The sequence below is a fragment of the Aegilops tauschii genome, chromosome 7 (genome assembly GCF_002575655.3).
Source record: "Aegilops tauschii subsp. strangulata cultivar AL8/78 chromosome 7, Aet v6.0, whole genome shotgun sequence".
Classification (NCBI taxonomy): domain Eukaryota; kingdom Viridiplantae; phylum Streptophyta; class Magnoliopsida; order Poales; family Poaceae; genus Aegilops; species Aegilops tauschii.
The window spans coordinates 564,978,511-565,050,599 of NC_053041.3; the positions used below are offsets into that span (position 1 = coordinate 564,978,511).

The window sequence follows — 72,089 nt, forward strand, 5'->3', positions numbered from 1 at the left end:
AATCTAATTTTCCACACATGCTAATCCCACAAAAGCAAATGCAGTACTGCTTTCTGGTTCACTCAATTTTTTACCTTGTTGTGCCGCATGTGCCGATCTTATATGGTCTGTCATTCCAATTTGATGTGCTCTATCTGCAATAGCGCTGTCCTGCAACTGTGAAACTTGCCATGAGACGTTTGCCGGTGTGGTTCCACCGTAACAACCTGCGATCATGGCAGCAGTTGGTCATTGCATGTCAACTGTAGTTTGTTCAACATGACACATGTAGCGGTGCATCCATGTCACACATGTTTGTTCACATGTGTCATCCACACTTGTTTTAGACATTTGCAATCACATATTATGACACATGGCAGCTCTAGTTGTCCAGTCATGGCAACTGCAGCTGTCCGTGCATGGCAACTACAGCTGTCCAGGCATGGCAACTACAGCTGTTAGCTATGTTACTTTCTCCTAATTCACTGTCCACAACTTCACTTCATGTACTCACCAGTGTACGACGTTGATGGCAGGTACATGGTTGCCGCCCGATGCCACGTGCTGCATGAAGGTCCTACATTTTTCCGACGTAACTCGTGAGTCTTTTGCCATCCTTGCAAGTTTAATTTCATGTCCACAACAGTAAGTTTCTTTTTCGTATGTGTTACCTTGATTTGCCACATTAACTACTTGAAGTTGGTTGCCCGTACATTTGTCAGCATTAGCGCCCTGTGACTGAACTTGCCATGGTGCCCCACTGATTGTGGTTTGGTCATAAGAACCTGCTAAAAATGAGATTGCAGGACATAAGTAGAATGGCATCTTCATCGTCACGAACATGGAAACCGTTTCTTTTTTGTTTATCATGCATCGTACCGATGCTCGCGTACTGCTCTAGTAGTGGCAGCAACGGCCCCACAGAAATGAGTTGATTGTACTCTGCTGCATCCCAAGGGGGCGTTTCCGGCCTTTGAGAAAACCAAGGATCAGTGCCGTCTTCGCGATTCATTCTTCTGCTTTTTTTCTGCCACTGTGTTGTCAGTCACTGCATTAACAAGAACGCATCAACAATCCGCAAAAAGCATTATTGTTGTTCGCACGCAGAAGATGATACGACAATATTATCACATTTCTTGCGTATGCAACCAACACATCATGGCAAGTAGGACATGCACATTCATTCTTTTTCCTATTCTGGATGCCAGCTATCACTTTGAAGCGATGGCAATAGACAATACAATAGGATGGCAAGCAACAAGATAACATGGTGGCAACTAATGACAACGATAGATGGCAACTGTTGTTACATACAAGTGGCAATTATTTTTCCTCTCTTCCTTTGTCAAATTTCTCCTTTCCCTCCCTATTTCTAGTGGCTCCTACGCATCCTTCCTTACCAACTACTCGCACCTACCCAACCCAGAAGCATAGCTCAACTCTAGAACAGTACATGACAGATCTGGTGTATGTTGGTGGGCAAACGCGAATACACACAAATCAGTAAGATTTTTGCACTGAGAATGAGCGCGGTGGATCCAGTCGCCATCTTTTGTGGGCAAATTTGCAATTTCAAATTTATGGGCAGAAGGACGGGAAACAGAAGGAAATCGGGGATCCACCTTTTTTAGCTCGCTGTCTGGGGAGGTGGGGTTGTGGGGGGGAGGGGTGGGGGTGGGGGTGGGTGATTAGCGGTGGGAAGGCGCTAGGGATCTGCTTTGGTTGCCATGGCAACCAGAGGAGAAAGGCGATGCAGGTAGGGGATCGAGAGGTAGGAGACGATGGCGGCAGGTCGGACCGGGGATCGAAAGGAGGCCGGGACGGCTGGCGTGCTGGGTCGTGCGGGCAACGCGGTCGTTTGCCCGGACGTGTGGGCGGTTTTGCCACACACCGGACGTGCGGGCTGTGGCTGCACGCGCCCGGACGCGGTCGTGCGGGCGGGTTCTTCTCCATGCCACACGAGGCGTGCGGCACAACCACCCGATACACCACACGTGTGGCAGTTATCGGCGTCCTTTTCAAAAACGGCGGCGGAGAAATCTGGGCACCCTATGTCTCGCTTGCAGCGAGATCTAGGGACCGAACGGGAGAGCGAAATGTGCCTGCCCAGGCGCGTGGGGTGGGAGACTACAGCCTCGTTTTTGTCTGTGTTTTTGTTTTTTGTTTGCTTTATTTTTCATGTTGTATATATACTTTCAAATATTATATATATATATATATTAAAAAATCTACATAAAAGATTTGAAAAATGCTGATCAAGCATTTGAAAAATGACAAATGTGTATAGAGAAAATGTGTATCACGTGTACAAAAAATGTATAAAAAGATTTGCATTAAAAATTTGATCATCTATTTAAAAAATGTTAATTAAACATAAAAAAATTGGGACAAGTATTTGGATTTTTTATCAAGCATTTGAAAAAACTTAAATGTGCATAGAAAAAATGTTGACCATGTATTAAAAAAAGATGAAAAAATGATCATGTATATGAAAATGATAATCAAGCATTTGAAAAAAATATTGAACAAATATTTGAAAAATCTTAATCAAGCATTTGGAAACTGTTAAATGTGTATAAAAAATGTTGACCGTGTACTAAAACAATTATGAGTTTTTTATCATGTATATAAAAATGTTAATTAATAATTTGAAAAATGTTGAACAAGTATTTGAAAAAATATTAATCATGCATGTAAAAAGTGTGAGATGTGTATAGCAAAACGGTTGACCATGTATTAAAAAATGTTAATCTTTTATTTCAGAAATGTTAATCAAGCATTTAAAAATATGTTAAAAATGTATAGAAAAAATGTTTACTGTGTAATAAAAGATATAATCTTGTATTTGAAAAATGTTGATCAAGGATTTGAAAAATGTTAAATAAATGTGTATAGAAAAAATATTGATCGTGTATGCAAAAATGTTAAACTTGAATTAAAAAAATGGTAAACATGTATTAAAAAGATGTATTAGATATATACCAAATCTGTGTATAGAAAACCAATAATAATCAAGGGAAAACAAAAGGAAAAATAGATGAAAATGAGTAAGAAACAAAACAAACCCAATGAAAAATGAAGAAAAAGGAAAGAAAAAAAAAGCCATTGAAAACCGATAAAGAAACAAAGAAAAACAAAGCAAAATAAGAAAAAAAAAAGAAAAAAAAGAAAGAAAAGAAAAACAAAACAATGAGATCTGTGAAAAGAACTAAAGAAAATCGAAAAAAGAAAGAAAAGAGAAAAACTAGTGAAAATGGAGAAAGGAATGAAGAAAAATCGGTGAAAAAACGAAGAAAAACAAAAACACCCAACAAAAACACATGGAAACTGGCTCTTTTCCCCTTAAGTACGTTGCGCCCTACTATTTTCAACAAACCCGGTGCTGACTCACTAGCTAGCGGCACTACCTATCATGCTTGAGACCCCGGATCGAATCATGGGTGCTCCCCTTTCTCTTCTCCATTTCTTTTAAAGGCACGCTGTTGGACCAGCCCAGAATTGTAGACGCTTAATGCTAGACATCCTACCGTCTGGCTGAATTCGAGATATAGTCGTCGCCGGACAAATCTATCCAGTGTGGCTAAACTGGTCAACCCATTTACAACTGAGCTGTGTGCTAGACAAACCTGGCCATATAGGTCATGTCGTGCGGGCCTGCCCATGGGCACGACACACGATAAAAAGCGCAGGGCTGACCTTTGGCTCGCTATGGAACACGGCCGGACACGACACGACCTTGTTAATTGAGGGTTGACACGGCATGGTCCGGCATGCAATCTATCTGATTTGTAACTAGTTTTTAAAATATTTTCTACAGTGGATTTCTTTTTAAAAAAGAATATATTTTTAATTTTTTAAACCAAAGGTCCATAAGGTTGAAAAGCAATGCGGGCCAGCCTTTATAACTGCCATGACATGCTGATCCTTATGGCCAGGCCTTCGGGCCGGCATTTTTTCAAGATGGAACGCTGTGTCACGAGGGTATGGCATCGGGGATTTCCGGGACAAGCTGCTGGCCATCTCCAAGGACCTGTCAGTGTGGAGTAGGGACACCTTTGGAAGTGTTCGGAAACAGATTAAGGATGCAAACCGTCAACTAGAGACGCTTCAGAATGATCCAGCACGCACGGGCCCAAGTCATGTAGAGATGAAACTTAATGAGAAGCTGGTGGAGTTGTACCACCGAGAGGAAATTATGTGGCGACAAAGATCGCGTTTGGAGTGGTTTTCGGCAGGTGATAGAAACACCAGATTTTTCCTTATGAGAGCAAGTATGAGGCGTAAGCGTAATATGATAAGAGCTTTGTATAATTCAATGGGAGTGCTCACGAATGACCCGACTGAACTGAAAACTATGGTTACAGGTTTCTATAGAACCCTGTATACCACCGAGGGGGTGAGTGGGGTGGAGGATGTTTTGGTCCATGTTCCGCGCAAGGTCACGCCTGCTATAAACGAAATATTGACTGCTCCATATACAACTGACGAGGTCAAGAGAGCGCTCTTTCAGATGTTCCCAACAAAGGCACCAGGGCCTGACGGTTTCCCGACGCATTTTTATCAGCGACACTAGGATGTCTGTGGGGAGGAGATTACTGCAGTGGTTCTTCGCATCATCAAGGGGGAGGAGAGTGCAGAGGTCATAAAACATACTGTGCTAGTGCTGATACCAAAGGTAACAAGTCCAACCCATCTATCCCAGTATAGACCTATCAGTCTTTGCAATGTTCTGTACAAAATTGCCTCGAAAGTGATTGCAAATAGGTTGAAGGTGATCGTGCCTGACATTATTTCTGAAGAACAATAAGCTTTCGTCCCTGGAATGTTAATTATAATAACATCATTTGTGCATATGAGTGCCTACATTTTATGAAGAGAAATAGATCCAAAACCAACAGTTGTTGTGCGTTGAAGCTTGACATGATGAAAGCCTATGATAGGATGGAATGGGAGTACCTCCAGGCTATTATGATAAAGTTGGGCTTTTCTTCGGCATGGGTTGACACTGTCATGGGGATGGTCAGATCAGCATCCTTCTCAGTCTTGTTTAATGGTGAAAAGCTTGAGCAATTCAAACCTACACGTGGTATTCGACAGGGAGATCCTATCTCCCCTTACCTTTTCTTACTTGCAGCAGAGGGCCTCTCGTGCCTTTTAAAATCCAGTTCTCAGTTGTCTGCGTTTGGCGGTATCAAGGTGGCTCCGACAGCTCCTGCTGTTAACCATCTACTGTTTGCAGATGATAGCCTGTTGCTATTTAAGTCAAGTGTGGAGGGAGCAGAGTTGGTTTCAAACATGCTGAATACTTACTGTACAGCTTCGGGGCAGAAAATTAACCATGATAAATCGTCTATTTTCTTCAGTAAAGGGTGTCCAAATTCTCGGAAAGAGGAGATAAAGCAAGCTCTAAATGTCCAGAGTGAATCCCTTAGCGAGAAGTATTTGGGCCTACCGACGGAAGTTGGACAATCAAAAAATGGTACATTTAAGTATCTTCGTGACAGGGTTTGGGAGAAGGTCAGAGGTTGGATGCAAAAACTCTTGTCAGCTGGGGGTAAGGAGGTTCTTATAAAATATGTGGCTCAAGCTATCCCAGTCTTCTCCATGTCCTGCTTCCGGCTCCCAAGGGGACTTTGTGAGAGTATAACCTCCATAATCCGTCAATTCTAGTGGGGAAGTAAAAACGGCAAGAGGAAACCATGTTGGGTGTCGTGGGACGCCATGACCAAGCCAAAAAACTTGGGAGGATTAGGTTTTCGTGACCTCGAAATCTTTAATATTGCCTTACTCTCAAGACAGGCTTGGAGGCTGCTGCAAGAGCCTGAATCTCTCAGTGCTCGCATACTCAAAGTTGTTTATTTCCCAACTTCTTCCTTCATGGATGCAGAAATTGGGTCACACCCTTCTTAGATTTAGCGCACCATTATTGATGGGAGCAATGTCCTTAACCACAGAGTCATTAGGCGAATCGGTGATGGACTTACTACCAACATCTGGCGCCATAATTGGATCCCGAGGGTGGGCTTAATGAAGCCCCTGTCATCTCTGGTGGCGAATCCCCCGCAGCTTGTACAGGAACTGATCGACCCAACAGCGGCTGCATGGCGCGAGGAGTGAGGCAGACAAGTTTTTCTACCAATTGATGCCGAGGCAATTCTCAAAATACCACTTTGCACCATCCAAGTGGATGATTTCTGGGCTTGGGCGGGAGATCCCAAGGGACGTTTTTCTGTGAGCTCGGCTTACAAAATGATTCACAATATGAAGATGTGGAGAGAAGCTTGGTTAGAGGAGACTGATGAGATGTCAAATGGAGCAGTGGAACGCAAAGGATGGTCATCGATTTGGAATTTGCAAGTGTTGGGGAACGTAGTAATTTCAAAAAAATTCCTACGCACACGCAAGATCATGGTGATGCATAGCAACGAGAGGGGAGAGTGTCGTCTACGTACCCTTGTAGACCGTAAGCGGAAGCGTTATGACAACGCAGTTGATGTAGTCATACGTCTTCACGATCGACCGATCCCAGCACCGAAGTTACGGCACCTTCGCGGACTGCACACGTTCAGCTCGGCGACGTCCCACGAACTCACGATTCAGTAGAACTTCGAGGGAGAGCTTCGTCAGCACAACGACGTGATGACGGTGATGATGAAGTTTACCGATGCAGGGCTTCGCCTAAGCACCGCTACGATATGACCGAGGTGGATTATGGTGGAGGGGGGCACCGCACACGGCTAAGAGAGATCGATGATCAACTTGTGTGTCCATGGGGTGCCCCCCTCCTCCGTATATAAAGGAGTGGGGGAGGGGGAAGGGCCGCCCCTCCCAATTCGGATTGGGCTTGGGGGGCCCTCACCTTGGCCGCCTCCTCCTCCTTTCCACTATGGCCCATTAAGGCCCATTGACTCCTCGGGGGGTTCGGTAACCTCCCGATACTCCGGTAAATGCCCGAACTCACCCGGAACCATTCCGATGTCCAAACATAGCCATCCAATATATCGATCTTTATGTCTCGACCATTTCGAGACTCCTCGTCATGTCCGTGATCACATCCGGGACTCCGAACAACCTTCGGTACATCAAAACACATAAACTCATAATACTGATGGTCACCGAACGTTAAGCGTGCGGACCCTACGGGTTCGAGAACTATGTAGACATGACCGAGACACGTCTCCAGTCAATAACCAATAGCGGAACCTGGATGCTCATAATGGCTCCCACATATTCTACGAAGATCTTTATCGGTCAAACCGCATAACAACATATGTTGTTCCCTTTGTCATCGGTATGTTACTTGCCCAAGATTCGATCGTCGGTATATCAATACCTAGTTCAATCTCGTTATCGGCAATTCTCTTTACTCGTTCCGTAATACATCATCCCGCAACTAAATAATTAGTTGCATTGCTTGCAAGGCTTATAGTGATGTGTATTACCGAGAGGGCCCAGAGATACCTCTCTGACAATCGGAGTGACAAATCCTAATCTCGATCTATGCCAACTCAACAAGTACCATCAGAGACACCTGTAGAGCACCTTTATAATCACCCAGTTACGTTGTGACGTTTGGTAGCACACAAAGTGTTCCTCCGGTATTCGGGAGTTGCATAATCTCATAGTCATAGGAACATGTATAAGTCATGAAGAAAGCAATAGCAATATACTAAACGATCGAATGCTAAGCTAACGGAATGGGTCAAGTCAATCACATCATTCTCTAATGATGTGATCCCGTTAATCAAATGACAACTCATGTCTATGGCCAGGAAACATAACCATATTTGATTCAACGATCTAGTCAAGTACAGCATACTAGTGACACTCTGTTTGTCTATGTATTCACACATGTACTAAGTTTCTGGTTAATACAATTCTAGCATGAATAATAAACATTTATCATGATATGAGGAAATATAAATAACAACTTTATTATTGCCTCTAGGGCATATTTCCTTCAGTCTCCCACTTTGAAAGGATCGATATAGTTGACTAGAGGGGGGGTGAATAGGCAACTAACAATTTTTAGCTTTTCTTTACCAATTTAAACTTTGCATCAAAGTAGGTTGTCTAGATATGCAACTAAGTGAGCAACCTATATGATGCAATGATAACAAGCACACAAGCAAGCAAGGGATTTAACACAAGTAAGCTTGCGAAAGTAAAGGGACGAGATAACCAAGAGTGGAGCCGGTGAAGACGAGGATGTGTTACCGAAGTTCCTTCATTTTGAGGGGAAGTACGTCTCCGTTGGAGCGGTGTGGAGGCACAATGCTCCCCAAGAATCCACTAGGGCCACTGTATTCTCCTCACGCCCTCACAGAATGTGAGATGCCGTGATTCCACTATTGGTGCCCTTGAAGGCGGCGACCGGACCTTTACAAATAAGGTTGGGGCAATCTCCACAACTTAATTGGAGGCTCCCAACGACACCACAAAGCTTCACCACAATGGACTATGGCTCCGCGGTGACCTCAACCGTCTAGGGTGCTCAAACACCCAAGAGTAACAAGATCCGCTAGGGATAAGTGGGGGAATCAAATTTCTCTTGGTGGAAGTGTAGATCGGGGCCTTCTCAACCAATCCCGAGCAAATCAACAAGTTTGATTGGCTTGGGAGAGAGATCGGGCAAAAATTAAGCTTGGAGCAACAATGGAGCTTTTGGGGGAAGAGGTAGGTCAACTTTGGGGAAGAAGACCTCCTTATATAGTGGGGGGAACAATCCAACCGTTACCCCCCACAACAGCCCCGCAGAGGGCGGTACTACCGCAGGAGGCAGCGGTACTACCACTGATCACAGCGGTACTACCGCTCCCCCGGGCGGTACTACCGTGGAGTCTGGAGGGCAGGACAGTGACAGACCCGAGTGGTACTGCCGCGGTGGTAGGGTGGTACTACCGCTCATGAGCGGTACTGCCGCCCTACTGCCGCTGCAAAGTACCGCACTATCCGACACGAAAAATGACCCCTCGAGTCGACGCGGTAGGGGCCTGGTACCGTAGCGGTACTACTGCTGAGGACCCACTTGCGGTACTACCGCTGCAGAGCGGTACTTCCGCCTGTGACCCCTAAGCGGTACTACCGCTGGGTACCGCGGTACTACCGCTGGGACCAGACTCAGCCTAAAGAGAGAGGAAAGATATCTCCAATGAAGCAGAAAAGCTCAGAGGGTGCAAAGAGGATGTGTACGTGTTGATTCCACCCTAGCCTTACCAAAGCGGACCCCCTCTTGATAGTACGGTGACTCCTACGAAACTAATCCACCGAAAGAAGCGAAAGAGCTACACCGTCTTGAATGACACTCCGAGGGGAAAGAAATCGTCTCGTGCCAAATGATGAACCTCTGAAATGCTCAAAGCACACGATTAGTCCGCAAACATGTTGTCATCAATCACCAAAACTACATCTCGAGAGATATGCCTTAACAATCTCCCCCTTTTTGGTGGATTGATGACAACCAGGGATTTGCACAAGGATATATCATGAAAGTAACGATACTTAGAACTACAAAATATAGACGGGCTCCCCCGAATGTGTGCACCTAGTTAGTAGTGCCTTTGGAATGTAGGACACACACATTAGGATCAACACTCCCCCTATATTTTATAGTCCAACAACCTAAGCATAGGATACATGAGAGCAGGTAATATAACAGGATAGACAAGCAACTCATAAGATACCAAAGTACTAGAAAGACATAGATAAAGATAAGGTAGCATATGTCTTACACCATATGTCTGGAACTTAGGTCTCACTGGCACACAACCAAACAACCATATGTCTGGAACTTAAGTCTCACTGGCACACAACCAAACAAGGCAAATCGCGAGAAAACACAACGACACAACAAAGAAAACGATGACACCATAAAGCACACCATAAAGAAAATCCCTAAGCTCTCTCCCCCTTTGGCATCGAGACACCAAAAGGGCAAAGAGCAACGCTACGGCTCCAGGTGAAGGCAAACTGAGGAGCTCTCTCATCACATCCCGGCAGGGTCATCTGCACTGCCATCCTCGGTCGGAAACTGCTCGGTGTCGGAATCGGTCCACGGACAGTGCTGCTGAATCCACTCCTCTTCCTCTGTGATCTGGCCCTCAGACCCACTGACAATGGTCGCACCCAGCTGACGCATGAGCTCCTTGTGACGCCCCCTGGCCTTCTTCTCAGCCAGATGAGACATGTACTGACCACGAGACTCCATGCAGAAGAGCTTCTTCATCTTGCGCTTGATCTTCTTTGCCCAAGAGGGCTCTGTCCCAGAAGGCTCATAATCCTCATCGTCATCATCGGCCTCAGCCCCGTCCTCGGTCTCCATGTCAGCAGCAGTAGATGGACCCTCGGATTTAGGGGCTGGGGTGCCCCAACTGTCCTTCTTCCTCAGACGCTTGATCTCATGAGAAACCAATTCTCCAATTTCCAGCATCACCTGGGGATAGACACGTGCCCAGGCCTTCTCAATGAGCAGCATGATGAACGGACCATAGATCGGGCACTTGCGCTCAGAAACGGCAGTGAGAAGTTCAGACCACATAACATGAGAAATGTCCAGGGACTCGCCAGTGTTTGCTTCCTTCTCATGCTGGCAGAAGAGAAGCATATCCACGAGATAGGAGTGAACCATATCCAGATTCCCGATGCGAGGAAAGAGGGTCTCTCGAAAGACACGATGAAGGATGTCCAGGTAGGTAGACAACTCATACGTTTCCTTCTTAGTCACAGGGTGAACCTTCATAGTGCAGTAGGGCCAGAGGGCTTGCTTGTGAGTGGAGTTGACGTTGCGGTGAGGGCGAAAGCCGACATGAGTCTCAAGACCACGATCTTCCACCTGAAGTAACTCCATGAAGGCCTTCCACTTGACAGACAGTAACTTGCCATTTGTCATCCAGGTCAGAGTCCTTTCTTCATCAGTGCCAAGATGGACAGTAGCATAGAATTGAGCCACCAAATCTGCATCAAAGTCCTTGTTGAACTGCATGATTCTGATAATGTTGAGCTGAGCACACATCTGAAGAGCTTCACCAGAGTATTCAGGATCCTTTTCCATGGCATCCGTGTCGATGGAGCGAACATCAACATAGAGATTCTTCTTGGCCTTGATCACATCAAAGTAGATGGCAAACTGAAAGCGGTTCCAGAACGGGCGGTTGACGAAATTGGGTTCTTGGTCTTCCGCATAGGGGTTGCGGCGACGCCTTTCCCAGAACTCCTTAGCAGACAACTCAGTCACAGTCTTGCCCCTTGGCTTCGGCCTGTTGGCAAGTTTCTTCTGATGTTGAGGCGGAGGATCCACACTTGAGGAAGCACCTACTGACTCAGAGGTGCGGTAGCGCTTTGATGTTGCACGACCGGGGTTGACACGGCGGACTTGCTCCTCAGGACGTTCATCACCTGGAACCAAACACACGAACAGAAAAACCAAACACGAAAGAAAAAGCGTAAGCCTCCAAACAAAACAACATGGATCAAACAATGGTAGAGGAATGATGGAATCTGGCAGGCAGCGGTAGTACCGCTGGCCATAGGCGGCAGTACCGTGCAAGCGGTAGTACCGCTCCAGCGGGAGCGGTAGTACCGCGCAAGACTGGGAACCGGCGGTTCCTACTGCCATGGTCAGATCCGGCACTACCGGACTGCCAAATTCAAAAATAATCCTACCAAAACTTAATCCACACAGTCTAGACGCCTTCTCCAAACTACTCAAGCCGAGATTTAGCCAAAAATCTAGAGATGCAACCACTATTGCCCCAAAACGCTAGATCTGAGAACTAGACAAAAAGAGAGAAGGAACGAGGGCAATACCGACATCCATGGCAAGAGGACGAGGTGGGGATCGAATCCACCGAACGGAATGGAGAGGGATGGCCCAGAGACGGCGGCCCGCCGGAGCCCTCCCGCGGCGAGGAGTCGCTGAGAGAGGAAGAGGGATGAGGGGGCGGTGTGAATGGGTATGGGGGAGGAGAAACCTCCCCCTGCCCCGACATAACCCCCTGATCCCGCCCCCCAGCGGTAGTACTGCTCGGGTGGGCGGTAGTACCGCTTGTCAACATAAGCGGTAGTACCGCGCACCACCAGCGGTAGTACCGCCCAGCCAATACCCCAAAGACTAGACACAAAGGTTTAGCTCAAAGAGAAAGGAAAAACAAAAAGGCAAGAAAAGGAGACTAAGACAAGGCAGAGAGAAAGAGAAGCAAGAGGCAACGAGGACCACCCACAAGACACAGCCTCTCCAAAGGGGAGGGCGGTGGACGGAGCCACCTATGTTTGAGTCAATTGGTATGGCACCGCGAAGAATTATCCTTGGGCCCATGACCAAAACTCATCTTTGAAGCACAAGTACCATCGAAAATGGCTAATGTCAAAGAGTTGATCAATTTATGCATAATAAGGGGAGGGAGAGTTCATTAAGAGAACAACACTCCCCCATGTCCATGCCTACACCTAAACAAGATAACAAGTTGAGTATGGTGGGGAGTGCAAGTGTTCAAGCAACATTGCTCGAATCAATGATATTTAGCTCATGCCTTAACTCGCGAAATCTTGCTTCATCCAACGGCTTCGTGAAAATATCTGCAAGGTTATCATGAGTGTTGACATAGTTGAGCTCGATCTCCCCTCGCCTAATATGATCCCGGATGAAGTGATACTGAATCTCAATATGCTTCGTCTTGAAGTGTTGCACCGGGTTGAGAGAAATCTTAATGGCACTTTCATTGTCACACCAAAGAGGCACTTTGTCACAACTGACACCGTAATCCTTTAAAGTTTGCCTCATCCATAAGAGTTGTGCACAACAACTGCCGGCCGCCACATACTCCGCTTCGGTGGACGAGAGAGACACACAACTTTGCTTTTTATAAGACCAACTTACCAAAGAGCAACCAAGGAATTAGCACCCTCCGGAAGTGGACATCCTATCCACTTTGTCTCCCGCCCAATCAGAGTCCGAATACCCTACAAGCTTGAAGTTTGATCCTCTTGGGTACCATAAGCCAAAGTTTGGGGTATGAGCCAAATATCGAAAGATTCGCTTGACCGCCACAAAGTGGCTTTCCTTAGGTGCGGCTTGAAAACGTGCACAAATTCCCACACTCAACATGATATCCGGTCTAGATGCACAAAGGTAAAGTGAGGAACCAATCATTGAGTGATATACCTTTTGATCCACCGCTTTACCATTGGGATCGATGTCAAGTTGGCACTTGGTGGGCATTGGAGTGGACGCCGGCTTGGCATCACTTAGCTTGAATCTCTTGAGCATGTCTTGAGTGTATTTGGCTTGGTTGATGAAGGTTTCTTCTCTTCTTTGCTTTACTTCGAAACCGAGAAAGAACTTCAACTCTCCCATGGAAGACATCTTGAACTTTGAGGTCATGAGTGCGGCAAATTTCTCATTGAAAGCTTTGTTAGGGGAACCAAAGATAATTTCATCAACATATAGTTGGCACACAAACAACTACCCTTTGACCTTCTTAGTAAAAAGAGTGGGGTCAATTAGCCCAACTTCAAACCCACGATCTTGTAACAACTCGGTAAGATGGTCATACCACGCACGTGGGGCTTGCTTAAGGCCATAGAGTTCCTTATCGAGTTGATACACATGATCGGGAAAGTAGGGATCCTCGAACCCGGGGGGTTGCTTGACATAAACCAACTCATTAATAGGACCATGAAGAAAAGCACTCTTCACATCCATTTGTTGCAACATAAAGTTGTGATGAGAAGCATAAGCAATCAACAAACAAATAGACTCAAGGCGAGCAATGGGAGCAAAGGTTTCACCGTAGTCGATACCCTCGACTTGGGAGTAGCCTTGTGCCACCAATCATGCCTTGTTGCGAATGATGGTCCCATGAGCATCTTGCTTGTTCTTGAATATCCACTTGGTTCCAATGACATTGTGGTTCCCCGTTGGCCTTGGCACTAATCTCCACACCTTGTTGTACTCGAAGTTGTTGAGTTCTTCATGCATGGCATTGAGCCAATCCGGATCTTTGAGTGCTTCATATACCTTTTGGGGTTCCACACAAGAGACAAACGCGTGATGTTCACAATAGTTTGACAATTGTCTACGAGTGCTTACCCCCTTTTGAATGCTTCCAAGCACATTCTTCATGAGATGACCCTTGGTGGAGAGCTTGGAAGCAATCTTGGCGGCACGACGCTCCAATTCCTCCTCGGTGGTGAGTTGAGGAGCGGTCACTTGATCATCTTGAGCACCGTCTTGAGCTTGTTCTTGATCTTGAACTTGATCGGAGGAGAGAACTTGACCTTGGGCATCACTTGGTGTGTCACCACCGTCTTGAGGATGATCTTGCCCTTGGTCTTGTTCATGAGGTTGAGGGCCTTCACTTTGTTCTTCGGAAGCGTGTGGGCCTTGGGTTGGTGATGGCTCCACTTGAGTGGAGCATTGTCCTTCTCCTTCGGCCACAAGGGGTTCCTCAATGGGTAGGATAAAACCAACACCCATTCTTCTTATGGCTTGAGGAGGAATTTCATCACCTACATCACAAGTGCCACTTTGCTCCACTTGGGAGCCGTTATTCTCATCAAACTCCACGTTACACGTCTCCTCAATAAGTCCCGTGGATTTATTGAGGACACGGTAAGCATGAGAGTTTGTAGCATAACCAACAAATATGCCCTCATAAGCTCTAGCCTCAAATTTAGACAACCGAACACCTTTCTTGAGAATGAAACACTTACACCCGAACACCCGAAAGTACTTGAGGTTGGGCTTGTTACCGGTGAATATCTCATATGGAGTCTTGTTCAAGCCCTTGCGGAGATAGAGCCGATTGGATGCATGACACGCGGTGTTGATGGCTTCGGCCCAAAAGTTGTATGGAGACTTGAACTCCGCCATCATGGTCCTTGCGGCATCCATCAACGGCCGGTTCTTCCTTTCCGCAACACCGTTTTGTTGAGGGGTGTAAGGTGCGGAATATTGATGCTTGATCCCCTCATCACTAAGAAACTCATCCAAGGTGTAGTTCTTGAACTCGGTGCAGTTGTCACTTCTTATTGTCAAGATCTTTGCATTGTGTTGACGTTGGGCTTCATTTGCAAAGTCAATGACGGTTTGTTGTGTCTCACTTTTCCTCTTGAAGAAATACACCCAAGTGTATCTTGAATAGTCATCCACAATCACCAAGCAATATTTTCTACCCCCAAGATAATTAAAGGAAGGAGGCCCAAAGAGATCCAAATGAAGGAGCTCCAAAGGCCTCTTCGAGTAAATGAGAGTCGTGGGAGGGTGAGCCTTCTCATGAAGCTTTCCTTCGATACAAGCACTGCAAGCACGATCTTTAGCAAAACTAACGTTCGTTAGTCCACGGACATGGTCCCCCTTGAGAAGACTTTGCAAAGATCTCATATTGACATGGGCTAAACGGCGATGCCAAAGCCATCCCACGTCAACTTTAGCCATTAGGCATGTCGCGGTCTTAGTGGGACGCTCCGAAAAGTTAATCACATAGAGACCGTTCTCGACATGCCCAACAAAGGCTACTTTAAGAGTCTTGCTCCACAAGAGGGCCACGGTATCAATATCAAAGAAGGTGGCAAAACCCATGATTGCGAGTTGACGAACGGAAAGTAAATTGTATGCAAGGGACTCAACGAGCATGACTTTCTCGATCGTGAGATCATGAGAAATGACTAGTTTGCCGAGTCCCAATACCTTAGAAGACGAGGCATCACCCCACTCGACATTGGTGGGCATAGATGGAATCTTGTGCACGTCCACCACCAAGTCCTTGCTTCCGGTCATATGATTTGTAGCTCCACTATCGAGCAACCATGATCCCCCACCGGAAGCAAACACCTACAAGAGATCAATGCTTGGTTTTAGGTACCCATTTTGTAATGGGTCCTTTGATGTTAGTAACAAGGGTCTTAGGAACCCAAATAGACCATTCAATATACTCATGAGGAGAACCAACAAATTTGGCATAAACATGCCCATCACTAGCACGGCATAGCACATAAGAAGGATTAAAGTCGCCGGCTTTGTTGGAAGGGGTGGCATTGCCCTTCTTGACACCGCCACCCTTCGCATTGTTCTTCTTCTCCTTGGAAGCACCCTCTCCCTCCTTCACAAAAGTTTTCTTGAGAGGAGGAGGTCGTTTGGTCTTGTCATTCTTCTTCTTGTTCTTGGGCTTGGGTGCGAACCCAATCCCCTCCTTGGCCATAACTTCCTTTTGATTGCTCAAAAGGTCGTTGAGGTTCTTCTCACCTCGTATGCATGACACAAGGCCTTTCTCAAGATGCTCCTTCAACTTAGCATTCTCCTCAAAAAGATGCACATGCTCACAACAAGGGTTAGTAGCATTTGCATTATCAATTAACACCATATGAGGAAAGGTGGCTTTCTCCTTAGTTAGCTTCACTTGGAGTTGATCATGAGACTCCTTGAGGGTAGCATGAACACCCTTCAAGACTTTGTGAGCCTTGTCAAGAATGTCAAACTCCTCTTTGAGTCTAGCAAGATCAACCCCAAGCTTTGCCTTCTCGGAGTTTAGCACACAAGACACAACAAGAGCATGATCAAGATCTTTATTTAACTTAGCATGATCATCGTTGTATGACTCCTCAAGAGCCAAATGAAGACCACGCTCTTCGTCAAGAGCATTGGAAAGATCCAAAATCTCATCGGCATAGTCATGACTATGCCCCTCCATCTTAGAGATGGTATCTTCGTGAGCCTCGATCATGTCATTGGCTTCACCAAGTTGTTCCAAGAGAGCAACAAAGTGCTTCTTGGATTTACCCTTGAGTTTACCCATAAAGGTCTCAAACTCATTTTCCTCCACATTTGTCCCCTCATGTTCATCAATGCTATCCGTCGAAGAAGGATGATTAATGATGGTAGTTTTGATGTTGGGGGTTACCTTGTTGGTGGCTTTAGCCATGAGGCACTTTGCGGTGATGTTCTCATTGGGTGAGTCGAAGAGAGACATCCGTGGAGTCATCGCAATGGCAACGGAGGCCATGGCAACCGACTCACCATCTTCATCATCGTCATCATCCTCATTGTACTCTTCTTGTACCACCAATGCCTTGGGAGGAGTCTTCTTGGTGAAGTTGCTCTTGTTGGGGAACGACTTGGCCTTGTCCTTTCGAATGAGCTTGCCACCATTGTCTTCCCTCTTCTCGTAAGGGCACTCCGCAACAAAGTGGCTCACATTGCCACAATTGAAGCAAGTCCTCACTCGTTGCTTGCCCTTTGCGCCACTTGAATTGTTCTTGTTGAAGTTTGGCCTTGTGTTCTTCTTGCTCCAAAATTGTCTTGAAGCAAGAGCCATGTGTTCATGATAGGCATACTTCGTATCTTCGAGGTTGCTCTCTTCTTCTTCCTCTTCATCCTCTTCCTCCATACTAACCTTGGCCTTTAGAGCAAGGTTGGGCTTCTTTACTCTTTGTGAGTGAAGAACCGCATTGTCGGCGGTCTTGTCCAAGATGCTCATGGCAACGAACTCATCCAACACTTCACTTGAGGACAAGGTGTGGAAGTCCGGCCTTTGACGAATGACGGAGGACATGGCTTTGTGGTAGGGCATGATTGCCTTGAGGAATTTGCGCTTGATCCAATTGTCATCCATGTCCTTAGTTCCATGATCTCGGAGAGAGACCGCGAGTTTGGTTACTCTCCGAAAAAGCTCACGAGGTTCTTCATCTTCTTTCATTGCAAACTCATCGGCTTCATCTTGCACCACTTCATAGTTGGAGCGTTGAATGTTTGCGCTTCACCGATAGAGGGAAACAACTTGGAGCCAAGCATCTTTGGCCACGGTGTAGGGCCGGAGATGAGGAAGATCTTCGGGTGGGATTGCTTCTTGGATGATGAAGAGAGCATTCTCATTGAATTGATGATCCACAACTTCTCTAGGAGTGAAGTTACTTTGGTCATGCGGATAGAAACCTTCTTCAATGATTCTCCAAAGGTTAGTGTTCACATGATTTAAATGACGCTTTAAATGGTAGACCCAAGAATCAAAATCTACATTCTTCTCAATCTTAGGGGCCGGTCCGGCATGATTCAAATGAGTGGAAGGGAGCGGTCCAGCATAGACAAGTGGAGGTTCCACGTGGGCAAAGATGCCGGTGTCATTTTTACCACTAGAACAAGGAGCTTTCTCGCTAGTAGCTTCCCCCTTGTCGGAGGTAGCATCCGTCACCTTGTTGGCGGGATCACCCACTTTCAACGGTGCGGTGGAAAGTTTAAGCCCTTCTAAGAATTTATTAAACATGCTTTCGACCTCGGTAGTCATGGAGGTTTTCAATGTGTCCAACGCCTCATTGAATTCCTCACGAGAGACCGAGGTACCCCCATCTCCCGTAGACGAGACCGGATTCACACCGGAGTGCTCCTCCACACCGTCTACGAAGTCAACCATACTCTTCGGACGCTAAAGTCCTTAATAAAGAGACGAGGCTCTGATACCAATTGAAAGGATCGATATAGTTGACTAGAGGGGGGTGAATAGGCAACTAACAATTTTTAGCTTTTCTTTACCAATTTAAACTTTGCATCAAAGTAGGTTGTCTAGATATGCAACTAAGTGAGCAACCTATATGATGCAATGATAACAAGCACACAAGCAAGCAAGGGCTTTAACACAAGTAAGCTTGCTAAAGTAAAGGGGCGAGATAACCAAGAGTGGAGCCGGTGAAGACGAGGATGTGTTACCGAAGTTCCTTCCTTTTGAAGGGAAGTACGTCTCCGTTGAAGCGGTGTAGAGGCACAATGCTCCCCAAGAAGCCACTAGGGCCACCGTATTCTCCTCACGCCCTCACACAATGCGAGATGCCGTCATTCCACTATTGGTGCCCTTGAAGGTGGCGACCGGACCTTTACAAATAAGGTTGGGGCAATCTCCACAACTTAATTGGAGGCTCCCAACGACACCACAAAGCTTCACCACAATGGACTATGGCTCCGCGGTGACCTCAACCGTCTAGGGTGCCCAAACACCCAAGAGTAACAAGATCCGCAAGGGATAAGTGGGGGGAATCAAATTTCTCTTGGTGGAAGTGTAGATCGGGGCCTTCTCAACCAATCCCGAGCAAATCAACAAGTTTGATTGGCTAGGGAGAGAGATCGGGCGAAAATGGAGCTTGGAGCAACAATGGAGCTTTTGGGGGAAGAGGTAGGTCAATTTTGGGGAAGAAGACCTCCTTATATAGTGGGGGGAACAATCCAACCGTTACCCCCCACAACAGCCCCGTAGAGGGCGGTACTACCGCAGGAGGCAGCGGTACTACCGCTCCCCTGGGCGGTACTACCGTGGAGTCTGGAGGGCAGGAGAGTGACAAACCCGAGCGGTACTGCCGCGGTGGTAGGGCGGTACTACCGCTCATGAGCGGTACTGCCGCTGCAAAGTACCGCACTATCCGACACGAAAATGACCCCTTGAGTCGACGCGGTAGGGGCCTGGTACCGTAGCAGTACTACTGCTGAGGACCCACCGGCGGTACTACCGCTGCGGAGCGGTACTGCCGCCTGTGACCCCTAAGCGGTACTACCGCTGGGTACCGCGGTACTACCGCTGGGACCAGACTCAGCCCAAAGAGAGAGGAAAGATATCTCCAATGAAAAGGAAAGGCTCAGAGGGTGCAAAGAGGATGTGTACGTGTTGATTCCACCCTAGCCTTACCAAAGCGGACCCCCTCTTGATAGTACGGTGACTCCTACGAAACTAATCCACCGAAAGAAGCGAAAGAGCTACACCGTCTTGAATGACACTCCGAGGGGAAAGAAATCGTCTCGTGCCAAATGATGAATCTCTGAAATGCTCAAAGCACACGATTAGTCCGCAAACATGTTGTCATCAGTCACCAAAACTACATCTAGAGAGATATGCCTTAACACACTTGCACTAGAGTCAATAATCTAGATTACACAGTAATGATTCTAACACCAATGGAGTCTTGGTGCTGATCATGTTTTGCTCGTGGAAGAGGCTTAGTCAACGGGTCTGCAACATTCAGATCCGTATGTATTTTGCAAACTTCTATGTCTCCCTCCTTGACTAGATCGCGGATGGAATTGAAGCGTCTCTTGATGTGCTTGGTTCTCTTGTGAAATCTAGATTCTTTCGCCAAGGCAATAGCTCCAGTATTGTCACAAAAGATTTTCATTGGACCCGATGCACTAGTTATGACACCTAGATCGGATATGAACTCCTTCATCCAGACTCCTTCATTTGCTGCTTCCGAAGCAGCTATGTACTCCACTTCACATGTAGATCCCGCCACAACGCTTTGCTTAGAACTGCACCAACTGACAGCTCCACCGTTCAATATAAAGACGTATCCGGTTTGTGACTTAGAGTCATCCGGATCAGTGTCAAAGCTTGCATCGACGTAACCATTTACGGCGAACTCTTTGTCACCTCCATAAACGAGAAACATATCCTTAGTCCTTTTTAGGTATTTCAGGATGTTCTTGACCATTGTCCAGTAATCCACTCCTGGATTACTTTGGTACCTCCCTACTAAACTAATAGCAAGGCACACATCAGGTCTGGTACACAGCATTGCATACATGATAAAGCCTATGGCTGAAGCATAGGGAACATCTTTCATTTTCTCTCTATCTTCTGCAGTGGTCGGGCATTGAGTCTGACTCAACTTCACACCTTGTAACACAGGCAAGAACCCTTTCTTTGCTTGATCCATTTTGAACTTCTTCAAAACTTTGTCAAGGTATGTGCTTTGTGAAAGTCCAATTAAGCGTCTTGATCTATCTCTATAGATCTTGATGCCCAATATATAAGCAGCTTCACCGAGGTCTTTCATTGAAAAACTCTTATTCAAGTATCCTTTTATGCTATCCAGAAATTCTATATCATTTCCAATCAACAATATGTCATCCACATATAATATTAGAAATGCTATAGAGCTCCCACTCACTTTTTGTAAATACAGGCTTCTCTAAAAGTCTGTATAAAACCATATGCTTTGATCACACTATCAAAACGTTTATTCCAACTCCGAGATGCTTGAACCAGTCCATAGATGGATCGCTAGAGCTTGCACACTTTGTTAGCACCTTTTGGATCGATAAAACCTTCAGGTTGCATCATATACAACTCTTCTTCTAGAAATCCATTCAGGAATGCAGTCTTTACATCCATTTGCCAAATTTCATAATCATAAAATGCGACAATTGCTAACATGATTCGGACAGACTTAAGCATCGCTACGGGTGAGAAGGTCTCATCGTAGTCAACTCCTTGAACTTGTCGAAAACCTTTCACAACAAGTCGAGCTTTGTAGACAGTAACATTACCGTCAGCGTCAGTCTTCTTCTTGAAGATCCATTTATTCTCGATGGCTTGCCGATCATCGGGCAAGTCAACCAAAGTCCACACTTTGTTCTCATACATGGATCCCATCTCAGATTTCATGGCTTCAAGCCATTTCGCGGAATCTGGGCTCACCATCGCTTCTTCATAGTTCGTAGGTTCGCCATGGTCAAGTAACATGACTTCCAGAATAGGATTACCGTACCACTCTGGTGCGGATCTTACTCTGGTTGACCTACGAGGTTTGGTAGTAACTTGATCTGAAGATTCATGATCAATATCATTAGCTTCCTCACTAATTGGTGTAGGTGTCACAGGAACCGGTTTCTGAGATGAACTACTTTCCAATAAGGGAGTAGGTACAGTTACCTCATCAAGTTCTACTTTCCTCCCACTCACTTCTTTCGAGAGAAACTCCCTCTCTAGAAAGGATACATTCTTAGCAAAAAATGTCTTGCCTTCGGATCTGTGATAGAAGGTGTACCCAACAGTTTCCTTTGGGTATCCCATGAAGACACATTTCTCCGATTTGGGTTCGAGCTTATCAGGTTGAAGATTTTTCACATAAGCATTGCAGCCCCAAACTTTAAGAAACGACATCTTTGGTTTCTTGCCAAACCACAGTTCATAAGGTGTTGTCTCAACGGATTTCGATGGTGCCCTATTTAACGTGAATGTAGCCGTCTCTAAAGCATAACCCCAAAATGATAGCGGTAAATCAGTAAGAGACATCATAGATCGCACCATATCTAGTAAAGTACGATTACGATGTCCGGACACACCATTACGCTGTGGAGTTCCGGGTGGCGTAAGTTGCGAAACTATTCCGTTTTGTTTCAAATGTAGACCAAACTCGTAACTCAAATATTCTCCTCCACGATCAGATCGTAGAAACTTTATTTTCTTGTTACGATGATTTTCCCTTCACTCTGAAATTCTTTGAACTTTTCAAATGTTTCAGACTTATGTTTCCTTAAGTAGATATACCCATATCTGCTCAAATCATCTGTGAAGGTGAGAAAATAACTACCCGCCGCGAGCCTCAATATTCATTGGACCACATACATCAGTATGTATGATTTCCAACAAATCTGTTGCTCATTCCATTGTTCCGGAGAACGGCATTTTAGTCATCTTGCCCATGAGGCATGGTTCGCAAGTACCAAGTGATTCATAATCAAGTGATTCCAGAAGTCCATCAGTATGGAGTTTCTTCATGCGCTTTACACCAATATGACCCAAACGGCAGTGCCACAAATAAGTTGCACTATCATTATCAACTCTGCATCTTTTGGCTTCAATATTATGAATATGTGTATTACTACTATCGAGATTCAACTCAAATAGACCACTCTCCAAGGGTGCATGACCATAAAAGAAATTACTCATATAAATAGAACAACCATTATTCTCAGATTTAAATGAATAACCGTCTCGCATCAAACAAGATCCAGATATAATGTTCATGCTTAATGCTGGCACCAAATAACAATTATTCAGGTCTAAAATTAATCCCGAAGGTAGATGTAGAGGTAGCGTGCCGACGCCGACCACATCAACTTTGGAACCATTTCCCACGCGCATCGTCACCTCGTCCTTAGCCAATCTTCGCTTAATCCGTAGTCCCTGTTTCGAGTTGCAAATATTAGCAACAGAACCAGTATCAAATACCCAGGTGCTACTGCGAGCTTTAGTAAGGTACACATCAATAACATGTATATCACATATACATTTGTTCACCTTGCCATCCTTCTTATCCGCCAAATACTTTGGGCAGTTCCGCTTCCAGTGACCAGTTTGTTTGCAGTAGAAGCACTCAGTCTCAGGCTTAGGTCCAGACTTGGGTTTCTTCTCCTGAGCAGCACCTTGTTTGCCGTTCTTCTTGAAGTTCCCCTTCTTCTTCCCTTTACCTTTTTTCTTAAAACTGGTGGTCTTGTTGACCATCAACACTTGATGCTCCTTCTTGATTTCTACCTCCGCAGCCTTTAGCATTGCGAAGAGCTCGGGAATTGTCTTATCCATCCCTTGCATATTATAGTTCATCACGAAGCTCTTGCAGCTTGGTGGCAGTGATTGAAGAATTCTGTCAATGACACTATCATTCGGAAGATTAACTCCCAGTTGAATCAAGTGATTGTAGTACCCAGACATTCTGAGTATATGCTCACTGACAGAACCATTCTCCTCCATCTTGCAGCTGTAGAACTTATTGGAGACCTCATATCTGTCAATCCAGGCATTTGCTTGAAATATTAACTTCAACTCCTGGAACATCTCCTATGCTCCATGACGTTCAAAACGTCGTTGAAGTCCCAGTTCTAAGCCGTAAAGCATGGCACACTGAATTATCGAGTAGTCATCAACACGCGACTGCCAGGCATTCACAATGTCTGCAGTTGCCGGCGCGGGTGGTACACCTAGCGGTGCTTCCAGGACGTAATTCTTCTCTGCAGCAATGAGGATAATCCTCAAGTTACGGACCCAGTCCGTGTAATTGCGACCATCATCTTTCAACTTTGCTTTCTCAAGGAACGCATTAAAATTCAATGGAACAACAGCACGGGCCATCTATCTACAACAACATAGACATGCAAAATACTATCAGGTACTAAGTTCATGATAAATTTAAGTTCAATTAATCATATTACTTAAGAACTCCCACTTAGATAGACATCTCTCTTATCATCTAAGTGATCACGTGATCCAAATCAACTAAACCATAACCGATCATCACGTAAAATGGAGTAGTTTTCAATGGTGAACATCACTATGTTGATCATATCTACTATATGATTCACGTTCGACCTTTCGGTCTCAGTGTTCCGAGGCCATATCTGCATATGCTAGGCTCGTCAAGTTTAACTGAGTATTCTGCATGTGCAAAATTGGCTTGCACCCGTTGTATAAGAACGTTGAGCTTATCACACCCGATCATCACGTGGTGTCTCGGCACGACGAACTTTGGCAACGGTGCATACTCAGGGAGAACACTTGTACCTTGATTTTTTTTAGTGAGAGATCATCTTATAATGCTACCGTCAATCAAAGCAGAATAAGATGCATAAAGGATAAACATCACATGCAATCAATATAAGTGATATGATATGGCCATCATCATCTTGTGCCTTTGATCTCCATCTCCAAAGCACCGTCATGATCACGATCGTCAACGGCGACACCTTGATCTCCATCGTAGCATCTTTGTCGTCTCGCCAACTATTGCTTCTACGACTATCGCTACCGCTTACTGATAAAGTAAAGCAATTACAGGGCGATTGCATTGCATACAATAAAGCGACAATCATATGGCTCCTGCCAGTTGCCAATAACTCCGTTACAAAACATGATCATCTCATACAATAAAATATAGCATCATGTATTGACCATATCACATCACAACATGCCCTGCAGAACCAAGTTAGACATCCTCTACATTGTTGTTGCAAGTTTTACGTGGCTGCTACGGGCTGAGCAAGAACAGTTCTTACCTACGCATCAAAACCACAACGATATTTCGTCAAGTTAGTGATGTTTTAACCTTCAACAAGGACCGGGCGTAGTCACACTCGTTTCAACTAAAGTTGGAGAAACTGACACCCGCCAGCCACCTGTGTGCAAAGCACCTCGGTAGAACCAGTCTCGCGTAAGCGTACGCGTAATATCGGTCCGGACCGCTTCATCCAACAATACCGCCGAACCAAAGTATGACATGCTGGTAAGTAGTATGAATTGTATCGCCCACAACTCACTTGTGTTCTACTCGTGCATATAACATCTACGCATAAACCTGGCTCGGATGCCACTGTTGGGGAACGTAGTAATTTCAGAAATTTTCCTACGCACACGCAAGATCATGGTGATGCATAGCAACGAGAGGGGAGAGTGTCGTCTACGTACCCTCGTAGACCATAAGCGGAAGCGTTATGACAACGCAGTTGATGTAGTCGTACGTCTTCACGGTCAACCGATCCCAGCACCGAAGTTACGACACCTCTGCGGACTGCACACGTTCAGCTCGGCGACGTCCCACGAACTCACGATCCAGTAGAGCTTCGAGGGAGAGCTTCGTCAGCACGACGGCGTGATGACGGTGATGATGAATTTTACCGACGCAGGGCTTCGCCTAAGCACCGCTATGATATGACCGAGGTGGATTATGGTGGAGGGGGGCACCGCACACGGCTAAGAGAGATCAATGATCAACTTGTGTGTCCATGGGGTGCCCCCCTCCTCTGTATATAAAGGAGTAGAGGAGGGGGAAGGGCCGGCCCTCCATGGCGCGCCCTGGAGGAGTCCTACTCCCACCGGGAGTAGGATTCCCCCCCTTCCCTAGGGACTAGGAGAGAAGGAAGGGGGAGAGAGGGAGGAAGGAAAGGGGGGCGCCACTCCCCCCTCCTAGTCCAATTCGGACAAGAGGGGGAGGGGACTCGCGGCCTGCCCTGGCCTCCTCTCTCTCTCTCTCCACTATGGCCCAATAAGGCCCATACACTTATCGGGGGGTTCTGGTAACCTCCCGGTACTCCGGTAAAATCCCGATTTCACCCGGAACTATTCCGATGTCCAAATATAGACTTCCAATATATCGATCTTTATGTCTCGACCATTTCGAGACTCCTCGTCATGTCCGTGATCATATCCGGGACTCCGAACTACCTTCGGTACATCAAAACACATAAACTCATATTACTGATCGCACCGAACATTAAGCGTGCGGACCCTACGGGTTCAAGAACTATGTAGACATGACAGAGACACGTTTCCGGTCAATAACCAATAGCGGAACCTGGATGCTCATATTGGCTCCCACATATTCTACGAAGATCTTTATCGGTCAAACCGCATAACAACATACGTTGTTCCCTTTGTCATCGGTATGTTACTTGCCCGAGATTCGATCGTCGGTATCTCAATACCTAGTTCAATCTCGTTACCAGTAAGTCTCTTTACTCGTTTCGTAATACATCATCCTGCAACTAACTCATTAGTTGCATTGCTTGCAAGGCTTATAGTGATGTGTATTACCTAGAGGGCCCAGAGATACATCTCCGACAATCAGAGTGACAAATCCTAATCTCGATCTATGCCAACTCAACAAGTATCATCGGAGACACATGTAGAGCACCTTTATAATCACCCAGTTATGTTGTGACGTTTGGTAGCACACAAAGTGTTCCTCCGGTATTCGGGAGTTGCATAATCTCATAGTCATAGGAACATGTATAAGTCATGAAGAAAGCAATAGCAATATACTAAACGATCGAATCCTAAGCTAACGGAATGGGTCAAGTCAATCACATCATTCTCTAATGATGTGATCCCGTTAATCAAATGACAACTCATGTCTATGGCCAGGAAACTTAACCATCTTTGATTCAACGAGCTAGTCAAGTAGAGGCATACTAGTGACACTCTGTTTGTCTATGTATCCACACATGTACTAAGTTTCCCGTTAATACAATTCTAGCATGAATAATAAACATTTATCATGATATGAGGAAATATAAATAACAACTTTATTATTGCCTCTAGGGCATATTTCCTTCAGCAAGTGCCATCAAAATTGAAGATATTCACGTGGAGGCTGGCGCAACACTCGCTTCCCACCTTCATGGCTGCCTCCTCCGAACGACCATGAGAAGATCAACGTCGACGCGGCAGTCTCACGCGCGGGCCGTTTTGGGGCAGTGGGAGCGATCTGCCGTGATAGCACAGGGGAGTTCAAGGGTGCATCCGCACTCATTTTCAGAAACATCGAAGACCCAGAGGTTCTGGAGGTCCTAGCCATTAGAGAAGCACTGGCGCTAGCGGATGACTTATATGAGCAGAGAATCTTTGTTGCGTCCGATTGCAGGACTGCTGTTGAAGCAATCAAAGGAGGAACGTCGGCGTCTTATGGAGCGGTGGCACATGAAATAACAGAACAAGCTAGGCTTTTTTTACTTCTTGCATTTTCATTCATGCATTCCGAACCTCGAATTACGAGGCACACAACCTCGCGAAGCATGCATTAACGCTGGGGATCGGCCACCATGTTTGGTTAGGCCACCCCGGTGATCTTTTGTTCGTCCCTGTAAACATTGTGACGGTCTAATAAAGCTTTCGCGAGTTTGTCTCAAAAAAATGTAGAAAAGTCAATAAAGTCTGGCTGTCTTTGCTAAAAAAAAATGTAGAAAAGTCAAGCTGCAAGAGGTGGATGTAGATTCGACGTGTGTGAACAATTTGATGTAAATTTAGGTTTTATCATGTCTTATGTTCGATCTGACGTGTTTTCTCTAGCTTTTGGATAAAGACGGGCCATTTGCTAATCAGAATCCACAAACGAAAGTAGAGGTAATTTTCTTAACCCAAATAAAAACATAGGAATAAATTTCTTCACAGCAAAAAATATCTTCAGCTAGCGAAGCCAGACCGGTTTGCTGTGACGAACCAAAACTTGTTTCACACTTTTTATCAATCGGAGCCGCAGGGTATGAAGGGTGATTCGATCTCCACGACCAAGGTAGTTAAACACGGCGCCGATTCGTGTGCTACGCATGCACGCGCAGTCAACACAGCTCTCCGTGTGCGCGCGTCTCCTCGATGAGCCGTCCGACTGCTCGTGTGACGCGCCTGAGTAATGCGATTATGCGAACATCACAGCAGTACGTACACTACATAAGAACGTCACTAGCTCCACCTCTTCTGCCATTCTCCATTTCCACCGGCTAGCATGCTACCCATCACAGCACTAGTTCTCTTCTGCTGCTTCAGGCCCGCCATGTCCGTCGTCGGCGGCGAGCCGTCGCTGTCCGCGTCGGCCATCGTCGCCCCGGCCGTGTCCGGGTCGCACGTCCTCCGCATCGACGGCTACTCCCTCACCAAGGGGCTCGGCAACGGCAAGTACATCGCCTCCGAGGCATTCGCCGTCGGAGGTCATCGATGGCGTCTTCTCTACTACCCCGACAGCCTCGACTCGAACGACTCCGACTGGATCTCCGTCATGCTGCACTGTGATCAGGCCGATGATCTCGATGAGGTAAAGGCCAAGTTCACCATGAGTTTGCTGGACCAACATGGGAACCCTGTGCCTTCCTACAGCAAGACCAGCCCGCTGTGCAGCTTCTCCGGCAGTCAATCGTTGCAGTGCCTTGCGACGGGCTATCATCTCATCAAGAGGAGCGAGCTTGAGGGATCGGTTTACCTCAAGGGCGATCGTTTCAGTGTCAGGTGCGATGTCACCGTGGCAAAGGAGATCTTCACCAAGGCCATCCCGGTTACGAGACAGTTTTTTATCTTCACCGTTCGTTATGATTGTCCCGCTTCGTGATCCGATCCCTGGTCTGGCACAACTTCTGATTTGCAGTGCTACAATCCTTTGTATTACTGCAAACTGACGCATGCATGAGCCACTGTATCCACGTGAAAGAGAGCTACCTTCTGTTACATCCCATTACTGCACACCATTGGCTCTTCTGCATGTGTGAAGATTTATGCTCTTAGGAGTGAGACTTTTATCTCTCAGAGAGGTGCCATGAGAGAGAAGGGAGAAAGAGCAGTTGTGTCAGAGAGAAAAGAGAGCAGAAAGAGGCATTGCGTGTGTGAGAGGGAGGGAGAGAGAAGAGAGAGGTGATACAAGAGCAGAATACTACGCTGTAGTCAACTGCGCTGTTGTTCCATCTTACTAGTAAAAACAATAAACAAAGTAGGATGCTGCATTGGGCCGATCAACGCTAGAGTAGGCATGGGATTGGGAGGTCACATGACTACAGTGGTATGACCTGCCACATTTGTCGGGAACTTCTCTGGAAAAAGGTGTTGCTGTTCAGTCCTATACATGCACCCTAATTAAAGAATAAAATAGGTTGACAAAGTTGTCTGATGCACTGCAAATGGCCTGATTCCAGTCAGAACCAGCACGAATCTTAGCGAGAATGCACGGTTTGATAAAGGGGTGCCGGGAGTCCCGGAAGCTACCACACCTTTTCGTTTAATCAAAGTTGTTGATGCGTCGCATGCGTCATGTTCACATGAAAGAGAGTCGGAGAATGGATGCATCGGGCATTTCTTTCCTTTTTCCTTTCAGAGAGAAGGTTGAGGACTTTCTTTCCTTTTTCCTTCTGACTGAGAGAAGGTTGAGGAGGTAATAGGAGCACCACCCGCCGCCGCATGAATCACCTGAGATCACCGTCGCCGAGGGCGTAGACGGCAACAAAGCTGGGCCTTTTGGGGCTGAATAAGAATAGTTGTGTTGGTCCATTAGTTGGATCTGAGTGAAGTATTCTATACATGGCCCAGGCACGGGGCCAACATATCTAGGGTTTTAGGACCATGTTTGTTCTATAGAAAAAAAGGGTATAATACTCTGAATTTGTGTTCTAAAACTGGTAAATACTTCCAAGTTTAGTTAAACAGAAAGAACACTTCCAATTGTAGTTAAAAAAGGAATACTTCCAAACAAGATAATGGAACTAGCAACAATAATAAAACTTTCAAATACGAGTTCTGGATTTGACCATAAAAATTTCAAATCTATGTTGCAAGCATTTTGAATTCACTTAAGTGGGGAGCAAATGCGGCATATCACATGAACTGCTCGGGGCCCAATTAATTAGTATACCACAATATATAGCTAAGTTGACTGAATTTGCAAATTGAATAAGTCGATTTTATGCAAGGGGGAACGGTTGGAGGAGAAAGAAAGTTGAAGGAAGAAGAAAAAAGAACAGCCATTGGATTTATATCTAATGGCCTAGAGCCCTAGAAAATTGACTTACCTAAAATAAACTTTTGGGCGACTGACGTATAACTGGTCCCTATAATATACCTAGTGCATTTTTCGTTCTACTTAAACCAGCTCTTGTTCCACTTTTGCGCCATGTCTGTTGGCCAAAGGTAACCCAACAATATGCACGAGAGGACATCTATATTCCGAACAAAAAAGTCAAGGCACACAGTCAAGAGGCTGGAGAAAATAAATAAAAGATACACTACTGTTGTTAGCTAGCTTTTTTATGAGGGAAGCCAAATCTTTATTGCTCAAAGATCCCAGAGTTTGCAATACAAAAAGAATCGTGGGGTTGTCCCATCCAAACATGGCGACCGATTCTAAAGACTTCTAGTACTTGGCTAACTACTTCCCACATGCATGCTAGATATGTTGAATTTTAGATGAGCCCTGGGCCGATATAAACCATATTTCCTTGTGGGGTGTCATGACATGGTGAGAAGTTTAGTCCCACCACATTAGTAAAGGATTGTTGAGACTTTTTTTATAAGGGTTTCTCTTTTAAATGCCATTGAAGCTTGAGAAGAGGAGTGGTACATGCTAGCATCATCATTTATTCGTGGATTAAGTTAATAAAAAAGTAATAGTATATCTAGCAAGATACACAAGGAACAATTATTCAATATTTTTTTCATTCATTTGTTAGCATGCGAGCAGATAGAAATTTAGCCCTCGAAACAATAGATTATTTAAATCTTCCTAAATATGGATTCAGGGAGTCTTATTTTTAGAATATTATTTTATGAGTCAGAATACATGGGCAACATGTTTCTTGATGAACTTCTCACTCATAGTGTTCCAAATTTTGTTTCATCTGCAACAAATGGGTTGATACGGTTTTTTAATACAAAGAATACTTGTTTTTCATTTTGAATTTTTAAGACAATATGCATGAAACTAATGATAATGGGGCAGCAAAAGATGCATAGGTGAAAATAGATTAATATATAGTGTGGGGGGGGGGGGGGGGGGTGCAAAGTGATGATACATCGACAACAAAGAGGTTGTTTGGTCGAATAAAACAGATCAAGAAGGCATCTTTTCTTGTTAACATGTTGGGGTGGAGAAGGACATGTATTATGTATAGTAATAGAACCAACTGAGTAAATAGGGGAAACCACTTCAATTAATGACTTTATATGTCATTTTGTTCTACCAAACTATCGAGTTAAGAGTAGTTCGGGCTGCTATTATTTTCTATCACATAGTTCCAAATGTTAGACATGAACCTTTTTTGAACATTTATTCATTATCCACTACGATCTACTTGAGGAAGCCCTCCCTTTGTGTGTGCGCGCTATGGTTGGGGTGGGAGGCTAGTATTATAAGTTATATGTAGTGCCCAGATGGTCTTCCCTTTATTGTTTAGCTACCAAGTACAACTCTCATTCACTTTCCTCCCTCCTTATCTATGTATGTATAGCTTGAGACTTCCTTCCCTTTTTAATATTATACTATTGCAGTTCTAGTCGCACGCATGGTGCTTACCTCTTTACAAAACTCTTGCCGTACCTATACAAAGTGGGTGAAATTGACGTCATTATTCACAAGTAGTATCATTTGACATTTAGTCATTTCCATAGTGGTCCAGCGTAGGCTAAATTATCCAACGGAAATGGAGATGATTATGATACATAGAAAGAAACTCACTTGCTTGGAATGAGCGGCACTAGGGAAGTACATGGAACCCATTTATTTTTTCATGGGACCAATACATTCGTGATCTCTACGGGGTTGTTGCCATGCTTAGGGGCTCTTTTGGAACAGGAGTATTTATGACCTTTTTGGATTGAAGGATTTTCATAGGAACTTTGAAGGATTTGAATCTTACGGATATTTTCCTATGGAAGCCCTTTGGGCCATAGGACTAGGGTTTTCGAATTCCAATGGAAATCATTCATATGCCCCCATACCATAGGATATTCCCAGGGTTCGAATTCCTATGGACTTCATTTCTATGCCCCCAACATTAGCTCAAACTTCATTGGGGCTCGGGGTTGAGATGCTACATAGTGTGAATTCCTATAGAATTTCAAGACAGGAAATTTTATGAGAGATGCTCTTGTCTCGTGTGATAGATTGCTTTGGATCGGGGTAGGCTAGATCATCCGGTAAACCTACCTTCTGCTTGTCCAGACGAGGAACTCCCGGTGCCGGCCATGGTGACGGTGGCCAGTGATGGCAGAGAGTGGATGGCGGTGGCGGTGGAACTTCCTGTGAGCACCGCGCTAACCCTAGATCGGTAGGGAGTGTCGGTGGGGATTGTGGCAGCGATTAACCTCGTAAGTCGTGCCCCGGCCCCAACCTCTGTTTATATAGCGTGGGTCACAGGGGCCCACCAACCATAATGGGTTGGGCGCCCCCGATCAGGGCGCATTGACCAAGGGCCTGGCAGGCCGTTGGGCCTGCACAGAGGAGATCAACCTAACATTCTCCCCCTTGATCTCAACACTTTTGACCTTATACTTTCTAGTATATTTGTTTCATCACACATTGATACATAGAGCATGTTTCATCGTCATAGCTCAATTGCTGATAGAATCATTCAGCTACAACATACGTTTTGTTCAGAAACAAATTCTGTTCCTTTTGGGTCTATCCAGGAATCATAAGGCTTTCCCTTAAACCCATGCCGGCTAAGTGTTTCTTGAACACATTGGGTGGTAAGCCTCTCGTTAGCGGATCCGCAAGCATATCTTTTGTCCTTATATGCTCGAGACTTATAGTTGATCCTGGATTTTATCTTTCACAACATAATACCTTATCTCTATTGTTTTGGCAGCATTACTCGACTTGTTGTTGTGAGCAGAGAATACTGCGGGTTGGCTGTCACAGTACATCTTTAGTGGTTTGTGAATACAATCTACCACTTTCAAGTCGGGTACAAATTTCTTTAGCCATATCGCCTGCCCCGTGGCTTCGAAGCATGCTATAAATTCTGCATACATCGTGGATGATGCAACTATCGACTGTTTGGAGCTTTTCCACGAAATAGCTCCCCCAGCGAGAGTGAATACGTATCCTAATGTGGATTTTCTATCATCTTTGTCCCCTGCAAAATCTGCGTCTGAATACCCTTTTATCTCTAGGGAATCACATCTCCTATATATTAGCATGTAGTCCTTCGTGCCTTGCGCATAACATAATGCTTTCTTTACCATCTTCCAGTGCTCTATGCCTGGATTCTCTTGAAATCTGTCGAGTACCCCGGTGATAAAGGCTAAGTCAGGGCGAGTGCACACTTGTGCATACTGTAAGCTGCCAACTGCCGAAGCATATGGTACTGCTTTCATTTGATCGATCTCGTACTGGTTTTTGGGACATTGGAATTTCCCAAAACTATCGCCCTTGGCTATTGGAGCAGGTGTGGCTTTACTCGCATGCATATTATACTTTTTAAGAACCTTTTCTAAATATGCTTTCTGCAATAGTCCTAAGACTCCATTGTTCCTATCTCGGTGAATTTCTATGCCCAAAACATATGATGCTTCACCAAGATCTGTTATGTCAAAATTTGAGGATAAGTACTTCTTTGTTTCTTGTAGTAGACTAACATCACTACTAGCAAGCAGGATATCATCCACATACAAGATTAGGAAAATATATTTCCCATTTTTAAACTTTGCATAAATGCAATTATCCTCAATATTTTCTTAAAATGCAAAACTTTTAATTGTTTCATTAAACTTTAGATACCACTGTCTAGAGGCTTGTCTTAATCCATAAATGGATTTCTTCAGACGGCATCCCATATTTTCCTTGCCTTCCATGATAAAACCCTTGGGTTGTTTCATGTAGACCTTTTCTTTTAAATCCCCGTTGAGAAATGTCGTCTTTACATCCATTTGATGTAACTCTAAGTCAAAATGAGCAACTAATGCCATTATGATTCTGAAGGAATCCTTACATGAGACTGGAGAAAATGTCTCATTGTAATCTATCCCTTCTCTTTGTGTAAATCCTTTTGCCACGAGTCGTGCTTTATACTTTTCTACATTCCCTTTAGAGTCATACTTAATTTTGTAAACCCATTTGCACCCTACTGTTTTGGCTCCTTTAGGAATTTCCTCTAAGTCCCAAACATCTTTGGAACTCATCGATTTCATCTCGTCTTCCATTGCCTTCATCCACTTCGATGAATGAGGGCTTCTCATGGCTTCTTCATATGAGGTGGCATCTTTTTCCATATGAACCATTTCTGTGTTATAAACTTTAAAGTCAGTAGAAATAGGTGACTTTCTTGGTCTTGTAGACCTTCTAAGGGCCGCAGTTTCTGGCACATTCTCTGCCTCAACTTCTGGCACTTCTTCTAAAATTTGTTGCTGCACCTCCCTTTCATGCTCAACAACGGCTTCAATCGGCTCCTGACGGACAGGTTCTGGGTCTACTCCCATAGTTGTCATGGGTGGAGTTGCAACTGGTAGTGAGAAAAATGGCTCCTGAATCATCGAATTAGGTGCATGCACCCTCTTCTCCTCAAGATCAATTTTCTGAGCTACCAAGCTCCCCCTCATCATTTCGTCCTCTAAGAAGACTGCATGTCTCGTTTCTACAAACTTTGTATATCTATCTGGGCAGTAGAAATGAAAACCCTTTGATCTGTCTAGATAGCCAATGAAGTGGCAACTCACTGTTTTGGGATCTAACTTTGCAATGTTTGGATTAAACATTTTGGCCTCAGCAGGGCACCCCCACACCCTGAAGTGTTGTAGGGAGGGCACCCTTCCTGTCCATAGCTCGTACGGTGTTTTGGGCACCGACTTGCTTGGTACTCTATTGAGAATGTGAATGGCGGTTTTAAGCGCTTCCATCCATAATCCCAATGGCAAGTTGAAATAACTCATCATGCTGCGCACCATATCCATAAGTGTACGGTTGCGCCTTTCAGCTACTCCATTTTGCTTAGGCTCGCCCGACATTGAATACTGGGCTACTATGCCAGTCTCCTGCAAGAACTTTGCAAAAGGTCTAGGGACTTGGCCATATGGAGTGTGCCGACCGTAGTACTCTCCCCCATGGTCGGACCTTACTATCTTTATTCTTTTATCATGCTGATTTGAACTTCAGCTTTGAATATTTTAAATTTATCCAATGCTTCATATCTTTCTTTGATTGGATAAATATATCCATAGCGATAGTAGTCATCTATGAATGTTATGCACGAGTCATATCCATCCACACTTTTCACCGGAAATGGTCCACAAATATCAGTGTGAATGATTTCTAGTGTGCCTGTGCTATGGATTGCACCTTTTTTGATTTGTTTTACATACTTTCCTTTAATGCAATCTATGCATTGTTCTAAGTCTGAGAATTCTAACGGAGGAAGAATTTCACTTTTGACTAATCTTTCTATTCTCCCCTTCGAAATATGGCCCAAGCGACAGTGCCATAATTTCGATGAGTCGAATGTTCTCTTTCTTTTCTTTTGTTCTTTATTCGACACGGAAACATGTTCATTCACATTGCATACAGAATGCACTTCTTCACAAAGTGATAACAAATAAAGCTCATCGTGTAGTAAAGCATCACCCACATAAGCATTATTATACCATATGGCACACTTGCCATGTCCAAAATAACACTCATAATTATCTTTGTCCAAACATGAAACACTAATTAAGTTTCTATTACATGAAGGAACATAAAGAACATCTCTAAGTAGAAGCTTGAATCCATCAGCTAACTCCAAGGAGATGTCGCCGACAGCTTCAACTTCCGCTTGAATTCCATTAGCTACTTCAATGCCTCTTTCTCTTCTTAGCGTAGTCTGGGTCGAATGGAATCCCTATAAACAATTTGCAACATGAACAGTTGCTCCTGAGTCAATCCACCAAGTAGATTTCGAAAACTGTGTGTACAAGGATTCATTAACTAAGGAAACAATGTTGTTACCTTGCTTTGCCATTAAGGACTTTAGCCAGACAGGGCAGTCTTTCTTGTAATGCCCGGTCTTCTTACAGTGGAGACAAGTGTCTTTGTCCACTGGGAAAGGCTGTTGCTGACGCTGATGCTGATAGGGAGCTTTTCCTTGTGGCTTTGAAGGAGAACTTTTGTTGTTTTGATTGTAATTCTTTTTCTTGTGATCCTTCACATAGTTGAGTGAACCACCATGTGAGACTTTGAGTCTGTCCTCTTCTTGGACACACATTGCTATTGTCTTTTCAATGCCCCATGTTCCAGGTGACATATTGTAGTTTACAACAAAAGTTTCAAACTCCTTTGGCAGTGAGGCCATGACCAGATGGACCAGGAGCTTTGGTTTGATCTCCAGATCCTCATCCATGGGCTTTAGCTTTGCTACCATATTGCTCATCCTGAGGATGTGCTCTCTTATTCCATGACTACCACCTGTGTAGCGTTCTGTCACCAGTTGCCCTAACACCTGGGTGGCATATATCTTTGAAGAGCCAGTGAATTGGCTCTTTATCTTTGTAAGCAACTCCCCTGCGGAAGTGCACTCGGCAATGGAGCCCACAATGGTGCTCTCAATTGTATTCTTTATAAATGCCATGCACTTTTTGTTTGCATTGACCCACTTTTGGTTTTCTATGATGTATGACATCTCCAAAGGAGCATAATCCCCCTTCTTTTTAGCCCACGTAGCATCATCATCAGTGGCCTCTCTTACTGGCTCTGTAGGTCTGACCGGCTGTGGTTCATCCAGAACCCAGTCCAGATCAGCACAGACAAATGCCAGTTCAACTTTCTTCCTCCACTCAGTGTGATTGTCACCTCTGAGTGTCGGAACATCTTTTAGGCAACTCATCAAGTGAAAGCCTCCTGAAATCACAATTTAAGTGACATCAGTATAACAATCATATGCATTAATCTAACGTTGGTCAAATTAAACATACAATTGTCTATGCAATTAAATCTATATTACCGTTGGGCAAAATATTAGAAATAAATGCACCTTTAAATTTCAATAAAACATGATCATGTTATTAACAACGTTGGTCATAAAAAATAACATAATCATATTCATTCTAATAATCACTTTAACATGCTCTTAAAAACATAATTCTATCTAAACTTTTATTTTCTTTGTAAATGAGCACTATTAATTATTTACGCAGTGGAAAAACATGAATAAAAAATCATGAACTTTTTACTCTTTACAGAAAAATTTTCTTTGACCAAATAAAAAATTCATGAACTTTATTATTTTCTTTGTAAAATTCATGAATATTTCTTTTTCTGAAAATTTTCTATTTCCATTTTCAGAAACTTTTTCTGTTTACTTTTCTATTTTCTAAACAAAAAATTCTCGTTGGAAAAATAATTCGCATAGAAAAACTATTTGTGAGATCTGCCCAAAAAACTGGACAAAATTCACCAAAAAACTGCTCTATAAAAACAAATAACAGAGAAAGCTCTTTTTCGCAGCCCAGCCCACGGCCTGCCTACTGGGCGCCGTACAGCGCGCTGCTGCGTGCCTGAGCTGGCCGAAAACGGCCCAGCGGCCCAAGGCCTCGCCTGACTTTCGGCCCGAAAGCCCAGGGGAGCTAGGGTTCGTCTCGTGGCTGTTGATCGCGATCGAACGGTCCACCGCCGTTTCTGCTGGATCAAAACCCAGTGCCTGTCGCCTCGATCGAACCCTAGCCCGCACGCGCCGCTCTCGTTCTCTCTGCACCCGCTGGCGTGAGCACGGGGCTAAGCCCCGGCCGCCATGTCCGGCAGCCGCCGGCTGCGACGGAAGCCACCGCGCCGCGCGCGCCTGCTCTTCCTTCCCCTTTCTCATTCCACTTCTAAAACCGCCTCCTGTTACAGAGAGACGCCGAGTGGCAGCGGGTTAGGGCCCCGCCGGCGGCCGGCGACGGCGTCGCCACGGCGCCGCGCGAGCACCCTTTCTTCTCTTTTCTTCCTTAGACAGAGAGAGAGTGATGCGCGACGAGGCCCGAGGCCCTTCTCCGGTGAAAACTTTGCCCTGTCTTGTTAGGGTTCTTTGGGGAGGGATTTACTTTTCTTTGTTGTACCGAAAATCTAGACCCAATCTGGCTGATACCATTGATAGATTGCTTTGGATCGGGGTAGGCTAGATCATCCGGTAAACCTACCTTTTGCTTGTCTAGACGAGGAACTCCCGGTGCCGGCCATGGTGACGGTGGCCGGTGATGGCAGAGAGTGGATGGCGGCGGTGGTGGAACTTCCCGTGAGCACCGCGCTAACCCTAGATTGGTAGGGAGTGTCGGTGGGGATTGTGGCAGCGATTAACCTCGTAAGTCATGCCTGGCCCCCACCTCTGTTTATATAGCGCGGGTCACAGGGGCCCACCAACCATAATGGGTTGGGCGCCCCCGATCAGGGCGCATTGACCAAGGGCCTAGCAGGCCGTCGGGCCTGCAAGGAGGAGATCAACCTAACATCGTGCACATGAGAAAACACATGAATTTTGGAGGATCGATGAATTTTAGACGACGACAAAGCTGGGCCTTTTGGGGCTGAATAAGAATAGTTGTGTTGGTCCGTTAGTTGGATCTGAGTGAAGTATTCTATATTTGGCACATGGACGGGGCCAAAGTATATAGGGTTTTAGGAAGTACCCTGTTCCTTCGATAGAAAAAAATGTATAAATACTCTGAATTTGTTTTCTAAAACTAGTAAATACTTCCAAGTTTAGTTAAACAGAAATAACACTTCCAATTGTAGTTAAAAAGGGAATACTTTCAAACAAGATAATGGAGCTAGCAATGGTAATAGAACTTTCAAGAAGAAGTTCAGGATTTGAGCATAAATATTTCAAACCTATGTTGCAACCATTTTGAATTCACTTAAGTGGGGAGAAAATTCGGCATATCACATCGACTACTGCGGTCCCAATTAATTAGTATACCACAGTAGCTATATATTAAGTTGACTCAGTTTGCAATTTGAATAAGTCGATCTTATGGAAGGGGGAACGGTTGGTAGAGGAAAAAAAAAGACATCCATTGGATCTTTATCTAATGGCCTAGAAAACCGACTTCACTAAAATAAACTTTTAGGCGACTTACGTATAACCGGTCCCTATAATATACCGAGTACATTTTTCGTTCTACTTAATCCGGTTCTTGTTCCAGTTTTGCGCCAAGTCTGTTGGCCAAAGGCGGCAATATGCACGACAGGACATGGGTGCATAATCAAGGCGCACACTGTCTTAAGAACAAAAATCAAGGCACACGACCAAGAGGCTGGAGAAAATATAGAAAAGATATGCTGCTGTTGTTAGCTAGCTGCTTCACGCATGCATGCTAGACTAGAAGTAGGCACGCGCTTTGCTGCGCCGTTTTTCCCACAAACACATAAAACCAACGGGGAAAGCGCATGCCATTGGACATGCCACCAACCATGTGAAACAAACGCCCAATAGTCAATGCCAAAGAAAATAAAATTCTTCTCCTGTTAAGTGTATATGTGTGCATGACGTACATTGTGTTTTGTTGGTGTTAGGGAAATATGCAACCTGATATTTGTTAGGAGGCCAAAGTCCGGAAAATGCGAATGGAGGCCGAGCATCAGGTAGGCCGGTATCCTGGCCATTCACATGCGCTAGGGATGTGTGCCCTCCCGGTATTTTTGGTTCCTGCTCCCTCGTATCGCTGCACCATCGCGTGTATTGAGGGCAGGCCAGCTAGCACAGAGGTACAGAATCTAGGCATTTGAGTAGTTGTTCTCGGTCCATTCGACTCCACATCCTCTCCATACTGAGCAAGTACATCTCCAAGGGGCACAGTCGAAGGAATCCCCGCAGGCACGGCCGACCACCAGCTCAGTTATCGCACACGTGGATTAACTGTGTCCAGCAGACACATAAATAACCAAATCATTAGGCCGCCTAAACAGCCACTCACCAAGATGATGTTGATTTTGAGACTGTAAAACTAATTAACAGGATTAGGGGCAAATGCCAAGTTGCGCATAACAACAATGACCGAGTCAGGTCCATGCTCATTCCACGACATGGATGAACTCGAGCCAGCATCACTGAAATTTGTCTAATCACTGGCAATCTGACAGCGTTAACTAACAGCCTAATTGAGATTTTTCTGAATGTTGCATAAACTAGTGGTTAAACAAAGCCGGCCTTGCAATACAGTAGCTGTAAAACTATTACCATGTTAATGAAAATGATTTGTACATTTAATGCATCGACATTAACACACAAATCTTCTGATCGTCCCACGTGCCATTTGCACAACAATCAGGTGCACGTCTGAACTTAATTAGGATTGGTAGGAGCAATCAACGAATTATCACACACGGGTTCAACAAATTGCCTTCATATCTTTTTTATGTTCCAATAGAACCAAATCATTTGCATTTTCTAACAATAGAAAAAAAAAACACCATTAGCCACGAAAACACCAAACACCATTAGCCATGAACAAACTTCCAGCTTGGTTATAAATAACCTAATTGATATTTCCAAAGTACTCTTTCTGTTTGGATCAACCTCACGCTTCACTGCTGCTACCCCCATCCCAAACCTGGAAAAAAGGAACGGTTTGCTCAACAAAGGTAGCCAAGCAGCAAAAGCAGAGATAGTACGTACAGAATTTTTTAGAAAAGCTATAGCGAGACATAAAAAAATTATTGAACACTCCAAAATTGGAAACAGATGCCTACTAAACATTACTTGACATATCCTTGACGTAAAAGAAGTCACAAAAAAAAATTTCGTTGTAAGCATAGATTCAGGTTGCAATTAGGACTTAGTTATCGGCTAACTATTCATCCGAAGCAAACACCGTGAACCCTATTTTACAGAAACGGGTAGCACACCAAACCTCAATTAACTGGCCAAAAATTTCAGAAAACAACTACAGTTAACTAAGCACTGAAATTTACATTAGTCATGGATCAAACAATCTGCTGCAGTCATTGTATACAAGGGAAGTTTTCGTTTTCATGCATCGAACAAGGAGGGAAAAAATGAACAATACCTCCAGTCCAGCCGTTGGTAGCTTCAGATCACACCTGAATCCCGTCAAATTCAGGGGGAATCTAACGCTTTGCCTGGCGCCGCCTAGTTTCCCGGCACGTCAGATTTCCCCATTGGCGATGCGAAGAGAAGCCTGCTACTCGACCGGCCTCATCACGGCTAGAGGGCCAGTGTCCAGAACTGGCAGCCTACGGACGAGGAAAAGGAAAACCAAAACAATAAGAACAGGCTGTAGAGGAGAATTAGTGGGAAACACGTCACCTGCACTCTCCAGGCCGAGGGACTTCCATAGACTCCGGCGTGGTGAAGCAGGTGAACTGGATCTGAAAGAGGAAGCAGGCGGCGTGGTCAACCAAATCCAAATCCACAAAGTATGCCGGGGGATTAAGCACGTCAGGACATCAGGATGAAGGGGGGAAATAATATACATACCTGTCGGAGTCCACCCCAAACATCTTGCCGGAGAGCGACGGCGCCCCGTCGGCCTTGGGAGAGACAGGGGAGCGGAGAAGAAGAGTTGTTCCGTGGCTGGGGTAATTCCACGAGGTCAAGGATAACGGCAGGAGGCGGCACACGAGCAGGATATGGGCCAAACATGTACGCTGGGCCGATGTATTCCGGACCGTATATTGGATGCCTAGGCCGACAGCAGCCTGTCAAAAGCCTGGCGCATTTCAGATCCCAAAACTCATTGCACGGCCCAGATACCGGCCTACCTGGTGCTCGGCCTTCAAAAGCCTGCACTCGCCAAAGTCATCATATATACATGTACAGAGAATGCCAAGAGGCTAGAATACAAAAGGTCAAAGGCCAACATCAATATAACTCTAACACACCCCTCAAACTCATGGTGGATCCACAACACTGAGTTTGGAGAGGTGAAATCCATGCTGCGCTCTAGTCTGGGCCTTCGTGAAGAAGTCTGCTAGCTGTAACTCGAAAGGCACATGCTGAAGACCAATAACATGATCTTGCACAGCAGCGCGCAAAAAAGGCATCAACACCGATATGCTTGGTAAGCTCATGCTTTACCGGGTCCCGCGCAATACTGATAGCACCTGTACTGTCTGACAAGAGGGTGGTAGGTGTAGTAACAGAAACGCCAAAATCCTCCAGTAACCATCGTAACCAAGTCACCTCTGTCGTCAGAAGAGCCATAGCTCGCAACTCGGCCACTGCACTCGAACAAGAAACTGCAGTTTGTTTCTTCGTCTTCCAGGCAATAAGAGAACCACCAAGAAAACACAGTAAGCATAAAGTGAACGGCGGTCCAAAGGATCACTAGCCCACGTAGCATCCGAATAGGTCCGGAGCTGTAACGAGCTGGAACGGGGGAAAAAGAGACGACGAGAGATCGTGCCACGAAGATAGCGTAGAACACGAAGAAGGTGACTATAGTGAACTGAAGTGGGAGCAGAAATAAACTGACTCAGAATATGGACAGGATACAAGATATCCGGACGTGTGACAGCAAGATAGACAAGACTTCCAACAAAATGACAATAACGCGTCGGATCGGACAAGGGCTCCCCATCAGAAGCACGAAGGTGAAGATTGAGCTCCATAGGAGTCTCAACAGTGCGCTCATCACTAAGAGCCGCACGAGTAAGAAGATTTTGGATATACTTTTCTTGGGAAATATAAAAGCCATCAGAGGTGGATGAAACCTCAATCCCAAGAAAGTAACGAAGATGACCAAGATCAGACATAAGGAACTGCTCACTGAGGCGGGCCTTGACAGAGGCAATGTACTCAGAATCGTCGCCAGTGATGATCATGTATCAACATATAGAAGAAGAAGAGTCCTACCATGAGCAGAAAGGTGGACAAACAACGCTGGATCATGAGCACTGGGCAAAAAACTAGCGGCAGTCACCATAGAGGCGAAGCGCTCCAACCAAGCACGAGGGGCTTGCTTAATTAAGGCCATAAAGAGAGCGACAAAGACGACAAACCATGCCATCAGGAACAGAATACCCTGGTGGCGGCTGCATATAAACCTCCTCACGCAACTCACCATTTAGAAAGGCATTCTTCACATCAAGCTGAGACACAGACCAATGGCGAACAGAGGCCATGGCAAGAAGTGTACGGACAGTGGTCATATGGGCCACGGGAGCAAAAGTCTCATCGTAATCGCGACCATGCTCTTGCTGAAAGCCACGAGCCACAAGGCGAGCTTTATAACGCTCAAGAGAACCATCAAAGCGAGTCTTTATCTTATAGACCCACTAACAAGTGATGGGACGAACACCGTGAGGAAGAGAAACTAGATCCCACGTGCCGGTGCGCTCAAGAGCAGCAATCTCCTCTGCCATCGCAAACTGCCATTCAGGATGCACAATAGCATCTCGATAAGAAGTCGGCTCAAGAACAGTTGAAAGACCATAGCGAGAAGGAGAATATCGGTCAGGGGGCGGACAAGGACGAGAACGAAGACCATAAGTCAGCTGAGAGGAGGAAGACGACACACCAGAAGTAGAGAGCACATCAGTAGACTCATTCACAATACGTGGACGTCGAGTATAATGAAAAGGAAAGGAGGGAAGAGGTGGAATCACTGAAGACGGAGACGGGGAATGTATCAATGAAGGTGGAGATGTTGGGAATCGTAGCATAATTTTAAAATTTTCCTACGCTCACCAAGATGCATCTATGGAGTCTACTAGCAACGAGGGGAAAGGAGTGCATCTACGTACCCTTGTAGATCGCGAGCGGAAGCGTTCCAATGAACGTGGATGACAGAGTCGTACTCGCCGTGATCCAAATCACCGATGACCGAGTGCCGAACGGACGGCACCTCCGCGTTCAACACACGTACGGTGCAGCGACGTCTCCTCCTTCTTGATCCAGCAAGGGGAAAGGAGAGGTTGATGAAGATCCAGCAGCACGACGGCGTGGTGGTGGATGTAGCGGGTCTCCGGCAGGGCTTCGCCGAGCTTCTGCCAGAGAGAGAGGTGTTGCAGGGGGAGAGGGAGGCGCCCAAGGCTGTAGGTTGCTGCCCTCCCCCCCTTTATATAGGCCCCTGGGGGGGTGCGCCAGCCCTAGGAGATGGGATCTCCAAGGGGGGGCGGCGGCCAAGGGGGGAAGGGGTTGCCTTGCCCCCCAAGGCAAGGGGGAAGCTCCCCCCTAGGGTTCCCAACCCTAGGCGCATGGGGGAGGCCCAAGGGGGGCGCCCCAGCCCACTAAGGGCTGGTTCCCTTCCACTTTCAGCCCACGGGGCCCTCCGGGATAGGTGGCCCCACCCGGTGGACCCCCGGGACCCTTCCGGTGGTCCCGGTACAATACCGGTAACCCCCGAAACATTCCCGGTGGCTGAAACTGGACTTCCTATATATAATTCTTCACCTCCGGACCATTCCGGAACCTCTCGTGACGTCCGGGATCTCATCCGGGACTCCGAACAACTTTCGGGTTTCCGCATACATATATCTCTACAACCCTAGCGTCACCGAACCTTAAGTGTGTAGACCCTACGGGTTCGGGAGACATGCAGACATGACCGAGACGCCTCTCCGGTCAATAACCAACATCGGGATCTGGATACCCATGTTGGCTCCCACATGTTCCACGATGATCTCATCGGATGAACCACGGTGTCGAGGATTCAATCAATCCGTATGCAATTCCCTTTGTCAATCGGTATGTTACTTGCCCGAGATTCGATCGTCGGTATCCCAATACCTTGTTCAATCGCGTTACCGGCAAGTCTCTTTACTCGTACCGCAATGCATGATCCCGTGACTAACGCCTTAGTCACATTGAGCTCATTATGATGATGCATTACCGAGTGGGCCCAGAGATACCTCTCCGTCACACGGAGTGATAAATCCCAGTCTCGATCCGTGCCAACCCAACAGACACTTTCGGAGATACCCGTAGTGCACCTTTATAGTCACCCAGTTACGTTGTGACGTTTGGCACACCCAAAGCACTCCTACGGTATCCGGGAGTTGCACGATCTCATGGTCTAAGGAAAAGATACTTGACATTGGAAAAGCTCTAGCAAATGAAACTACACGATCTTTTATGCTATGCTTAGGATTGGGTCTTGTCCATCACATCATTCTCCTAATGATGTGATCCCGTTATCAATGACATCCAATGTCCATAGTCAGGAAACCATGACTATCTGTTGATCAACGAGCTAGTCAACTAGAGGCTTACTAGGGACACGTTGTGGTCTATGTATTCACACATGTATTACGATTTCCGGACAATACAATTATAGCATGAATAATAGACTATTATCATGAACAAAGAAATATAATAATAACCATTTATTATTGCCTCTAGGGCATATTTCCAACAGTCTCCCACTTGCACTAGAGTCAATAATCTAGTTACATTGTGATGAATCGAACACCCATTGCGTCCTGGTGTTGATCATGTTTTGCCCTAGGGAGAGGTTTAGTCAACGGATCTGCTACATTCAGGTCCGTGTGTACTTTACAAATATCTATGTCTCCATTTTGAACACTTTCACGAATGGAGTTGAAGCGACGCTTGATATGCCTGGTCTTCCTGTGAAACCTGGGCTCCTTTGCAAGGGCAATAGCTCCAGTGTTGTCACAGAAGAGAGTCATCGGGCCCGACGCATTGGGAATCACCCCTAGGTCGGTAATGAACTCCTTCATCCAGACTGCTTCCTGTGCTGCCTCCGAGGCTGCCATGTACTCCGCTTCACATGTAGATCCCGCCACAACGCTTTGCTTGCAACTGCACCAGCTTACTGCTCCTCCATTCAAAATATACACGTATCCGGTCTGTGACTTCGAGTCATCCAGATCTGTGTCGAAGCTAGCGTCGACGTAACCCTTTACGACGAGCTCTTCGTCACCTCCATAAACGAGAAACATATCCTTAGTCCTCTTCAGGTACTTCAGGATATTCTTGACCGCTGTCCAGTGTTCCTTGCCGGGATTACTTTGGTACCTTCCTACCAAACTTACGGCAAGGTTTACATCAGGTCTGGTACACAGCATGGCATACATAATAGACCCTATGGCCGAGGCATAGGGGATGAGACTCATCTCTTCTATATCTTCTGCCGTGGTCGGGCATTGAGCCGTGCTCAATTGCACACCTTGCAATACAGGCAAGAACCCCTTCTTGGACTAATCCATATTGAACTTCTTCAATATCTTGTCAAGGTATGTACTCTGTGAAAGACCAATGAGGCGTCTTGATCTATCTCTATAGATCTTGATGCCTAATATATAAGCAGCTTCTCCAAGGTCCTTCATTGAAAAACACTTATTCAAATAGGCCTTTATACTTTCCAAGAATTCTATATCATTTCCCATCAATAGTATGTCATCCACATATAATATGAGAAATGCTACAGAGCTCCCACTCACTTTCTTGTAAACACAGGCTTCTCCATAAGTCTGTGTGAACCCAAACGCTTTGATCATCTCATCAAAGCGAATGTTCCAACTCCGAGATGCTTGCACCAGCCCATAGATTGAGCGTTGGAGCTTGCATACTTTGTTAGCATTCTTAGGATCGACAAAACCTTCCGGCTGCATCATATACAACTCTTCCTTAAGGAAGCCGTTAAGGAATGCCGTTTTGACGTCCATCTGCCATATCTCATAATCATAGTATGCGGCAATTGCTAACATGATTCGGACGGACTTCAGCTTCGCTACGGGTGAGAAAGTCTCATTGTAGTCAACCCCTTGAACTTGTCGATAACCCTTAGCGACAAGTCGAGCTTTGTAGATGGTCACATTACCATCTGCGTCCGTCTTCTTCTTAAAGATCCATTTGTTTTCTATGGCTCGCCGCTCATCGGGCAAGTCTGTCAAAGTCCATACTTTGTTTTCATACATGGATTCTATCTCGGATTTCATGGCTTCTAGCCATTTGTCGGAATCCGGGCCCGCCATCGCTTCTTCATAGTTCGAAGGTTCACCGTTGTCTAACAACATGATTTCCAGGACAGGGTTGCCGTACCACTCTGGTGTGGAACGTGTCCTTGTGGACCTACGAAGTTCAGTAACTTGATCCGAAGCTTCATGATCATCATCATTAACTCCCTCCCCAGTCGGTGTAGGCACCACAGGAACATTTTCCCGCGCTGCGCTACTTTCCGGCACAGAAGGGGTGACTATCACCTCATCAAGTTCCACTTTCCTCCCACTCAATTCTTTCGAGAGAAACTCCTTCTCCAGAAAGGACCCGTTCTTGGCTACGAAGATCTTGCCTTCGGATCTGAGGTAGAAGGTATACCCAATAGTTTCCTTAGGGTATCCTATGAAGACGCATTTTTCCGATTTGGGTTCGAGCTTTTCAGGTTGAAGTTTCTTGACATAAGCATCGCATCCCCAAACTTTTAGAAACGACAGCTTAGGTTTCTTCCCAAACCATAATTCATACGGTGTCGTCTCAACGGATTTCGACGGAGCCCTATTTAAAGTGAATGCGGCAGTCTCTAAAGCATAGCCCCAAAATGAGAGCGGTAAATCGGTAAGAGACATCATAGATCGCACCATATCCAATAGAGTGCGATTACGACGTTCGGCCACACCATTTCTCTGAGGTGTTCCAGGCGGCGTGAGTTGTGAAACTATTCCACATTTCCTTAAGTGTGTACCAAATTCGTGACTTAAATATTCTCCACCACGATCTGATCGTAAGAATTTTATTTTCCTGTCACGTTGATTCTCGACTTCACTCTGAAATTCCTTGAACTTTTCAAAAGTTTCAGACTTGTGTTTCATTAGGTAGACATACCCATATCTACTTAAATCATCAGTGAGAGTGAGAACATAACGATATCCTCCGCGAGCCTCAACACTCATTGGACCGCACGCATCGGTATGTATGATTTCCAATAAGTTGGTTGCTCGCTCCATTGTTCCGGAGAACGGAGTCTTGGTCATCTTACCCATGAGGCATGGTTCGCACGTGTCAAATGATTCGTAATCAAGAGACTCCAAAAGTCCATCTGCATGGAGCTTCTTCATGCGCTTGACACCAATGTGACCAAGGCGGCAGTGCCACAAGTATGTGGGACTATCGTTATCAACTTTACATCTTTTGGTATTCACACTATGAATATGTGTAACATCACGTTCGAGATTCATCAAAAATAAACCATTGACCAGCGGGGCATGACCATAAAACATGTCTCTCAAATAAACAGAACAACCATTATTCTCGGATTTAAATGAGTAGCCATCTCGAATTAAACGAGATCCAGATACAATGTTCATGCTCAAAGCTGGCACTAAATAACAATTATTGAGGTTTAAAACTAATCCCGTGGGTAGATGCAGAGGTAGCGTGCCGACGGCGATCACATCGACCTTGGAACCATTCCCGACGCGCATCATCACCTCGTCCTTCGCCAGTCTCCGTTTATTCCGTAGTTCCTGTTTTGAGTTACAAATATGAGCAACCGCACCGGTATCAAATACCCAGGAGCTACTACGAGTACTGGTAAGGTACACATCAATTACATGTATATCACATATACCTTTGGTGTTGCCGGCCTTCTTCTTTTCCGCTAAGTATTTGGGGCAGTTCCGCTTCCACTGACCACTTCCCTTGCAATAAAAGCACTCAGTCTCGGGCTTGGGTCCATTCTTTGACTTCTTCCCGGTAACTGGTTTACCGGGCGCGGCAACTCCCTTGCCGTCCTTCTTGAAGTTCTTCTTACCCTTGCCCTTCTTGAACTTAGTGGTTTTATTCACCATCAACACTTGATGTTCTTTTCTGATCTCCCCTTCCGCTGATTTCAGCATTGAATATACCTCGGGAATGGTCTTTTCCATCCCCTGCATATTGTAGTTCATCACAAAGCTCTTGTAGCTTGGTGGAAGCGACTGGAGGATTCTGTCAATGACCGCGTCATCCGGGAGATTAACTCCCAGCTGAGACAAGCGGTTGTGCAACCCAGACATTCTGAGTATGTGCTCACTAACAGAACTGTTCTCCTCCATTTTACAGCTGAAGAACTTGTCGGAGACTTCATATCTCTCGACCCGGGCATGAGCTTGAAAAACCAGTTTCAGCTCCTCGAACATCTCGTATGCTCCATGTTTCTCAAAACGCTTTTGGAGACCCGGTTCTAAGCTGTAAAGCATGCTGCACTGAACGAGGGAGTAATCATCAGCACGTGATTGCCAAGCGTTCATAACGTCTTGGTTCTATGGGATTGGTGCTTCACCTAGCGGTGCTTCTAAGACATAATCTTTCTTGGCTACTATGAGGATGATCCTCAGGTTTCGGACCCAGTCCGTATAGTTGCTGCCATCATCTTTCAGCTTAGTTTTCTCTAGGAACGCGTTGAAATTGAGGACAACGTTGGCCATTAGATCTACAAGACATAGTGTAAAGATTTTAGACTAAGTTCATGATAATTAAGTTCATCTAATCAAATTATTTAATGAACTCCCACTCAGATAGACATCCCTCTAGTCATCTAAGTGAAACATGATCCGAGTTTAACTAGGCCGTGTCCGATCATCACGTGAGACGGACTAGTCAAGATCGGTGAACATCTCCATGTTGATCGTATCTTCTATACGACTCATGCTCGACCTTTCGGTCCTCCGTGTTCCGAGGCCATGTCTGTACATGCTAGGCTCGTCAAGTCAACCTAAGTGTATTGCGTGTGTTCCGAGGCCATGTCTGTACATGCTAAGCTCGTCAACACCCGTTGTATTCGAACGTTAGAATCTATCACACCCGATCATCACGTGGTGCTTCGAAACAACGAACCTTCGCAACGGTGCACAGTTAGGGTGAACACTTTCTTGAAATTATTATAAGGGATCATCTTACTTACTACCGTCGTTCTAAGCAAATAAGATGCAAAAACATGATAAACATCACATGCAATCAAATAGTGACATGATATGGCCAATATCATCATGCTCCTTTGATCTCCATCTTCGGGGCACCATGATCATCTTCGTCACCGGCATGACACCATGATCTCCATCATCATGATCTCCATCATTGTGTCTTCATGAAGTCGTCACGCCAACGATTACTTCTACTTGTATGGCTAACGCGTTTAGCAACAAAGTAAAGTAAATTACATGGCGTTATTCAATGACACGCAGGTCATGCAAAATAATAAAGACAACTCCTATGGCTCCTGCCGGTTGTCATACTCATCGACATGCAAGTCGTGATTCCCATTACAAGAATATGATCAACCTCATACATCACATATATCATTCATCACATCTTCTGGCCATATCACATCACATAGCACTTGCTGCAAAAACAAGTTAGACCTCCTCTAATTGTTGTTGCAAGTTTTTTACGTGGTTTGTAGGTTTCTAGCAATAACGTTTTCTTACCTACGTATGACCACAACGTGATTTGCCAATTTCTATTTACCCTTCATAAGGACCCTTTTCATCGAATCCGTTCCGACTAAAGTAGGAGAGACAGACACCCGCTAGCCACCTTATGCAACTAGTGCATGTCAGTCGGTGAAACCTGTCTCACGTAAGCGTACGTGTAAGGTCGGTCCGGGCCGCTTCATCCTACAATGCCGCCGAAACAAGAAACGACTAGTAGCGGCAAGAAGAATTGGCAAACTCAACGCCCACAACTGCTTTGTGTTCTACTCGTGCATAGTAACTACGCATAGACCTGGCTCATGATGCCACTGTTGGGAATCGTAGCATAATTTTAAAATTTTCCTACGCTCACCAAGATGCATCTATGGAGTCTACTAGCAACGAGGGGAAAGGAGTGCATCTACGTACCCTTGTAGATCGCGAGCGGAAGCGTTCCAATGAACGTGGATGACGGAGTCGTACTCGCCGTGATCCAAATCACCGATGACCGAGTGCCGAACGGACGGCACCTCCGCGTTCAACACACGTACGGTGCAGCGACGTCTCCTCCTTCTTGATCCAGCAAGGGGAAAGGAGAGGTTGATGGAGATCCAGCAGCACGACGGCGTGGTGGTGGATGTAGCGGGTCTCCGGCAGGGCTTCGCCGAGCTTCTGCCAGAGAGAGAGAGGTGTTGCAGGGGGAGAGGGAGGCGCCCAAGGCTGTAGGTTGCTGCCCTCCCTCCCCCCTTTATATAGGCCCCTGGGGGGGGGGGGTGCGCCAGCCCTAGGAGATGGGATCTCCAAGGGGGGGGGGGGCGGCCAAGGGGGGAAGGGGTTGCCTTGCCCCCCAAGGCAAGGGGGAAGCTCCCCCCCTAGGGTTCCCAACCCTAGGCGCATGGGGGAGGCCCAAGGGGGGCGCCCCAGCCCACTAAGGGCTGGTTCCCTTCCACTTTCAGCCCACGGGGCCCTCCGGGATAGGTGGCCACACCCGGTGGACCCCCGGGACCCTTCCGGTGGTCCCGGTACAATACCGGTAACCCCCGAAACTTTCCCGGTGGCCGAAACTGGACTTCCTATATATAATTCTTCACCTCCGGACCATTCCGGAACCTCTCGTGACGTCCGGGATCTCATCCGGGACTCCGAACAACTTTCGGGTTTCCGCATACATATATCTCTACAACCCTAGCGTCACCGAACCTTAAGTGTGTAGACCCTACGGGTTCGGGAGACATGCAGACATGACCGAGACGCCTCTCCGGTCAATAACCAACAGCGGGATCTGGATACCCATGTTGGCTCCCACATGTTCCACGATGATCTCATCGGATGAACCACGGTGTCGAGGATTCAATCAATCCGTATGCAATTCCCTTTGTCAATCGGTATGTTACTTGCCCGAGATTCGATCGTCGGTATCCCAATACCTTGTTCAATCTCGTTACCGGCAAATCTCTTTACTCGTACCGCAATGCATGATCCTGTGACTAACGCCTTAGTCACATTGAGCTCATTATGATGATGCATTACCGAGTGGGCCCAGAGATACCTCTCCGTCACACGGAGTGATAAATCCCAGTCTCGATCCGTGCCAACCCAACAGACACTTTCGGAGATACCCGTAGTGCACCTTTATAGTCACCCAGTTACGTTGTGACGTTTGGCACACCCAAAGCACTCCTACGGTATCCGGGAGTTGCACGATCTCATGGTCTAAGGAAAAGATACTTGACATTGGAAAAGCTCTAGCAAACGAAACTACACGATCTTTTATGCTATGCTTAGGATTGGGTCTTGTCCATCACATCATTAGGATGATGTGATCCCGTTATCAATGACATCCAATGTCCATAGTCAGGAAACCATGACTATCTGTTGATCAACGAGCTAGTCAACTAGAGGCTTACTAGGGACACGTTGTGGTCTATGTATTCACACATGTATTACGATTTCCGGACAATACAATTATAGCATGAATAATAGACTATTATCATGAACAAAGAAATATAATAATAACCATTTATTATTGCCTCTAGGGCATATTTCCAACAGGAGAAGGGGAAGGTATCGGTGATGAAGGTGGAGAAGGTGAAGGTATCGATGATGAAGGTGAAGAGTCATGTGACGAGGGAGGAGAAGAAATCGTAGGAGAGGACAGTGTCGAATCTGGAACCGCGGGACGAGGAGTAGGAATACTGGGCACAGAGGGAGGTGTATTCGGAAACGTAAGAAAAGAGATATTCTTTGTGGAAAAGGCCAGGGAGGATGGACGCGGGTAGAAGGGACGAGACTCATCAAAGGTCACATCCCGAGAAATACGCATCCGACGACCGATGGGATCCCAACACCAATAGCCCTTATGCTCATCACTGTATCCGAGAAATACACACTCAACGGACTGAGCGGTCAGTTTGGTGTGTTCACGAGGGGCAAGAAAAACATAGCAAACGCAACCAAACAAGCGAAGCACCAAATAATCAGGAGAGCGACCAGAAAGACGCTCGAGAGGAATGCCACCCTGTAGAGCAGCGGATGGCTGAATGTTAATAAGATACGTGGAAGTGGTAACAGCCTCAGCCCAGAAGTGAGGCGGAAGAGAGGCGGCGATCATCATCGCACGCGCTGTCTCAAGAAGGTGACGATGCTTGCGCTCAGCCACACCATTCTGAGCATGAGCACCAGGGCAAGAGAACTGAGGAAGAGTACCTTGCTTAGCAAGGAATCCTCGCAGCGCATGGGAGATATACTCACCAGCTGAATCTGCGTGAATAACACGAATAGGAGTGGAAAACTGGGTTTGAACCATGGCAGCAAATTTTTTGTATATAGATAAGACCTCACTACGAGAAGACATGAAATAGAGTGTACCGCGAAAAATCATCTATAAAGATAATATAGTAGCGGTGACCCCCTTTTGAAACAAAGGGAGCCGGACCCCAAACATCAGAGTGAACGAGGTCAAAAGGGCGCTCCAACACTGACTCGCTGTGAGGATAGGGTAGCTGAATCTGCTTACCTAGCCTACAACCCAGACAATCCAATGAAGCGTTACTGGAGACAGACCCCAGAACACCGCGATGAACCAAAGACGAGAGACGAGAACCACATAAATGGCCAAGACGATGATGCCACTGCCGAAAAGAGCTGGTAGATGCAGCAACAGGGGCTACGAGACTGGCAGTGGGGGCAACGGAAGGAAGACGTAGCCAGTCAAGCTCCCAGAGACCATCAGAGCGTCGAGGGCCAGCACCAAGTAGAGCGCCCGTGCGACGATCCTGGACAGAACACGAATCAAAGTCGAGGATGACCCTACAATTAGAGTCAACAATCTGACCACCGGATATGAGCTGCATGGTAAGTCGAGGAACATGAGCGACAGAGGGAACATGGAATGAAGAAGTGCTAAGAGTGCCTCGACTAGCTACAGGGAGGGGAGTGCCATCAACCATAAGAACACGAACAGGAGACTCAACAGGTCGAACAGAGGTCAAAGTGGAAGAATCATAGGTCATATGAAAAGATGCTCCAGTATCAAGAATCCATGGGGATGTACCTGAATGAGTAGAAGGTGGTTTCTCAGTGCCAGAAGAGTCAGTCACAGAACCTGCAGAACTTGTCGGTGAAGAATCCCAAGTAGCAAGCAGAGACTGCAGCTGTGCAATCTCACGAGGAGACAGGGACATGGCGGAAGTGGTCGAGGTAGAGTTGTATGTGGAAGCCACTGGGGGAGCCGACATAGAGCGATCACCATCATGCGCGGAAGCAGCGACAGTCGACGTAGAGCGGTCACCGCCGCGCGCGGAAGCCGTGATAGGAGTCGATGTAGAGCGGTCACCGCCGCGCGCGGAAGCCGCGAGACGAGTCGACGTAGAGCGGTCACCGCCGCACGCGAAAACCGTGATAGCAGTCGACGAAGAACGGTCACCTCCGCACGCGGAAGCCGCGAGACGAGTCGACATAGAGCGGTCACCGCCGCGCGCGGAAGCCGCGAGACGAGTCGACGTAGAGCGGTCACCGCCGCACGCGAAAACCGTGATAGCAGTCGACGAAGAACGGTCACCTCCGCACGCGGAAGCCGCGAGACGAGTCGACATAGAGCGGTCACCGCCACACGCGGAAGCCGCGATAGGAGTCGACGTAGAGCGGTCACCGCCGCTCGGGGAAGCCGCGATAGGAGTCGACGAAGAGCGACCAACACAACCAGCAGAAGACGCCATAGATGACAACGTCACAGACGGATGAGCACCAAGTACCGACCGACGACGTATGTGCGAGACGGGGTGAATGTAGGGAACACCGTCGAAAATCACCGAATAGCGAGGGCGAAAGACCAGTCCAGACGAGAGCACCTTTTTTTCTCTCTTTTTTTGGGGTGGGGGGAGCAAGCAGCAGAACTCAGTCGACAACAGCCCAATTCAAGCTGATCGATCTGAGTCACGGTGTGGAAGGGTAGCAGATACGCACGCAGATTGGTCACCCGAGACCAATGCAGTCCACGCACTTGGCGAGCGGAAGAGATGCCGGCGATCAGATGGAGAGGCAGGGCGGCTCGATCCGGCAGGGGGTAGCAGGTCCAACCGGAGACTGGGCGGCGGGATCCGGCAAGGGGCAGCCACACGCCGAGGAGATCAAGCAGTCGGCCGCCGGCGCCGGAGTCAGCAGCGGCAGGTCAGCACGGCGGCCAGGCGCAACGGGTCCAGGAGTGCGACGAACTGGGCGGCGCAGGGGAGCGCACGTGGGTCGACAGGGAGTCAGGGATCCGGCGGCTGGCGGGCGGAATCCGGCAGCAGGCGAAGACCTGCAGGACGGATGGCCAAATCCTCACGCGGCTGCAGCGAGCCTTTACGGGAGAGGAGCAGCCGAACGAAGGAATCGGCGCAGATCGGGAGTCCCCTGGCGGCAACTGGATCGAGACGGGCCACAGGGAAGGGGTGAGCGATGCCGAAAGCAACGACGAGCGCGAGATGGATGGAAAGCACCAGTTGCTCGTGCGAAAAAAAACCTAGAGCTCTAATACAATGTTAGAAAAATATGCAACTTATATTATTAGGAGGCCAAAGCCATCATATATACATGTACAAGAGAATGCCAAGAGCTTAGAATACAAAAGGTCAAAGGCCAACATCAATATAACTCTAACAGTTGGTTCATGTACAAATCTCTTATCATATACCTAAGTGGATGCGGGAAAACAATGTAAAACATGATACACAAGATACAAAAGAACTGGTGCATAGTTACACAATAGTGTCAGTTGTGCTCAATCAACTGACATCATAGTCTTAAAGTCGACGTTGAGTGTTGAGAGTCTTGAGACGATACATTTCACAAAATTTAACAAAAGAGTAATAGCATTCTCATGGCTAACGGACATACTGAAGGACATGCACATAGGAGCATAATAAGAGGGTCATGTGTCACACTGTATGTTGTCGTCAAATTTGAAACGGTCTTCCAAAATAAGCTTGATCTGCATATGATTGTGTTCTTGCTGCATCAAATCAAAGATGCATGAGCGTCATCAGTGGCTAAAGCAGTATGATGTAGTGTTTGATACACCCAGAGCTAGACATCATGATTTTCCCTTTACAATATAAAAGAAAAGAAGTTGTAACTTGTAAGATGCTACCAAGATCAAGTGTTGGGCCCTCTTGGAAACTGCATGTGCTGAACCGTGTCCAAAGGTGTGGAAGCAAATGCATCTTTGCAAGCATCCCATTTACCACCGAAATGCACACATGGCAGTACCAGCAGGGACAATATAGAGAAGATAAATGAATTCAGAAAATGCATGGAAGCACATAGAGAATTTTTTTCGATAAAGGACATTTCATTGAATAGATATATCGAGGTGATACAATCATATCGAAAGAAAGCCCGACCTCTGCATAGCTAGATGCACACAGCCAAAAAATCCAAAGCACCCTAAAAATAAAATAATTTGATACAGTGCCAAGCAATCCAGCCTAAGGAGCGGTAGATCCTATCCGTAAATCACACCGCCATCCATGGGGGTAGAAAACCTCCCTGGCCGTACGCTCCAGCCGTGTAGACGCCATCATAAAAATGTCCCTGTCTTCCGGCTTCTGCAGGATAGACCAAGTACGGAGCCATCGTGTACAAACATGAATAACCTGCATAGGAGATGAGACACATTTATTGTTAAAAACCACATCATTCCTGGTAAGCCACATTGCCCAGCATAAGGCCACCGCTCTGTCGTGGTATTCTCACGGGGGGCTTGCGAGGCGACAGATGCCACAAGGGCTTAGTGTGAGGGTAAGACTGCTGCTGATAGGCCCGGGAGCGGGTATGCGAGTAGCACGCGCTAGTTTACCCAGGTTCGGGGCTCTCCGGAGAGATAATACCCCTACTCCTGCATGTCTGAGTGTATCTGATGTATCTGGTACAGAGTGCTCCTGGAGCTGTATCTGAGGTCAGTGCCCAGTGCATCTGATCTGGTATCTGTGTAAATATATGTGCACAAGAGTGTGCGGCGTGGTGCACTTGGCACTAGTGGCCGTGGGTGGAGCTTGTGGCCGTATGGGTGTGTGTCCATACGTGAGCATGTATGCATGTGTGTGTGAGTCCATCCGTGAGCATGTATGGATGTGTGTCTCCTTATATAGGGGAGGGTAGCTTAGTATGTAAGCTAGCTAGTGGGCATGGGTAAGGCATGGTGCATGTCATGCTTGTCCCCTAGGTCACTTCATAAATAGTGCCAGGGGACAAGTGGCACTATACATGATGGTGTCGCGGTACGGTTGTCTTGTCCGCGGTATGGTCGTCTCGTCGGGGTCTTGTCGATGTCGGGTCGGGCTGCAGTCGGCAGCCGGCTAGTTGGTGCAGTCGGCAGCCGGCATCCGGCCAGGCAGAGCAGTCGGACGGGGAGCCGGCAGGAGCAGCCGGGCAGTCAGACTGAGGGGCTTTGCTAGCCCTGATGTCTTGAAATATTGTCTTGCCGTCTTCGGGATACCCGTGTCCAATTACTCCGACACGCTCCCACAAGAATATGTGCAGAAAATTGTTTATCTATACCCCGCAACCAGTTGCCGAACATATTCCGTGCACTACTTGGTGGGTATAAATTCGAAGCTACTTGGACCATAGCCCAAACTGCCCAAGCGAACTTGCACTCAAAAAATAGGTGTTTGATAGACTCGTCATGTTGGCAAAAGACACATGTCTTGGAACCATGCCAGTTTCGTCGTGCCAGATTATCTCTAGTTAGGATGACTCCTTTGTTAAGAAACCAGAGGAAAATCTTCACTCTTAGGGGAATTTTTAGCTTCCACAATTTCCTGTTATCTACAGGAACATCACAATGAACCATTGCATCATACATGGATTTGACCGAAAATTTGCCATTCTGATGCAAGTTCCATCGAAAAGTGTCCGGATCATCTGACAGTTGAATGTCCTCCAGGCGAGTGAGTAATTCATTCCATGCTGTCAGACGAGTGCCCAAAAGATCCCTACGGAAAGAAATATCGGGGTTTTCCTGTCCTAATACTTGTTTGATCGTGACAAATTTATGTCTGACGATCCGGTACAAGCTCGGATATTGCACCATTAGGGGAGTGTTCCCTAGCCAGGTATCTTCCCAGAAACGAACCTGAGCACCGTCCCTAACCAAGAAGGTCCCAAATTGGAAGAAGAATTCCTTGGCCTTCATGACACCACTCCAAAAATGTGAATCCCCAGGTTTCCAATGAATTTGAGAAATGGCATTGGATCCCACATACTTGTTGCGAATGATTTCCTGCCATACTCCATTCTCAGTGAGTAATTTATAGACCCACTTGCTGAGAAGAGCGATATTTTTAATCTCAAGGTCTTGGATTCCCAGGCCCCCTTGGCTTTTAGGTCTGCATAATACGCTCCACCTAGCCAGTCTATATTTCTTGGTTTCGTTATCACATTGCCAAAAAAATCTGGATCTAAAGTAATCTAGACGCTGTAGAACCCCTTTCGGCAGGTGGAAGAATGACAACATGTATAAAACCATGTTGCTTAGGACAGAATTGATCAAGATCAATCGCCCCCCATAAGACAAGAGTTTGGCCTTCCAACTGGCTAAATGTTTCTCAAGTCTCTCTTCCACATGCTTCCACTCAGCGATAGTTAAACGCCGATAGTGTATGGGGATACCCAGATACCTAATCGGAAACTGCCCGAGCTGGCATCCAAAAATGTCGGCATACTCGGGTGCAGATTCTGCAGCATCTCCAAAGCAAAAAAGTTCACTCTTATGAAAATTAATTTTGAGACCAGAAAGTTCCTCAAAGGCACATAAGAGCAGCTTGAGATTTCTTGCTTTATCAAGATCATGATCCATAAATAGAATCGTGTCATCTGCATATTGTAGAATGGATAGACCATCTTCTACCAGGTGTGGGATGACCCCGCTAATTTGACCATCCAGCTTGGCCCGCTCCACTAGGGTAGCTAGCATGTCGGCCACAATGTTAAACAGAATAGGGGATGCGGGGTCGCCTTGACGAAGCCCCTTCCTTGTCTGAAAATAGTTGCCAACGTCTTCATTAACTTTTATGGCCACACTACCGCCAGAGACAAAGCTCTCTACCCAACGGCACCATTTTTGTGAAAACCCTTTCATGCGTAAGGTTTGCAACAGGAAGGGCCACTTAACTTTGTCATAGGCTTTCTCAAAATCAATTTTAAGAATGACACCGTTCATTTTTTTCCGGTGCAGTTCATGTACAGTTTCGTGCAGGACGACCACTCCATCTAAAATGTTGCGACCTTGCATAAATGTTGTTTGTGTGGGTTTTACGACATGGTCAGCTACACCGTTCAACCGATTAGTCGCTACCTTCGTAAAATTTTTAAAACTTACATTGAGAAGGCAAATCGGTCGATATTGTTGAATACGACTAGCCTCCTTAATCTTAGGCAGTAGGATAATTTCCCCAAAGTTTAAACGAGAAATATCAAGGTCCTCGGAATGCAGTTGGTTAAACAACTGAACCAAGTCTGCCTTAATGACGTCCCAAAAGCATTGATAGAACTTTGCGGGAAAGCCATCCGGTCCCGGTGCCTTGTTGTGTTCCATCTGAAACACAGCGGTTCGAATTTCCTCCTCAGAAAAATGAGAGGTTAGGAATTCATTTTCCGCTTCCGTAACTTGAGTGATGTCATGAGTAACGGATTCGTCTAGATGAAAATTAGTCTCGGCTGAAGGCCCAAAAAGGTATTTGTAAAACTTAGTGATAAAATTTCTAAGTGGTACGTCCCCCTCTATTCGGCCTTCCTCCTGGTCAAGGGCGAATATACGCTTCTTTCTATGTTTGCCATTGGCAAGCATCTGAAAGTATTTCGTATTATCATCACCTTGCACTAACGAATCCGCCTTGCTACGTTGGTACCATTTAATCTCCTCCTCACGTAGTAGGCGGGCAATCTGCTCGTTAAGATTGCTTTTTTGCTCGATCTCAACAGCAGACAGAGGCCTCACCTCTGCTATTTTATCAAGGGAATCAATTAGGGTAGACAAACGCAATTTTTCTTTTTATAAATTCCAGCAGTATGCTTGGCCCATCCTCGAAGGAATCGACTTAGGGCGCGGATTCGATTATTCCATCTTTGGATGGGTGTGTTACCGCGGAGCTGGCGTGCCCACACTTTCTTAACTAGCTCCTGAAATCCCTCTCTAGTGAACCATCCCAGTTCAAATTTAAACCGGTGGCGATTAGAACTCGGGATTGGTTGTCCAAAATCGATTAGCAATGGAGCGTGATCCGATAAGGCCTCAATTCTTTCAAGTGCCCGAACCGATGCTAGGGGATATTTGTATTCCCAGTCAGTGGTAACTAGCACCCGGTCCAGTTTTTCAAAGGTCGGCACCGAACGGTTGTTGGCCCAGGTATACTGACAACCAGACATCGTGATCTCCCTCAGATCGAGGCTGTCAATAACAGCATTAAAGAGGAAAGGCCACCTAGTGTCAAACCGATCGTTGTTTTTTTCCTGCTGATATCGAAGGATGTTGAAATCCGCCCGATTAACATGGGATGAGAATTGTTTCGACAGGTATTAACCAGCTCTTTTAGAAATGAAGACTTAAACTCCTCTTGAGCGGCACCATATATAGCCACCAGACTCCAGATGAATTTGTCAGACTTATTTCGAAGGTGGAATTTAATATGATACTCCCCCTTTGTCGTGGACAATAGTTGCAAGTATGTAGAGTTAATACCTAGCAATATTCCCCCGGACCTCCCGGTCGGCGGTAAGACGTGCCATTCGTAATCAAAACCACATGAAAAGTGGTCCAAGACACGTGTTGGAAAATCACGTTTACCCGACTCAGTGATAGCCACAAAGTCCAACGAATGATCCTTTACACAATCGGCAATGTGTTTGTGTTTAGCCAAGTCACCAAGACCTCTGCTATTCCAGAACATGCCTCTCATGATGAACCAACTTTATGTTTAGAGACATTTAGTTTCTTAGAAAAGTGCCCTCTTTTCTTTGCTGAGTTAGACTTATTCTTGCGCACTGACGCGACAAGCTCAAAAAGCGTAGTGTCGCGTACAGTAGCATCAAGGTCTACTTCAGTCGTGTCTTTAACCAGATGAGAGAGAAGCTTGCCTTCATGATTGGCATCAGCGTCCTCATCCTCCTCATCTGACACGAGAGGGTCGACAAAGCTCGAAGACTTGGGAGCAACCGTAAGCCGGTCGAACTCCACTTGTTTTAGAGACTTGACCGAAAAATCTATCTCGTTCGCATTACGTCCTAGTGACACCCCAAGTCTAGTGATATTTGAAGATACTTTGGAATTGTCAAAAGACATAAAAGATTTGCGAGAGGAAGTACCTTCAAAGTCGGGGTTGCGTGCAGCAGTCCTACGCATAGCCTTCACCATAGTATCCTCGTCGGTGGTTGCTGATCCATCAGTCCCGACATGATGACGCCCGCTACGCCTCAGCGACGAAGGAGTAACATCGATCTCGGAGCCCGTCTCACTGACGAAAGGCGGTGTAGACGGGTTAGGTGATGAAGGAGACTGCAAGGGCTGCACCTCGCCCTCCACCTCGGCGATCGCCTCAGCCGCCAACGCTCCTCCTGGCGAAGAAGGCGCGGAGGACAAAGCTCGCAGCGCCGCCATCGCCGACTCATGGTCCGCCCTAACCGCCGGGGAAAAGATCACACCCCGACGGGAAGGAGACCGAGTGTCGGATGTCGGAGATGATAGGGAGTCGTCCGCAGTGTCCTCTGATGACGCAAACCCATCCAGCGGGGGTGGCGCCATGGCACAGCCGTCGCCATGATGCTGCGTCACAGGAGTAGATGGCAGCGGGGTAGCAGGTTCCACTTGATGTATCGGTGTCTCAATGATCCGCTGCGCCAAATCAGAAGTGGCTGGAGGTAGCGTACCCAACGAAGACGGCCCCTGTATAGTCGGTGAAGCATCCATGGTTGGTGCACGACGATTCGTGTTCAGCGGTGTAACAGCGATGATTTTTGTTGGCGACACAGTCCGGCTCGAAGCAGATGTTGATGCGGCAAGCTGCATGGGCACCACTCCTCCCGAGGTAGGAGTAATCTTCTGGGCATTGGATGACGACGATGCTTTTGACCTCTTGCTTGGATCATTAGTCCTCATAGTTTCCTCTCTGTCCTGCCCCTTGTCATCCTCAGGATCATCTCCATGCTCCCAGACGCGCGGCACGAAATCAGCATCGACACGAAAGTCTGAGTTTTCCAAACTGTACCGAAACTCATACCCCTTGCCTTGAACGACCACATCCGATGAGAGAGAATTAATTGTGCTCGTCTTGAAAGCATTGAGGTTTAGCACAGCCACTTGTATGCGAACAATACCTCGATGACGCAAACAGAGAAGATCCACATCCATAGTTGCGCCAATTACCGAGCCAACCGCCCACAGGCCCAGAAAGTGACGGAGCGCGTGGGGGACCCCGTGCACATGCACCCAAATAGGTATTAACTCAAAGCGGTGTGGTATCTCCTCAGACTGCCAAGCCTTGAACTCCAAAGTGACATTGTGAGATTTGATAAAAACTGTAAACCCTGTGACTCGCAGAAGCACCTCCTCACTTGGGAATGACATGAGAAAGGCATTCTGACCATGTGGTATGGCCTCCCAAGTCCACGCTTGCTGGCACTGAGCAATCTTGGCAACCTCTGCCTCCACAATACTGGAAGTGATAGAGCCACCGGAGATCGTGACTAGCGCTGTTGGGGAGACTTATGGTGCTAGATCCTCCCTACAGACATTGTCAGGCATCTGGAAAAAAGCCATGTTCTCAGTATCATATCCACAAAGCATCGCCACCGGCTTCGGCATCTTGAGAGCAGGGCACCGACGCATGGTCATCGGATGATTCGTCTTATTACATATAAAACAGAATTGTTGTGTCACACAGTCCTCAGCAGTATGCCCTGCAGATTGACATTTAGTGCACCACACCTTTTTAGTTGTTGTTGTAACTCCAGCAGGCACCGAAGATTGAGGCAAGGTTGGTGTATTGCTCTGCATAAGAACCATCTGCCCGCCTCCCACAGGCAAGTTTGGCGTGGAGGCAAAGACAGGTGCCGCACTATGTTGCCCTTGCATTGACATAGGGACAAATGGGTTCGGAGTAGACGACGCTGCTCCCTGCTGGAACTTAGGACGGCCGCCCTTGCCGCCCTTCGGTTTGCGCGGACGAGCAGCAATAGCGGGACTGGAGGTAGCAGACTTGAATGCCGGCCCAACATTAAAAGCGGCGACCGGTTGCATACCGGCTGGAGCACCAAGCTGCTGCCCTTGATTACTCACCTGTTGAAAAACAGGCACTGCGAGCTGCTGATGTTGCTGCACAAGGCCACCCGAAGGTTGAAGCATATATGACTGCTGTGGGTTGCCGATGAACTGCTGCTGGAACGGCATCTGATATACTTGTTGTTGATTCATTGGTGGCTGATAGACGACCTGCTGCTGCGCCGGCGCCAAGGATCCCGCCGGTGCGTTTGGTTGCGTTGGCTGGACCGGTAGATAGACCCCTCGAGTGAAACCCGGAGCACATAGAGAATTACCCGTAGAAGGAACACAATGAGCAATAATAGCCTGAAAATGAAAGGAATAAACATGTGTGATATCTGATATTCAACCACCCACACGACACTATTATAAGCAGAAGAAACAAAATTTCCTTGAAAAGAAAATGCTTGAATTGGAGGTGATAAATCCTAGCTTATAGGCAGAAAAAATAAGATTTTTTTTACTCTATCTTCAGAAGTCACCCCAATGAAATCACGAAAGAAATACATAATTTGGTAAAGAGATAGAACAAGAGCTAAAATAATTTCGCACTGCCATTTCCAACCATGCTATGACCCTGAGCAATAAGAGTATAAGACCAGCTATGCAAAAAGCATATGCATATATGCGACAGAACTGTACGCCACCAATGTTACTAAATAAAGTAGCTAGCACTATTCTCAGAGCATCACTTTCGGCACTCAAGGAAACATACCAACAAAACTAACAATCTGATAAACTAATGTCTTCAACGCTTAAGATGCAACATAATTGCCGGCATAAATTTTTTGCACTAATATCATGAGTACCACTTGAATAACTTATCTAAGAGCATTTCCAATAGACGGTCCAAATGTAAAAATACCTAACTTTTGGACCATCTGGGGCAAAAAACGCTGCTCCAACAGACGGTCCATATGTAAAAAAAATTGGACCGTGGCCTCCTCGTGATGTAAAATACAACACCTCGCGGTGCAAATTTACATCACGAGATGCATCTGGTCCAAATTCGGCGACCGCCCGCCAACGCCCAACCGCCACTTCATTTCATTTCACAGCCGCGCCTGTCCGCCCGCCCGAACACCAGTCGGCCGGAATCCACCGCCGCCACCGCCCAAATCCCCGCCGCCGTCGCCGCCCCAAATCGCCACGCGGCCCTCCGCCGCCCTCGCCCCCGTCGCCGGAAGCCGTCTCGCAGCCGCCCGGGCGCCGCCGAATCGGGAGGCAGCCGCGGTGGGATTCGGCGCCTCCGGCAGTCTGGCTACCCATGTAGGCCTCCGCCGGGTCCTTAGGCCGCCGCCCGCCTCCGCCGCCCGCCGCTGCTCGCTGGCCTGCCCCGTTGCCACCGCCTCCCGGCCCCGCCGCCGCCCCGCACTGACCCTGTCCAGCCGAGCTGCCATCGCTGCTGGCCCGTGCAGCGTGCCTCTGCTGCTGCTCGTGGTGTTCGCGTCGGCTGCTGCCCGCCTCTGTCGCTGCTGGCCTGCAAAGGAGCACGTACAGGGGAGCTCGGGCTCCGGCCATGGTGACCACGGACGAGCACGGGAGCGGTGGCAAACGACAACGATCGAAGGGGAAAAATAGGGGGATTGGGAGAGGAGCTCATCACCGGGAGGATGGCGCGCTCGGGGAGGTCGGGGAGAGCTTGATGGCGACGGATTTGACGAAGGCGGCCGTCGTCCCGAAGTTGTAGAAGACGATCAAGGCGATTTTACATCTTCATTTTGGACCATCTGTTGGAGTTGCTCTTTTGGACCATCTGTTGGAGTTCAGCTTTTTTCGGAGCTCCAAAACGCACTTTTTGACGGTCCAAATCTTACATCTCCGGTTTTGGACCGCCAAATTTTGGACCATCTATTGGAGATGCTCTAACAAGGTCAAATGTAAAAAAGTAAAGTCTCAAATCTATCATTTTTAACACGGCCCATTAGAAAAGTAAGAAAATAAATAAAAATCTCATCCCAAAGAAGGTAGTCTACCAAAATAGCTACACAGTACCCTTGTCATTTGAAATAACGTGCATATACAATTATTGAGAGCTGATACAAACATTGTGCGAAGTTGAGTAATTTAGCCATGGAAACTACAATGACATTACTCCTTGATAAAGAATAGTCTATGTCACTCTACCTTTACATATCAACTTCCAATAAGTTGTTGTTTTCCACTATGATTACTCACTGTAGTTTCAACATATGTAGCAGGGGAACCATAAGGGAAAAATGGTGAACGGGAAAAAATGTAATGGTAAAAACATATAGTACCTTGATAATCTTGAGAGGTAACACAAAAATACATGAAAAAACATCACAATATTTGATCTTGTCTTCTTTAATCACAACCAAAGACACTAAAATAAATTAGTCTTCTCATATCAATAATCCTAAACCTTAAAGAATTCTAAGTATAGCGCTCACAAATTAACCAATTATTTATGATAAGATCATGAGGACAAACGTTTTTCTCTGCTATTGTTCTCCCAATGACTCGTATTTTTATTTTTTCGCTCTGCTATAAAATATTAGAGCTCTTTTACGGTGATTGGGGAGTTACGAATTGTAATTTCATGTAACTCCCCCCTCGATTATTTTTCACCGTTGATTTTAACCTGTTAATTAAAAAATTGAGTTTAGTCAATAAGGGTATTATGGTCATGTGTGTTTTTTTTCAGTACTCCGCTGGTCAAACCCCCGCATCTGGCTAACCCATCTCGCGAGAGGGAGGAGCCGGCGCGAGGACCTGGGAGACGGCGGCGCAGGAGTGAGGACCTTGGCCATGACGTCGGCGCGAGGACCTGCAGGCGAAGACGCCGACGCGAGATCCAGGAGGCGAAGCCCCGGCTGGTCTTGGTCGTAGTGGCCGCTCCCCCACATACGTCCCCACCGACGCCGCGTGAGGTTCTGGAGGGGACGCCGCCGCCGCGAGGTATTGGAGATCCCGGCTGCACTTGGTCGTAGAACAGAGGTATCTCTTCCCCTGCCCTCATCTCTTCCTCCCATCCTTCCCTCCTCACGCCTTGTGCTGGCGGTGGAGACATGGAGCAACTGCACATTGCAGCACCTTGAAATAAAATTCAGTTAGCAGTTAGAGTTCAGATTGGTAGTGGATACGCCAGCAGTGCGTTCGCTAGATTGCGCAACTTCCGCAGCCACTAATTGCATGATTAGCGGTTGGCCCGCGTCCTCGATGCTTGCAATGATGCTGCTGCTGCTGACTGTTAGCACGCTGCTGCTGCCACGTTTTTTACATGCACGAATCATCGACACAAAACTCTAAGGAAAAAGGGATATGATATGAATTTTTTTTCAGCAAAGAATCATTTGGTTTGTCACACAAACATACAAGTAGAAATTGCAGCCTTAAAGTTTCCAGAATCAACAGTTAACTATGTAAGCTTATGGTCATACTCCTGTATCATACACGTACACAAGTTCAGGCCATACATGTATAAATTCTGTTAACTGTCAAGCCTTTATTCAGTAATGAAATTTTGAATTTTGGAATACTTGTAACAGCATGTTCGAACAACTGAAATCTTGCTGCAGCATACACATACAAGTTCAGGTCATACATGTAAACTATGGCTTGGAACAACTTAACTAGTGCTAATAACAGTTTCATAGTTCAGTTGCATGTGTTTGTTTTGAAATTTAGAAGAGACACAGGTTCAGAGTTCACAAATTTCTTACAACATGTAGCATTCCCCAGTGGCATTTGCTGCTTATAAACTACAGAGAATACTGGTAATAAATCCCACTAAGCATAGGTAGTGGAGAGGATCAAAATTCAGACATATGATAAACTACAGAGATTCTGCAATTTCTGAAGAGTAGTTAAATATTACTCCCTCCGTCCCATAATGTAAGGTGTTTTTTGACACTAGTGTAGTGTCAGTGTGGTGTCAAAAAAGGTCTTACATTATGGGACGGAGGGAGTAGTTGCTATGATAATGTTTTCATAACTATGAAGAGTGTGTTGTATGCTGCTTAGAGATTGTATAGCTGGAGTGGCCTAACAATTCTAGAAGACACTATGCACTGGTTTTGTGTGTAATAAATTCATAATCTGTAGTATCAGTCTTCTTAGTGCAAAAATGGAGACTACATTTCCATGGTACTCACATGCTATTACTATTCTTGCATTAAGATGTACTACATAAAACCAAGGCTAATTTTTTGACTTCCAAGTCCTTACTTTGCCATGACAAATCTGCTTGGCCACAGTTCATGTTATTTGCCAAAGCAAGTGAAACTCTTACTATTTTCTATTAAACTGAAGTGTTCTCATCGAAATCTTCTCCAATGCATGCAGGACTTTCGTGTAGGAGAAAGCGAGATGTTCATAGTCCACGGTTGTCGTCTGAGTTTGTGTATTCCCTACGGCAGCAAAAATAACGTCAATTATTAAGGCAGCCACCGGTTCAAACAGTGAGCATCAGGTACTCTGTTTTCAGCACTCTATAGTTTAAACTCGCTGTGTTTAGTCTAGCAGATCCTTTTATTGTGGAATCAAGTCTACCAGATTTAGTATTGACCTTTTCTTCTATCTTTGTATACATGACCGTAGTCATCAAGGAAATTTTACACAATTGTACAACCGACAGAGCAAAGGATGCCATAATACTGATTTTATCATTTCCACCATGATTTTCTCTCTTAATCAACCATGCTTTCCTGCACATCACATAAAATTAAGTGTACTTAGGATTGATTTAGTGCAGTTGCAATAGTTCTGCACGAGGGATATCATGCGGTAACCAGCTCTATTTTTCTTTATTTTCTATGCAATTGATGATTCAATTTAGTTCGTCGTTAGGGCACTATAATCAATGTTTAGTAATAAATTTTAGTGATTGTCCCATGTAAAGTTGATTTTCTGGCTGCAGGTTTATTGTCTGTGTTGGGTGTTCATTGTAGCTGTAGTGTGAGTACTGGACAGCCTTCTGCCACCATCGTTTACCTCCGACTCGCCAGCCAGCCAGCCGCCATCGTCTACCTCCTGTCTACCTCGTGCCTCGCCGGACAGCGCAGTCGTCAAACTCTGTCTCACCGGGCAGGCACCGCTGTCTACCTCTGCTTTGTAGTTAATTGTGTGCTAGCAATTCCTCCGGAAAACTTGTTAGGTTATTCTAACTCTGCCATGTATCCGTGATCTTGTTTTCTGAATATGTACTTTTTTTAGTGATTTTCATTTTCATTTTATTTATCATAGCACTCCCATGATTTATTTCATTTTCTAGTGTATATTTTTAAATTTTTAAATTTTATTTTCCCTAATGGCCATGGCGTGAGAGAAGACTACTAGCGGGCTTGGGGATGTTCACTGCTTTGGGCGTTGCACTGAAGAAGTTTTGCCAAAAAGAAATAAAACTAGAAGCAAAATTCAAATTCAGGAGCATTTTCGGTAAAAAAATTGTTAAAAAATAAGTTTCCATAAAAACTCTCAAAAATTCACGATACCCTATATTCAATCTGGGAAAGTTTCTAGAAGTTTTGATGAATAGAAAAAAAAAATAGAAGCAAAATTCAAATTCAGGACCATTTTGGCTCAATATTTACCCCAAAAACAAGATTTCAGAAAGAAAAAATCCATACTATTCTTAGCTCATTCAATCTGGGAAAGTTTCAAGAAGTTCTTCCAAACAGAAAAAAATAGAAGGAAAAAAAAATTTCAGGAAGAAAAAACTCAAAATTTGGCATGAAAAATCTCAAAAAATCCACACTACCCTTATATTTAGTCTAGGAAGATTTCAAGAAGCTTTCTCGGACAGGAAAAAAACTAAAAGCAAAATTCAAGTTCAGGAGCATTTTTGGCTCAAAAATTGGGTAGAATATTTTTTCTGTGAAAAATATCCAAAAATAAAAGTTCCCAGAAAAATTCCATGAGTACCAATTTAGGAGATGTTAGTTAAACTTCACTATAGAACTTGGCTTTGTAACAATCAGTTTGATGCAAATAGAACCAATAATGTAGATCAGGTTCAGGTGCATGCTCTACATGGTAGCTCTATGCTGGTTATGGGTCTGAATGGGTCGTAGCAGTACTTGTAGACCAAGATGACCCATAGTGGTAATTATGGGTTGGAATGACCTGTGGTGGTAGTTGTGTGTCGGGACTATCATTCAAGGTAGTTGAGCGTTCGGATGACCTGTTATGGTACTTGTGGATCCACACGTCCCAAAGTGGTAGTTGTGGGTCCGTATGACCCCTAGTGATAGTTCTATGTTGGTAGTATCTGTAAGGGTAGTCGAGAGACCGTACGACCCATAGTTCTAGTACTGGTGCTGACAACCCATAGTGCTAGTCGTGGATTCGGATTACTCATATTAGTAGTTGTGGGTTTGAACGACCATAGTGCTAGTAGTAGAATTGACGGAGTATGGCTCATTGTGCTAGTCGTGGTCTGGATGACCCGTAGCGGTATTTGTTAGTTTGGATGACCCCATACTGCTAGTCGTGGTCCGGACAACCCATCGTGGTGCTTGTGGACCCAGACAACCGATAATGCTAAGTTCTGGGTTCGGATGGCCCATAGTGCTAGTTGGGGATCAGATGACTCATAGCGTTAGTTGTGAGTCCAGATGGCCAATGGTGCTAATTGTGGGTTTTGACGACCCATGGTATTATTAGTGTGAGCGCCGCAAGTACCGGTCTTACATGTCCGGGCCCACTACTACCGATTTTAGTCGTCCGGACCTACAAGTATCGATCTTAGTCGTTCGGACCCACAAGTGTCGGTCCAGCTCACTACAATCGATCTTACTCGTCTGGACTTAAGTACCGGTCTTACTCGTTTGGGCTCATTTCTATCGATCCTAATCATTGAGACCCACAAGTATCGATCTTAGTCATCCGGACCCACAAGTATCGATTCTAGTCATCCGGACCTACAATACCGGTTTTACTCATTCCGGCTCACTACTATGGATCTTACTCGTTCAGGCACACTACTTTTGGTCTTAATCATCTAAAACCACAAGTATCGGTCTTAGTCGGTGGGCCCACAAGTATCGGTCTTACTCATTTGGGCTTACTACTGTTGGTCCTACTCATTCGGGCTCACTACTTCAATCTCAGTCGTTCGAGATGAGAAGTACCGATCTTAGTTATTTAGGTCCACAAGTATCGATCTTAATTGTCCGTACCCACTAGTACCAATCTTAGTCGGCCCAACTCGCAAGTACCAATCTTAGTCGTTTTCATCCACAAGCATCGATCTTAGTTGTCTGTACCCACAAATATCGATCTTACTCATTCAGGCTCGTTACTATCGATCTTAGTCGGCCCAACTCGCAAGTACCAATCTTAGTCGTTTTCATCCACAAGCATCGATCTTACTCATTTAGGCTCATTATTATCGATCTTAATCATCCGGAACCACAAGTACCAATCTTTGTTGTCTGTGCCAAGTACCATTCTTACTCATACAGGTCCACAAATACTGATCTTGGTCATCCAAGCCCACTACTATCAATCTTACTCGTATTGACCCACAAGGCCACAAGTACCGATCTCAGTTGTCCAGAACCTTAAGTATCGGTTTTGCTCGTACTGACCCACAAGTGCCGATCTCAGTTGTCCACAACCATAAGTATCGGTCTTGCTCGTTCCGACCCTCACTGAAAAAATTATACTTTATATTTTTATGAAAATATTTCACGCGTTTACAACAAAAATACCTTTTCCCCTTCATAAAAAAATATAATCCCGTCACTTTTTCCAAATTTTCGGCCCTTGGCAGCCGGGCACCTACATCAATCACCAAAAAAGAAACTCGAGCCCCCACGATCTTATCCCCCACGTAGCGATCACTCCACCCCGCGCATTCTCCTGCTCCTATCCCCTCCCCAATTATCGCCCCACCAAATCGGAGCTCCTCCGATCCATCCGTCCCAGTCTGGTTGAACGCAGCCCCCTTCTCATCTGCGGGATCCCGGCCGCCGCCTCACCCACGACCCTCTCCTCCGCTGCCAAGTCTGCTCGAACGCCGCCGCCCTCCTCACTGGCGGGATCGGAGCCGCCGGCCACCGCCCACCTCGCCTGAAGGATCCGATGCCACTGCTCTTCTACGCCGATCCATCACCGGCCACCGGTGGTGCATCACCTGCTTCCCCTGACTGAAGATTCCTTGCGGCGTTTCGAAGAAGCTGTGGGTGGAAATTCCGGAACCGCTGCGCCGACGGTGGTGTGATGCCGGCGATGGGTCCGCTGGCAATTCGATATGCGAGTATGTCGCTGCCAACTCTAGAGGTGTGTTCACAGGATGATTCATATCATGCTTGAAAATGCACAAGTTTGCCTTCTAAATCTGGATCAAAGAGGAAATGTGGCTACTGTGGGGGTGGAAGGTCACGATCATGTCATCAGTTAGATCAAAGGCAATATTAAGCACAACCCTGTCATCTACAAAAATTACTCAGCACACTCTCACAATCCCTGCTGAAACTTTTTGAAATCTTTAGGTTGTGATAACTTTTTAGGAGTCGGTAGTACTAGCGTTTCAGAGACTAACAGGAGAAGCAAATTAATAATTATGCGTGCCACCGGAATTAGCAGTGCTAGTGTATGTAGAAGTAAAACTAAGTTGTAACTTGATTCTTTGTTAGTTGAAAGCATAGAAATAGCGAATCTCTAGAACATTGTTTGAAAAGGCTAGTAATTGATGGCTTGTGAACGGGAGGAGATTACCACACACAGCCTCAAATGATGTTTCTATTTACTACAGGATTCATTCATGTTATGTGTCCGTTTTCATTCAATTCTTGTCTCCCATGTTAAAGGTCCTTGGTCACTTCTGCAGGTGTGACCATGAGTTTGCTACTCCTGCCACACGAGTACAACAACTGCGAACAAGCATGCTAGTGCGTCTTCTGGGACGAAGACAGTGCCGAGCTCTCGACAGCGCAGTCCTGCCAAGCCTTCGAGATCTGGGTATGGGACACCTTCGACTGCATGCCCATGACCACCGACGGCTACTCAGAGAAGGAGCAGGTGCAGGTGTCACTCATCC

At 46.1% G+C, this 72,089-nt stretch overlaps 2 protein-coding genes and 3 long non-coding RNA genes across 6 annotated transcripts in view; 3 read left to right on the forward strand and 2 right to left on the reverse strand.

The window, feature by feature from the left end:
• The first annotated feature begins 28,050 nt into the window (after positions 1-28,050).
• Positions 28,051-28,599, forward strand: LOC109779662 (BTB/POZ and MATH domain-containing protein 2-like). Its single transcript, XM_020338315.1, has one exon. It carries the CDS (start codon positions 28,051-28,053, stop codon positions 28,597-28,599), a length of 549 nt encoding a protein of 182 aa, XP_020193904.1.
• A 7,199-nt stretch (positions 28,600-35,798) lies between these two features.
• On the reverse strand, positions 35,799-36,844 carry LOC141027401 (uncharacterized; the record flags this gene model as incomplete). The annotated part of the gene is made up of 2 exons (XM_073504431.1): positions 35,799-35,845; positions 35,953-36,844. Coding segments are annotated over 2 exons (939 nt in total), but the record flags the coding sequence as incomplete, so codon positions are not given.
• A 3,459-nt stretch (positions 36,845-40,303) lies between these two features.
• On the reverse strand, positions 40,304-41,571 carry LOC109779657 (uncharacterized). Of its 2 annotated transcripts, XR_002236885.3 has the most exons (4): positions 41,414-41,570; positions 41,243-41,304; positions 40,983-41,169; positions 40,304-40,526 (listed from the first exon to the last, which is right to left on the reverse strand). It is a non-coding gene; the product is annotated as an uncharacterized lncRNA (long non-coding RNA). The 2 variants fall into 2 exon arrangements; XR_012189695.1 differs by having other exon boundaries at positions 40,983-41,304; positions 41,414-41,571.
• A 24,172-nt stretch (positions 41,572-65,743) lies between these two features.
• On the forward strand, positions 65,744-68,280 carry LOC109779656 (uncharacterized). Its single transcript, XR_002236884.4, has 3 exons — positions 65,744-66,043; positions 67,391-67,517; positions 67,965-68,280. It is a non-coding gene; the product is annotated as an uncharacterized lncRNA (long non-coding RNA).
• Positions 68,281-70,899: 2,619 nt separating this feature from the next.
• LOC120968177 (uncharacterized) overlaps positions 70,900-72,089 on the forward strand; it is a 1,530-nt gene continuing 340 nt past the window's right edge. The window contains exons 1-2 of the long non-coding RNA XR_005762376.3: positions 70,900-71,329; positions 71,880-72,089. The exon at positions 71,880-72,089 is cut by the window's right edge and continues 340 nt beyond it. This is a non-coding gene — a long non-coding RNA (uncharacterized lncRNA). The remainder of the gene's footprint in view (positions 71,330-71,879) is intronic.

What these genes read in the sequence shown, in the direction of transcription:
- LOC109779662 (XM_020338315.1), top strand. Translation starts at nt 28,051, where the DNA reads ATGTCCGTCGTCGGCGGCGAGCCGTCGCTGTCCGCGTCGGCCATCGTC.